A 72,089-nucleotide genomic window follows, 5' to 3' on the forward strand; every position below is an offset into this window, starting at 1 on the left:
TTGGTGTTTGCTCCACTACAATTGTCAGGTCAAAGACTTTGTGATGAGATGAACCCTTCAGCTAGCCCGATAAAGGAAATTATATAATATATATATATACATTAAAGCTGAATTCAGCTAGCCAAACAATGGAAAATTAATCAAATTTATCTAATAACGAGTTTCAGTAAAATGAACTAAGGGAGTTCAGGAACACCTCTTATAGAGAACCTCAAACAAGCACTCAAGAATTTTTTATTACAATTGATATCTCTGCACTACCTCTGCTAAGGAAGTCTGCAAATATTGAACAAATTGAAGATTTCAGAGAACCGAAATATAAGTGTGCTAGAAAGTCTAGTAATTGAATATGCTAGTTGCGTCATTTTGTCTACATCTAGTTAAAATACCAAGCCAAGAAAGAGGGGCATGTTATATTGTTCACAAGTATCGAGAAAGAAAGGATATCTTTAATGACTAAAACCTTGGAAATTAGGAAAACCAACCCATCACTTTTGGCACTTGTCAAATAGCTATAACTTTGAAAATATTAAAAGTGATATTGATTCTTTTGATATTCTGTGAACTCATGTTTATGATTTGCTTCAATTGTGATCCTGAATTAAGGGGTAATACTTTACAAAATTCTTTTGTTCTTTGATTTCTAAAATAAAAGAAAGGAGAAAAAACATTTTCAAACAAGATAATCTCAAATGCGAAAGATCCTTGAAGCATGTGAGGCCCATTCTGCCTCTATTAGAGAAAAAAATAAGCGATGCCAGAATAATGAAGCATTCCACAATCTTGAAAGCAAATAGTTTGAGAGACCAGAAAGACTGGAGGATAGAACTTGAAGCACTTCTTTATGATGTTGTCGATAACCCATCAAGAAGCATACGGTTGTCTTATTTGAAAGGGGAACATATCCCAGCACATAGCAAAAATGCAAGAGTGCGACCAGTCAAAGATTAATTTTGGCACCCAAATAGGGAGGAGCCATAAAAATACCCACCTTGGGGCATTACTAAAAACCCAGATCATGTTGAGATAACAAGGTTCAGGCTAAGAGGACATTAAAAATGAGTCTCATGACTTGAAGGTTATGGGGCAAACCATGAATTTGAGTAGAGCTTACCTTGTAAAGTAAATCAGTCATGCATAAACTAACGATAGAATCCTGGAAAAGCAATTTTGATAACGTAATTCAGACAATGATAGAATGGGGCATCAAGGTCATATTCCTAACTGCATCAAGAATTCAAGAGACAATTCTTCTGAGACTTTAATGCAGATAAGAGGCAAAGAAAACAAAGAACACAAGATGATCAGGTTGATCCTCATAAGATTACAAACATGAGCTGGCAAGTTGCTACATCGATATTGATGCATAATCTATTTAAAGATGATCAAGTGAGGGAAGATTGAGGTCTCTACTTTGATGCGAGAAGAAGAATGATCAACATTTTCTGCAGACAGAAACGTAATGCAATACATTTAGAGACATTTAAGTGCATTCATATTTTCATACATATATACATATTTCTTACAGATTTTTTGAGAAAAGAAGAGAAAGAAAAGTCAGAATTCAAGCTTCAAAATGGAGGGAATTGCATTAAGAGTGGAAAAAACTCAAGAATTGAATAGCCCAATGCACAAAATAATTATCATTTTTGAAGTGGGGCATGTTACCCAGCTAATGTGTTTTTTTAGAAACTAAGTCTGATTTTCAGAGGTTTCTTGACATGGTATTTTTAAATGAGTTTTCAAAGAAACTAAGTCTTCTTTTTAGAGATTTATAGACATGTTGGACTTTTTAAAAGAAGTTAAGCCTGCTTTTCAGTGGGTTTCTTGATGAATACTTCCAATAAATTTTTAAAGAAGCTAAGCCTAATTTTTAGGAGTTTCTTGATGAACTATAAACGAAAGTTTTTAAGAAACTAAGCTTGATTTCAAAGGGTTTCTTGATAGTAAGACCCTCGAGACATCAGTAAGACTTTCGAGCATTATGCTTAAATCATTTGGGTCATCTATAAGCCTTTCGAGCAAGATGATAAGTTCTTCGGGCCATCCATAAGACCTTGGGCAGGATGTTTTCACATGATTTTCGAAAAATGAGAAAAGTTTCTCATTTAAATCTGAAAATTGAATTTTTTTTTTGAAAAGTAAGAAAAGTTTCTTACCTAGTAAACTATTATCAAATTTGGCAATTCCTTCGGGCCATCAGTAAGTCTTTCGAGCATGATGTTTAAATCCTTCGGGTTATTTATAAGCCTTTCAAGCAAGATGATAAGTCTTTTGGTCCATCCATAAGTCTTTTGGGTAGGATGTTTTCGCATTATTTTCTGTAAAAAATGATGAGAAGACAATTTCCAAAGTTTCTCATTTAAATCTTTTTTAAAAAATGAAATTTTTGAAAAAGTAACCAATTCAAAGTCCCAAAAAGCAAGAGATTCAACTGACACTAAAGTCGAGACAAACTCCCATATTTGGTGGTTACGAGTCTTATATTTTTGTATAGTCATACGTCCACCATTTTTAGTTGTACTATAAACACTGATGTTTGATATGTGACAATTCATATAACGAGATATGGTTGATCAATATAGAATTTGTCAATATCACACCCTAAAATTTTGGCTTAAGATTATTAGCACTTATTAAATTTATTTTAAGGATTTAATTGATATTTATTAATAATTAAGGGTTAATTTGTAAACCAATTATGATTTTGGGAATAGCCCTGTAATTTTCCCATAACTAAAAAATATAATGAAGAAAAATAAAAATAAAAATAATGTATGGTTCATAACTGTTGAACCCTTATCTCTTGATACCCCATCTTAAGCCTTAACCATTTAGACTAGATTACTATTAATCATTTAATAAATAAATATTTTATTAACCCTTTCTAATCGGATTTACATTATTATCATCTTTTTATCAAAAGAAAAATTATATTAATTCCCACCCCCATTCGTAAAAAACTAAAACCCGTCATCTAACTCATTGTCCCATTGATGACCAGCCGTCTCCGGCCAACGGTAGAGTACTCCACTGTCATTATATGCCTCAACAACAATTGATAATCCAACCCCGAACCTCATCTCATTCCAATCGACTATCATTCGATGCATGTAAAAGAAAGAGACTTTTAGGCTGTCTCGCCATTAATCTCGACCATCAATCATAGTTCGACGTCATCGACCACCCCAATAGAAGCGTCATCGAAGCTCGATCAATACCAAGTAGGTTGATCATCGAGGGTTGTCTCTGTTCAGCGTGAGAAACCGTTCAAAGTCCGTCAGAGAAAACCAAGGTTGCGCCTCTATTTTTGATCAATTTCAGTCGCCTCTGTCATTGGTTTACCTCACAGTCACCACGTAAGCTCCCCATCGCCGTCTGATAAAACCCAATCTTTGGGTCACTTTTTTATCGCCGTTATTATTGATCAAACTGACCTCGTCGTCGTAGTCATGCATCGTCATACGCCGTCGCATGCGTGTGGGGCTCTTCCCCGATCATGGAACCTCCTATAACTGATTCGAGTAAACTCGAACTGAGCTAAGTTAACTCGGACCGAACTGAGTCAACCTGAACCAACTTGAGTCAACCCAAACTGGTCTGACCCATTAACTTTAACTTGAATCGTTGACTTTGACCTGACCATTGACCATACTCGTTGACTTTAACTTTTACCAATTTGATTGTTGACTTTGACCAAAAAGTTATTTTTTTTGAAAAGTCATATTTTATGTTTTTCGACGTCCTTAGTCCAAATCCGAAGTACTTTTGTCAAATTTTAACTCGAAAGCCTCTAAAATGACCTTTTTAACCTGAACGTGCATATGGAACTTAAGTAATTTAATTAAGTAATTTTAATTTAACGGTCAATGACTAATTTACGTTATCGTTTATTTAAGGTACCCACGATTCTCTTGATCGTTCGTATGCTCGACCCAATTCCTCTCGATTCACTCGACCGTGAGAAGTCGTGATCACTCATATAGTTTTATAACCCTATTACATACTTTGTTTAGTATACTACTCCAATGATAACATTGTTTTGTTATATCCTAGGTTCGTGTACTGCTGAAGAGTGTAGTGAAGCAGGTGCTCGAAAGATTTCTTGGACTGACCACTTTTTGCGAGGTGTGTTCCTTTTGTGCCATATACCTATTTTAAATATATGTTTGAAATACCATATGCACATGATTATTTTCTCTAATTCGATATGTATTGTTTGATCTGATTTGACTATCGTATGGTTTATCTGATTTAAGCCCGATTAATGATTTACTGTATTTTAAATCATATGAGTTTGACACATGTTCTTCGTTACTATTTTTACTGATAAGTAAATGTATGTTTGGACTCTGATTTCCTACTATTGTTTATTGTCTGAAAATTATTTTCTTCGAGGTACTCTTGGATCTGGTATGCAACCTCTGGAGGTTTAGCTCCGATCAAGCTAATAATTCCTTATGGACCTAAGGCGACCATCAGGTGGGTTCCTGGGCCTAATGGGCCTAGTGGTAAGACCTTATGGACCCTGAGGTACATTCTTAGGGTAACTCCTTTGCTTTGTGCATTGGGTAAGCCCTTATGGGCCTGAGGGCACTCCCCTCAGGTGGGCTTCTACTCTTCGACTAGGTTAAGACCTTATGGACCCAAGGAGTTCCCTTAGGTTGGCTCCTACGCCCATTTGGGCCTAAGGTAAGTCCTTATGGATGTAGTTCTGGGGAACTGCATATGATGTTCCATTGGAGAGTAATTCCGTATTTTAAACTAAAAACTCTAATGATGTTTTCATATCTTTGATAATGAACTGGTTTTGAAACTTAATTGTATGTTTTATTTATGTACTGTTGGAACACACTGAGCCCCCTAGTTCACTTCCTAAAACTTTTCTCTTTCAAATATTTTTAGATAGGCAACCCGGACCTAGCACTTGGAGGATCAACACATTCGTACAATATTATTTTATTGTAATGTTTTAATCTTCTGAACTGCTTTTATTTCGGTGACACGTGCCTATATTTTTGAAATACTTGTTTTACGACTTATACTGCTTTTTCTATTGATATTAGGTTTACTTCGATACTGATTATGAAATATTTTATTTTACTCAGTCATTTATGGTTTATATTACTCGTTTGGACTTTATTGTATTTAATTATGTTTCTAAAGATGTTTATTCATAATATGGTTTTAAATTATCGAAAAGTGCTTTGAAAATTTTTATTGTGATCTGCTAGATCTAGTTTTATCGCATAGGTTGAGTCTAGGGGGTTACAGTCACTCCTATAATAGAAGTAATATCTTAGGTCACTTGATTAAGTGAGATTAGAAATATATGGTCATGCTCAAATTAATTGATATGAGATATTTTATTTATTTATTATATTGTACTCAAGATATCGTAAAACATTAAATATACCATACAAGTGTGGTTACTCCATTATTGAGATAAAACGAATAACAATTATTCTTAACAATTATCTCAAAATCAATTTTGTCCAGACCAATTAAAATGATATTTTTAGTTAAGTTAGACACAAAATAGCAATACTCTAAACATATATCAAGTCAACTATATAAAGATAAAACATAAAATTCAATAGCTTATACAATAACTCTTGCTCCATTTCTAACTCCAGGTCCATATCTCCTTTAGTCAGATTAACACTTTTTTGTAATTACTATATAAAAATAAAAATATAAGAATCACAATCGTTATCTAATACCTAGGAAGTATGTTTTGATAAATTAATGTCAATAACATAAATACCTGAAATGAAGTATGTTTTGATAAATTAATGTCAATAACATACCTGAAATGAAGTATGTTTTGATAAATTAATGTCAATAACATAAATACCTAAAATGGATGCTCTATTTTCTTTTATCTCTTTGACTTCTTCAAAATAGACAGAGAATTTCCTCCATAGTGTCTAGTTTTACCACAATAGAAATATCTTTCTTATTTAGAAATTTCCCTCTTAAGTTTCCATGCATCTTTTTCTTTGGGTTTAAGCTTGACATTACCTTTATACATTGTCATAGCCTTAGATTTTACCTATCTTTTTTTCTTGCGGACCATCAAAATGACTTAAGTTTAACATTTATCATGTTACTCTCAGTAGTTTGTAACATATTGAGTAATTGTGACAAAGTCTTATCGATTTTATTCATATTGAAATTCAAGATAAATTGATTAAAATTTTCTAAGAATGATTATTGGATAATATCGGTGACCAACTTATCATCAAGAGGGAATCTCAACTTTTCAAGACTTTTATATTATCATCTTGAGAATGTGAGTTCTCACTAGATTTTCCTTCGCTATTTTGCATCAAAACAACTCTTTAAAAGTCTCATATATTTCTTGGCGTGCTTGTTTCTCATACAATTATTTAGAGTGTTCGATCATCTAATAGACAATCATTTCCTCATATTGCTTCTGAAGCTCAAGAGTCATGGTGACAAGCATTAGAAATCTTAAGTCCACCATGGCATCTATGTATTTATTATATGATTGCTTAGTATCTCCAAAGGCGTTTGTTTGTGGTTCTTTTGGAACAAGTTTTTCAATGACACTTGACTTCTACTTTTGTTTGATGATAATCCTCAAATTCTGAAACCAGTCAAAAAATTCAAGTCATTCAATTTATATTTTTAAACGACCGATCACAATGATAAATACGTTTATCAAGTTTATTTAAATCATTAAATGACTTCATTAGATAATGCTCTCATTATTTCCATAAAAATAAATAATTTATTCAATTTATAAATTAATAGAGATTTTTAAAATATTTAAATTTAATATTTTAACTTACCTAATGTAAATTAATATTTTAAATTAATAGGAAGATCAAAATATACTTTGTAATATAATAAAAGGCTATAATAGACTTTAACCTAGGCATTCCTTTAAGGCTAATTCGTGTTTAGCGAGGTTATTTATTTTTTATTTTTCTTGGTGCGATCTAATCTACGACTATGTTATTATTACTTATCTGGTAGTGGAAGCAGTTGTTGGTTTTGTTGAAGTATCCCAAATCTCAACAAAAACACTACTCTACAAATAACCATATTTTTACTTTGCAAAAATCTTCTATCTCGTAGTTTATTCTTTTTACTTCAAAATGAAACGTTCGTAACAAAATGACTATTTAGTCAAACGTTAGAAACATTTTTTATCATCATGCCTTTAGATTCTACATACGAAATTGGAAGAATTGGTATAAATTAGGGGGCGTTAATGATATTGTACACTCCTCTTATGTACGTTTTCCCATAATTTACCATCAAATACACTCTTCTGCTTTCTCTTGATGCTTTCACTCTCTCCTGTGTTGAGCAGCCATTCAAAGAAAATGGATGTCTCCAATTCCACTGTTTGATCATCCTCTTGTTGTTGCTATTCATGGTAAACACGTCCATCCATCATCTATACTTCATTTTATGCTCTTCTTTGTTAGCTGTTTCTAATCTATATTACTCTCTACTTGCATATATAACACTTGCATGGTTCTCATCTTCCCTTCTTAGTTTACCTACTCATGGTAATGAACTTTGCAGATATCAGTTATGGTTTTTTTTTTTTTTTTTTTGAGGTTTGGACTGAAACATCTCTTTACTTATCTTCATTTTTCCTTTACCTTGTCTAACTCTAACATCTCTTTCTTTATGTTCTTTTTTGGTTGCAAAATTTTTGGGTTGTGTATTATATTTATAAGTATTCCTCATGTCCCATAAAATGCAGGTGAAGATTGTTCATCTGAAGAAACGTTGATTGGAGTGACTGAGTCAAGTGCTTATATATACTGTAGAACAGCTTTCTAACTTAATAATGAAACCCACAATTGACCTGGAACTTGATGCCCCAGAAGTGGAGTTGGATGTTAGCAGCCAAGTAGCTTCAAATTTGTCCTCTAATGATACAAATTCAGAGCCAGTACCACTTGATTTAACTCTGTACTTCAACAATATCCATGGCCATGGGAGACACTCCGTAGGACTCTCATTGTCAAGCACAAGCGAAAGCATCAATACTGACCCTGCAACGGCCTCAGCCTCGGCCATGCCTCGAATTTTCTCCTGCAACTACTGCCACCGCAAATTCTTTAGTTCTCAGGCTCTTGGAGGACACCATAAAAGAGAAAGGACGTTGGCGAAGCGGGCGATGATAATGGGGTACGCCGGTCTCAGTCTCACGGCTCTGCCTCCGCTTGGCACGACCTCCTCCTTCAGATCATTGGGGATCAAAGCACACTGTTCGACACACCAAGCCTTTGCAGCGGCACCAAGAACACCAGATACCAGATACAATGGTATAGTGGAACATGGTTATCTTGGTGTCCCAATCTACATGGAAGATGATGAGGCTGAGCCGTTGTGGCCTGGTAGTTTCCGACAGATAGCTCACTCAGCAACAGCAGTAGCAGGTAGTAACACTGATCATCCAGGTTTTGTACTACCTGGAACTTCAAATATGAATTTTGTGGAGGTTAATGAACCAGTGTACTTGGAAGACAGTTCAGCTCCAGATTTGACCTTGAAACTTTGAGGATTTGCCTCTTGGAAAAAGAAAAAAAATTGTTATGCCTCTATAAATACGTTACCAGAAATGTTAATATTTTTTTAATATTTTTGGTAAAACGCTATCTAAAACATTATTTTTTCTACTGGAAATATTATTTTCGCTACCTAATTTTCGGTAGAAAAAACAATATTATAGGTGGTGCTCAATATTAACATTTCTGGTAGAAAAAATAATATTTTAGGTAACACTTTACCGGAAACGTTAAAAATTATAGGTAGCGTCTAATATTAATATTTTTAATAGAAAAAATAATGTTTTAGGTAACACTTTACCGAAAATGTTAAAAAAATATAAACATTTTCAGTAACGTATTTCCTTAATTATATATTAAGACTGTCGTCCCTTAAACGTATCCCGACAAAAAAAAAGTTTATGTATCTTAAAGTTTAATGGGCACCAAACCCAAGCTTAATTTAATGGGCACCAAATTGTTTACCATTCCACCAAATTGTTTACCATTCCACCAAATTATGTATCTTCAATTTGCCAGAACAGGCTTTCCCCTTAGCCTTTTTAAATATCAATGTTGAATATATTCATATTTACTCAACTCCCATGTGGTATTCATTAGTTAATTTTAGTAATTCCAACGTGCATTTAATATATAACATGAAAAATTAATTTATTTATATATTTTCGTACCAACAATTAGTTGGCATAATGAAATGAAATATTAGTTTCTTTAAGCAATGTCAGGAGTTTGAAACCTAGCATTTGCGAATGAACAATTAATTGAGAGGATTGCCTCATAGTAGACCTCTACAAAATTCAATCTGGATTAATCGAACAAGAGATCAGAAATCGACGACGATCGACTCCTGTCTTGAACTTACAATAACCTTAGAATAGGAAACTTACCCTAGAATCCGATCCAAGCCCGGATGAAACCGTGTAAAAGCCGGTCCACCATCTTACAAGCCTCAGATGACAGGTTAGTGGAGTCCATCATTCAGCTCCATCAGACAAGAATTGTACTTCCATCTTTTGCTCAATACAAGAACGTATGTGAATGATTAGAGAAAAAGAAAGGTGTGTTATGAGACTATAAAAAGGGTTGATCATTCATGCTACTCTGGTCTACAACGATCATCTCCTAACAGAATTTCTAGCTCGAGCACGAGCTGTAGCAGATCCATAAGGTCCATTGTTCGGAGATGTTGCTCGTCCATGTGGCGGAGCAAGACTTCTAGCTGGTGTATCATAGGTTGCATTCCTAGATGCATCATTTGCACCTCCTCTTTGACCATCATAACTAGGCCCTCTCTGCACATCGTAGCTGGGCATGCTGTGTGATTCATAACCGGTCCCTCTCGACACATCATAACCAATTCCTGTAGCTATGTCATTAGTAGCTCCTCTAGACATCTCGTAGCCAGTCCTTGTAGGAGCAGGTACAGATTGAGCTCCAACATAAACAGCTGCACCTTCACCAGCACCTGTATTTGCACCGGTAAAAGCTGATGGTAGAGGACCGTGTCTCTGAAATGCACAATGAGAAGAATGTCATTATAATCTGTAGCATAGAATTAACTAACTCAAAATACAATCATCATAATATTGAATCAATAACTTCAGAAAACGTATTTTATCCTAAAATAGCAATAATTTTGACAATTAAAAATCTAATTGTGTCTGCGCATGTTTTTTTTCGTGTAGTTATTCATACTCGCAGTTGCACACATACAACCTATTTGTGTTTCAGCACAGAGATTTATGCCAGCAACCCTATAAATATTTCCAGGATTGGTTTAGGAAAGAAAGATGAAATCTCAAACTATAATTATATGCACCATATAAAGCAATACACAAAATCACCAGATTCTTCCTTTTTTTATTAAAAAAAACAGATTCTTTAAGAATATCATATGATTTACTTTTCTTAGGAAAGATTTATGCCATAAAAATAAACTTTAGCAATACACAAAATAACGTGACTTCCATTTACTTTTCCTATAGGTTTAGCTTTAACCCTATCTGTGAATGATGTATGACATAAAACTATAGTGTTCAAGCAAAAAAAAAAAAATCAAAAAGAGTCTTGAAGGAAAAACCATCAAGGAATATTACACACACCTTGTGAATACCATATCCAACTCCATAAGCATTTTGTCCAACTGGATGCCCAGAAGCACCAGTCTCATTGTTTCCTGTGGCAATACAATAGTGCCCAACTGCATTCGCTTGCCATATACAGGCCATCTACCGAGTTAATACAAAGAAGGGGAAAAAGGAGCAGAAGCAAAAAAACATCAAGAAAACAAGATCAGAACCAAAGAATACCAGTTCTGCTGTCAACATTAGAAGTATTCACCAGTTCCGCTCTATGCTTCTCCACTTCCCTAACCATGGACATATAATTTTTTTTCCATCACCTGAAGTGATTCAAGGTGATCATTGTAGAACTTCTTTTCATAGTCAAATGTAGCCCTGCATGAATCATGAACAAGAATAGATAATCACATAAATGTAATGCATTGAACTTCTCAAAACAGATCCAAGAAGGAAGATCTGAAACACTATAAACCAAACGACCAGACTCGCTCGGTTAGGTAAAAGATGAGATAACTTTTTAGAAAACAAAAAATCTACAGTGAACTTTAAAAAAAAAAAGACAAGTTTTAAATATTAATTTCCTGTTGAATAGCAGCCTCTCCTTTAAATCGGTTTCAACTTTGCTCCCAAAACACCCATAGGCAAAAGTGCTCACACACAAAAACAAAAGACCTGCAATGCTGATATTCCTGTTTGAGGCTCTCAAGTTCTCCAATCATAGCAGGTATTTGTTGCACATCTACATGGGCTCCTTGGATATCTTGATTTAATTGATGCACTTTGGACATAAGTTCTTCCCTAGCTAAAACCAAATTTTGAGCTTCAACATGTGCCTTCTGCAACTCTACCTTAACTGGTTCAGCTGCTTTCAGTTCAGCTGCTTTCAGTTCAGCTTCCATCTTAGCCATTTTATCTGCAAGGCTCTGCATTTGCTGTTCTCTTTCAGATGTTATGGCTCCAATCTGAGCATGCAATTTATGCAGCTCATGCTGTGCAGCAGCAAGTTCCTGTCTCAACGTCCCATGGGTAGCAGCAAGCTTCTGGTTTTCCGAACCAAGTCTCTGCATCTCCACATGCTGTTCAGCAATCTTTTGTTCCATGATTTCCGGAGGTGGCAACATATCAAAAGGTGGAAAAGGACATGGTTGAGGCAAAATTCCTGGACCAAATGGGTCAGGATGCACAGGGCCAGGGCCAGGGAGAGGACGCTTCAGATGAGGGGGTGGGATTTGACCTTTGCTTCCCATTTTTACTGGCTACTGTACAACCTGTGCAACGAGATACAACTTATAAGAGCATTCTCCTCTGTGACTTGCCTAAAAAGAAGCTACTTGAAAACTACTCATGTAGCATCTAATGGGAGTAACATTTGGATATTGACGCAAAACTCTGGTAATTTTGTCCATACATCTACAAAATCCAGAGCAATACCGTAAAGGAACAATAAATTCAACAGAACTCAGAGATGAATTTAAATTCAATGAAAAAAGATTAAGGACAATTCAATGCATATCGAAACTTATCATCAACAGGGATGGACCGAGGGGTGTTGGAGGTCAAATCCCCTGGAAATTTCAAATTCTCATATAGTTTATATATTTTTCTTTGCATTTTCTATTGATAATCTAATCTCGCACCCCCTAAATTTGTAATATTATACTTATCTTTCGACTCCTAATTAGAGGTTTAGACTAAACTTAGGTGAAATGAGAAGTAGATTTGGGACTGAAACTATAACTTGTTTTAAATCCCAAACCCGTTTCCAAAATTTCTACCATAAACCTTAATTATCCAATGGAAAGCGAGGAAGGAAATAAAGGGGTAAGAAAGGAAAACGATTTAAACTAATTGTTTTCTTCTTTTTGTTGCCTTCCTGGTTCCAAGACTTTGCCTTGACTAATCCGAACCGACCTGTGTGTCGCACACCTGACTTTGGTGGGTGAATCTCCCAACAAAGATTTTTTGCATACACAAGGACCCGAACTCGAGACTTTGCTTAAGCGATATCAAACTGGTTACCACTTGAACCAACCCTGTTGATAATTTATATTAATTGTTGATTTACAAAGCAAGACGTGCTACTTAGTACTTCACCATTAGATTTAACAAAAAAATGATTTTCCTCTTTCTATCCTTCCTACCTACTAAATGAAGCCTAAAAACTCCTTATCTCTAGAGTAGAGAGTTATCCAATCTGTCCTGAATCAAAATATCCTTTCGCTCTGTAAGGGATAAAAATGTTAATAAAGAAGCATATCATTCAATCCAAATAAAAGTAAAACACAGGCGATTTATCTTTCGTCAAGCGGGAAACATGAAATATTTATCTTTCTATGATCAAATTTTATGCCAACCGTTAAGTTCAATTTAGGTTATTTCTTTATTTCTAAATCTCGAAATATCAACAATAGAGAGCAGAGTTCTGATTCAGCCAACTAATAATGTTTTTTTCAATTCAATTTAGTTTAAGCTAAACCCAGAAACAAGTAACAAGAACATCTTCGATCATTTGAAATACAAGAAAAAGAAAAGGGGAGAGAAATAAAATCGAGGCAGGACGTGGGGTTTGGGAATACCTGTGAAGAAAATCGCCGCTAATATTGTTGCAGGAATTGATTTGCAAGGTAATTGCTGGGCTCAAATATTTATTTATTTATTTATTGGGTAAAGTACATAAATAATCCCGATTATAGTATCTTGTTTTATTGAATTCTTAACTATTATAATACAAAATGGTTTTTTGATTATATGACACTATTTTTTTAAGTCAATCAACTATTAAAAATTATAAAATAATCGTTGATTATTTATATGTTTCAAACTAGTGTTTTTTTGTTAAAAATTGACCGTCGCTGAGCTAGACGTTAACTTGTTGATTGGAATATGATAAAAATATATTTTAATGATGTTCATTGACATCGTTATTGCTTTCAAGCACTGATTTACCGACATAATATTTCAAGTATCGACTCGATGACATAATGTAAATGGAGAATTAATGGGTTAACGGGAGTTGATGGTTTTATGGGAGTTAAAACTTGATGGAACAAAACTGAAAGAATCAATAAAGTAAGAGATCAAAATCACTTTTCTGTAAACCATTAATAAAAATCGAACAAATAAAAAATATAAGAGATTATTTGTATAGTTTACACTAAATAAATTAGTCTATCGAATTAAATTTACGTTGTTCTTATTGCTTAACATTAACTTGGTAAAAACATAGAGAAAATCTTTAATTATTAAATTGGTTTATACTTCACTACGACCTTTGATTTAGGTGAAAGACTTGAAAATTATGGAATTGACTCACAAACACCTCCACCTCTGATGTTCAAATTGGTATTAGGAGTTTGCAAAACTCAAATCGACTTTAAAAATTAATTTTTTCGACTCGAATCAACTTCAAATTATTTCGGCCGACTTCTGAAAGACATTTGGTGTTCCGACCGACTTCCAACATTTACTGTAATATTCACCACATTTCAAAAAAATGATTTGTCCAAATCACTGTTTCAGCCATTTTTTTTCCAAAACTCCATCGGAGCACTTTTGCCGGATTTGGTATACTATTTATTTGTGGGTGGCTTTTTTAGGCGAAGAATGAAGTTGATGTCTCTCTTGACCTAACTGTTCCTATATCCGGAAAGATTGATATTCATTCTGCTCACAAATGTGGATACAAGCGGAACAGGAAGGGTTGGATTCATAAAGACACGAAATCTGGTGGTGAAGAAGTTGTCCAAGAAGATGAGGAGAAAGATCCCGTGGATGATGATGAACTTGACGAGAAACAACGTGAGATAAGGTGAGAAACAAGATGAACAATTAGAGGAGATTTCCATGAAGTCATGAAAATTGTTAATGTTGTTATTGTTGTTAACTTCTAATTGTACCCAAGTTTAGTCTAAACCTCTAATTAGGAGTCAAAGATGAGTTCATAATATCGATAAGTTATATTAGAAATTTAGGGGATTGTGAGATTATATTATAAATAAAAAATATAAACAAAATATTTAAATTATATAAAAGTTTAAAATTTTCAAGGTGATGCTACTCTTCTCGGTCCATCGATCAACCTCTTATTCAGAGTAAAACCTTTAAAGTTACCACTATCTTCCACTATCTTCCAAAGTATTTTATTCCACAAGTCAAACTCTAGAAAGTCTAGTAGTTGCATGCAGTAAAAAGGTGGTGTAATCAGCAAAGTATTTTTTTTAAAAAAAACCAATCCAATAGAATCAGATCGAGTCATTACTCATTGGATTCAGTTCTCATGTTTATTCCTATATGCATGAGCAATTGAGCAGATGACCCCTGCATGGATTTTGAAGATTCCTATTCATAGGGGTTGGAAATTGAAAATAATATTCTTACAGAATAAATCAATTTGATTTCTATTTTTATATTAGGTTTTTTCCGATGAAATAAACATTAGATTTGCGTCCAAAAGATTAAGAATGGATGAATTAAAAATTTTGGGGATAAATTGCCATTGATGTCGTCGGTCGATAGTAATTGGTGACAACAATCGATGGTGATTGGCAATGGTGGTGAGTGGCGGTCATCGACGTGAACTTGATTGGATTAATGTAGTAAATTGATATTTTATATAAAATTTAGAGGATTAAATTAATATTTATATAAATTTAAGATCAAATTAGTATTTTGTTTAAAATTTAAAGGTTACATTAAAGTTTTAACTATTTTTATTGATATATAAGAGAGATAAAACATAAAAGGGACCAAAACCAAACTTTTTCAAAACTGACAAAAAAACATAATTATTAAAAGAGAAAATAACCTCAGTGATAAAAAATACCTTATAATATACGATTTTAACCAACTTTTTTTGGATTTGCCAAAATGACCAACAAAATCGCAATGCGAAATAAAAATCGCAACGCGATCTCCAGAATCGTAAATCAGTTCCCAGAATCGCAACGCGATTATGAAGAATCGCAATGCGATAGTACAAATTAGCATTGCGATTTTCCATAATTGCAACGCGAATATGAAAATCGCAACGCGAACATATAAATCGCAACGCGATTCTGACTATCGCAACGAGTATCCGTAAAATCGCAACGACAATACGTAAAATCGCAACGCGTATCCGTAAATCGCAACGAGAATACGTAAATCGCAACGCGTATCTGTAAATCGCAATCATTCAGAAATCCCTCACAATCATTCAAAAATGGAAAATCAACCTCCGAGGGTTAGTTTTTTTAATTATTTTTATTTTGAAAATTTTGTATTATTTTAGGTTTTTCATATTGAAATTGATGATAAGTTTACTGGTAATTTCAATAATAGATTAACCATTTCACTTAGATTTCTTATTAAATTCATTCGATTGATGCCAATACTGCTAAACTGTTTAGTCTTTAACCCTGTGAAGTTAGTATTTGTTTTTGTTTTGTCTTTTGGTTGAAGTAATGCAATCCATTAAAGTTTCAATTTGCAGAAGAAGAATAGTTTCTAAACTTAAAATCGCAACATGAAAATGAAAATCGCAACACGAAAATGAATATCGCAACGAGAGAATCGCAACGCGAAATGAAAATTGCAACGCGAAACCAAAATCGCATTGCGATTTTCATTTCGCGTTGCGATTCTCTCGTTGCGATTTTCATTTCGCGTTGCGATTCTCTCGTTGCGATTTTTATTTCAACCAAAAGACAAAACAGTGTTGCAAATTTTAGTTTCAAGAATAAACTACTACTCTTTATGTTTATTGTTTTTGGTATATCTTCACAGTGTAGTTTTTGGTATATCTAACTTGGTATGTTTATTGTTTTTGTAGAAATTTTTTTCGGCTTCATTAACATTAAGGAATAAAGTTAGCCTAACCACTATAATTGCTTCGAAGCTTTCACCTGCTCAAAGAAAATTTTTTGAGGAAACCTGCTTCAGGCCATGGCTGAGAGTACAGCATCCGGGTGGAGATGCTAATTTGACCCATTTGTGGCTTCAGCCCATGACTAGCGATCTACCCGACAGTATACAACATGGTGAGGAAGAGATATGGTTTCATTTTCCACTGGCGTATACTTGTTTTGGGCGGAAGGAGTTCTTCTTAATCACTGGTCTACGATTCGGACACGATGATGTAGGTCGGTACACTCGTCATATCACCCGCCCATCATGGTTATCCCGGGTTTTTCCTAATGAGTCAATAGAGAAGCCGAACTTACACGTCGACGACCTGAAGAAATTGTTTAATAAGAAAGATGGTTTTACTCGGATGAATGACGTCGATGTTGTCCAAATATGCCTTCTAGTACTTTTGTATGCCGGCTTTTTAGGTAGAGAGGCCAGACAACCTATTCCTCAGGAGCTAATATTATTGGTAGAGGACCTAAATGCATGGAATCTGTTTCCGTGGGGTTCGTATATATGGAAAGCTACCTGGACTAAGTTGTCGTCTGCCTTTGATGACCGCAAAAGTTTGCGTGGCGATGGGTCGAAATACACTTTGTCAGGCTTTGTTTGGGCCTTTAAGGTAAGAATTTCTATATAATGTTTTTCAAAATTTATAATTAATTATTTAACAATTACTAATATTTGTTATTATATTGTTTGTAGATTTGGATATTTGAGGCTTTCCCAGCATACAGAAATATGCATTAAAAACTTCAAATGATATTCCTAGGGCTATTTCCTGGAAGAGGAAACGTCTGTTGGATTAGGAAGACTTAATACCATATGCGACAATAAATAATGTAAGTTAACACAAATACTATCATATATAAACAAGTTATTAATAGTAGACGTTTAACTTTGTTTGAGTTTTTATATTTGTAGGAGGCCAACACTCCATTACAGAGACTGACACCCACGGAGGCTGAGCTTGCCACTGATTGGTGGCAAGCTAGTCAGCATTTTTTTGATGGCACGAATGATGAGCAGCCTCCACTTCCTCCACTTCGAGAGCCATCACCTCACCCAGAGCCATCACCTGATCGACCCGACTATACACCTCTACAACAAGAGCCATCACCTATCCCGTCACATCATCGAGCCTCTTCTCCACCATCACCTCATGATAGGCGACCGACAAAGATGCCACGACTTCTATCTCCCTGTTCTCCACCTCTACCTCCACAGGATGAGTCAAGGGAGTTACGTGATGAGGTCAATGCCTTGCGTGAGGAGATCGGTACTCTACGCGATAACGATGGTGCATGGCGTGTGGAGGTGTCTACTTTACGTGGTGAGGTTGTCGCTCTACGTGAGATGGTAGTATCGTTGCAGAATGAGGTTCATACTCTACGCAACGAGGTAAGTTTAAGATTTTCCATATTTAACTTGAAGATAAATTTACTCGTAATTTCACTTAGATTAACCATTTCACTTAGATTGCTTAGTAAATTTATTCGGTTGCTGCCAATACTGCTAAATTGTTTATTCTTTAACACTGTGAAGTTAGTATTTGTCTTTTGTTTTGTCTTTTGGTTAAAGTAAATTTATTCGGTTGCTGCCAGTTCTGCTAAACTGTGTATTCTTTAACACTGTGAAGTTAGTATTTGTCTTTGTTTTGTCTTTTGGTTGAAAGTAAATTTGTTCGGTTGCTGCCAATTCTGCTAAACTGTGTATTCTTTAACACTGTGAAGTTAGTATTTGTCTTTGTTTTGTCTTTTGGTTGAAAGTAAATTTGTTCGGTTGCTGCCAATTCTACTAAACTGTGTATTCTTTAATACTCTGAAGTTAGTATTTGTCTTTGTTTTGTCTTTTGGTTGAAGTAATGCAATCCATTCAAGTTTCAATTTGTAGAAGAAGAAATAGTTTACTTTCGCAACACGAAACTTAAAATCGCAACGTGAAAAATGACTATCGCAACGAGAGAATCGCAACGAGAGAATCGCAACACGAAATGAAAATCGCAACGAGAGAATCGCAACGACAAAATCGCAACGCGAAACCAAAATCGCAACGCGAAACTATAATCGCGTTACGATTTTCATTTCGCGTTGCGATTCTCTCGTTGCGATTTTCATTTCGCGTTGCGATTCTCTCGTTGCGATTTTCATTTCGCGTTGCGATAGTCATTTTTCACGTTGCGATTTTAAGTTCCAGAAACTATTATTCTTCTGCAAATTGAAACTTGAATGAATTGCATTACTTCAACCAATAGACAAAGACAAATACTAACTTGACAGTGTTGCAAGTTTGAAACATATTTGTCTTTGTTATCTGATGCATTTTGTGAACTATGATAGAATAATGACTTGGGTGAATACAATGCAAGTTTGAAACATATTTGTCTTTGTTTTCACTGTTTAAATATCATGTCTGTTTATTTACTGATTTTTGTATTTAATTATTTAGCGGCCCGATAAGGTGGATACTTTACGTCGGGTTTTTCTTGCACGACGGAGTTCACGCATCAGACGGCGTGCACGCGCTATTAAGTCTCCGTATACCCCAATATTGCGAAGACACCGCAAGAAGAAGCCCGACTCGCCTGTCATCCCTTAAGAGTCCACTCCTATCATTGAAGAGGCCCCTATCATTCCTCGAGAGTCCCCTCCCACCGTTCAAGAGGCCACTGTCATCGTTGAAGAGGTCCCTCCCACCATTCAAGAGCCCGATTCACATGGCGTCATATGTAAGATTCTTGAGAAACCCTCTGACGTGCCGGACATGATGGATGAGAGTTAGCTCTCGTATGAGTTACCGGCCAGTACCATTCCGGTATCTGAAGTGGAGAGGAGACAACTACCGGACACAATTCTGGATAACACCCTTTGAGCTAAGACCGCAGTTGATTTTTATCTACATGAGCGGAGCCAGGGGTGTTTCACTGACATATGCAAGCTCAACGATGATATCTATTTGTTGCTTGATCGGTCTTGGTGGGGTGTATTATTAGGGGTCGAAGACAATGGCTATTTCGATGGAGGGGTAAGTCTTATATTTTTCTTATATTTCAATTTGATTATTTTTTTTAAATTTATGTAAGTCACTAATATATGTCTTTTTTTGTAAAACAACATATCGATGCGTGGGTGTCACGTCTTCTAATAATTAGGAAACTTAAGAAAAATAAAAGAAATACACGATATACAATTATGCCGACGTCTTTTAACGCCGTTCACTTGAAGAATCAACGAGATGAATCATTTGCGTTGGGCAATGGACAAGCTAAACTTTATCCTGCATGGTGGGAGGTCGATAAGGTTAGTATTTATTTTAGATTGAGTTTAAAAGTATTCATAAATAAGTGCGCAAATGAATGAATTATTACTTATGATTGCAAGTGTTTATCCCTGTTTTGGAACGTAAACATTGGCTTCTCGTCGAGCTTCAGCTCCCATCCCTTAAGGCAATAGTATATGACAGCATGATAAATTACATATCATTGGCTGATTTAAGAGATATTATTAAGGGATGGAGCTCTCATTTGGCTAAATTCTTGGATGCGATAAATTATTGGACTCGTTCTGGAAACAAGAAGCCAAAGAAGCTCAATATTACATTTAGCATAGACGAGACCACACCATAACAAACGGAAGGAGCCAGAGGGGATTGTGGTCCTCTCGTATGCTTGGCGTTGGAGCGTTTGATCACAGGAAGTATAAAGTATCTACCTCCCACCGTTAGAGATAGAGCTGTAGTAGGCTTGTAGTTTTGGCATTATATGGCTAGATCGATATATACGAGACGCTGCCTACCTGCTTCCGCGTTATAAAAATATCCATAAACAATTGGTAAGTTTATAGGCTTTTGGTTTGAAAATGTTTGGTTAAGTACCTAGAATTCAATAATTTGTTGTTTGTAGGTTTTAGATGTGTAGAAAGTGTTGTTTGAGCAAATGTTTGGTTTCTGCAGGTTAATCTCAGAAGTGAGCTGCGTGAAAATGATGTATGGCTGCAAAAGTTGATTCAATAGTAGATGAGGAAATAAGAATTATTGCTTATTTTTTGATTGTTTAATTGATTTGTAAAAGATGATTTGTAAAAGTTGATTTGTTTAATTGATGTGAACATAATTCTTATTTGTGCTTGTTTAATTGACTGAAATGTAATGGTTGATTTTGTTGATTTCAATCTACATTATGTTGAAGGCAAAAATGACTATCGCAATGCGAAATGAAAATCGCAACGAGAGAATCGCAATACGAAATGAAAATCGCAACGACAAAATCGCAACGCGAAACTAAATTCACGTTGCGATTTTCATTTCGCTTTGCGATTCTCTCGTTGCGATTTTCATTTCGCATTGCGATAGTCATTTCCGCGTTGCGATTTTCACGTTGCGATTTTCACGTTGCGATTTTCATTTCGCATTGCGATTCTCTCGTTGCGATTTTCATTTCGCATTGCGATAGACATTAAGATGATTGCGAACGTCATTTCCGTGTTGCGATAGTCAAATGAATGCCTAATAAGTGATAACAACTGAACAGATCATAGCAATTTTCAAACTCAAGTTACTAATACATGCCTAACTGAAAATGTTAAAAGTTCACACATAAAATCCACATAATACAACGTTTGCATTTAGAATTCACCTAAGTTAACAGTCCCAAAAGTTGAAGCCGGTTATGATTGGGATTTTAAAGATGATTGCGATTTTGATTGCCTTTTGCTTGACACCATATGAGCTTTGGATTTTGATGAGGATCAATATTTTGGTAGAGGAAAAGATGATTGTGATGGCACTGGTGATCCACATGTCAACCTTGTATGACCACTTTCCTTGCACCGACTACATATCGATCTCTTCTTCTCTTTACCCTTAGACGGTATACGATCGTGACTTTTTGGTCGGCCAGGTAGCCTTCTGTCCATGGCTGGTGGCAAAACTGTTTGTAAGTCATCTGGTATGTCCCACTCAGAAGGATGTGGAATAGGGTAGACAATCTCGCCATAAGTCTGTCGATATACTTCTGTAGTGTAGCAATCCATAGCGTATGCGCTTGAATCATCTTGGTTTAAATGAAGAGAAACTTTTATAACATGGCCACACGGATAACCAGATGTTTGCCATTTCATACAACTACACGTTTTTGTACATGGTGTAACACGATGTTCCAATGTTCCTGTAAATTTAAATAAATAATACTTAGTAAAATATATGATAAGTTACGAATTTAAAGAAATAATACCTGCATGGTTTCTTTTCTTGTAGTACCACTGTTGAATAGAGGCTCGAAAAAACTCCATTAACATAGTAATGGGTAATTTCCGGGAATGACGACTTAGAGCGTTGATTGATTCTGCACTATTAGACGTCATGAAACCATATCTTGCTCTAAGTTGATGTACTCTTGACCATCTTTCAAACCCGACATCTTCTAGTGTTTGAGCACACTGAGGCAAAACACGTCTTAAACAATTTATATGCTTATTAAAATCCACTTCTCGATAAGCTTTTACAGCCTTCCAGTATGTTTATTTGTGATTTTTTATACCAGAAGACCTTGATTTTAGATTTCTATACAAATGAACACCACAAAGTCCATGAAAAGCATCTGGGAAACACCTTCTAACAGCGTTGTCAATTGAGTTTGCCCTATCGGATATGATTGTCAGATTGCTAATAGGACCTATGCAATCCCTAAGATGCCCCATAAACCATGTCCATGAATCAGAGGTTTCAGATTTGCCAACCCCATAAACTATTGGCAGTATCCCATTGTTAGCATCCATGGCTACTGCTAATAAGTTTACTCCAACGTATCGACCTTTTAAATGTGCTCCGTCAACTATAATAACTGGGCGCATGTAATTAATAAACGAACGAATCTACAAAATCATATACACAAGAAATATAATCATTTAAATATGAAATGCATGTAACTAACAAAAATGAGTCAACAAAATTATATTGATTTACTAACCGCAACACCAATGGCGATAAACAGCAACTCAAAGCGTCCATCTCTATCTGTTTTGATATGAGTTACCGACCCAGGATTTTTCAACTTTAAATTTTGACAATAAGCCGGCAGTTGGGCAAACGATGCTTCTGGCGACCCCCTCAACAATTCCAAGGCATAACATTTGGCTCTCCAAGCTTGAGAATATGAGATACTAATCTTGAACCGAGCATTCATGTCAGTCATAATTTCATGTCCCCGATATACCCTACCATTCAAAAACATTAACTCAGCCAGAAAACCACCCAATACCTTTTTGTTTGCCTGTTTATGGCGAGGAAAAACTTGGGTTCTTGAACATGTATGTTTATCAATAAAAGTCCTAACTTGAAACATTTCGCAATCTTTTATCCTCTTTGCAATCATACGCCACATACAGTTTTTGTCAATCATACACCTTGTTTCGAAACGATCTTTGCTTGATTTGTTAACTTTTAGTTGATAGCCATCTTCCACACATTTCGTATACAAAGCTATCTTCAAGTCTTCCTTTGTATCAAAACAATCATCTTTCTTGATACGAATAATTTTTGTGTAACAATCAACTGCTATCTTTACCAACTCTTCTTCCGGTATCTGAAGTAATTCTGGCATATTCCAGTTATACTCCCGTGGCATTTTCTTCGGGGACTTTTCTTTGGGGATTTCTTCTTCTTCTTTTTCTTCTTCAGTGTTATATGAATTACAGAATGGATGTTCAACATGTTCATTTACAGTCGTAACTTCCTCCTCATTATCATCAACATCTTCCTCGGCAACGGTTGCTTCATCATCAAAATTCGGGTATTGACCAATATCAAAATCATTACACGCAAGGTCTGTTTCTTCTTCTGAAAAATCATCAAAATCCGAGTATTGACCAAGATCAAAGTCCGGGTATTGACCAAGATCAAATTTCGAATACTGACTAGTACTCACAATTTTTTCTGTTGGCTCATCATCGTCTAACTGGTCAATACGAAAACCGAAATTTGGTGCTGAAAGTTGATTGGGATTTGGATTAGGGAAATGTTGTGGGTTTTGAGATTGTTTTTGGTATTGGAAATGTGGTGAAACAATATTTGCTTGGTGATGAAATTGTGGTGGAACCATTAAATTTTGAGCACCATAAACTGAGGTTGAAAAACTTAGTTGATTACTACCCGCTACTGACCCAACTTCACTACTTCTAGGTTTAACAACATACAATACAACATCATCACTTGAAACACTAATGTAAGCAATGAATCGTTCAACCTCTTCATTGTCAGTTAACAAATAAACTTTACCATTTCTCTGATAAGATAACCTAAATCCACTTAGGGGCTCTAAATTCAATTTATTTGCAACACGTAACATTAGAGTTTCATAAGTTAACTTTTTTAATGACAGTTTTAGTTGAAGATTCATGGGTAAAGGCATATATTATAAAACACCATGAACATTCTCCCATGACCCTCCAAAACACAAATCTATCCAAACATGATCAACGTTAGATGATTTCATTATTGTAAATTAATTTACTAAACAAACGAGCTGCGAAACTAAAACCTATTGCCGGATGGGGAAGGATGTCGTTGGATATAGGAACGGATGTCGCCGGAGAGAGTGATAGATGGAGATGGAATGAGTTGCGATTTAGGGATTTAGGTTATGAGTTACTGCTGCTGCGTAGTTATATACCCAAAACATTTGTGTTGCGAAATTAAAACCTGTTGCGAATTTGAAATTCAGTATTGCGATAGTCAGAATCTCGTTGCGATTTACTAAATCGCAATGCAATTACGTAAATCGCAATGCGAATACGTATTCGCATTGCGATTTACATAATCGCATTGCGATTTACGTATTCGCATTGCGATTTACAGATACGCATTGCGATTTACGGATACGCGTTGCGATTTTACGTATTGTCGTTGCGATTTACGAATACGCGTTGCGATTTTACGGATACTCATTGCGACAGTCAGAATCACATTGTGATTTATATGTTCGCGTTGTGATTTTCATATTCGCGTTGTGATTTTCATATTCGCGTTGCGATTCTGGAAAATCGCAATGCTAATTTGTACTATCGCATTGCGATTCTTCATAATCGCGTTGCGATTCTGGGAACTGATTTGCGATTCTGGAGATCGCGTTGCGATTTTTATTTCGTATTGCGATTTTGTTGGTCATTTTGGCAAATCCAAAAAAAGTTGGTTAAAATCATATATTATAAGTCATTTTTGGTCATTGAGGTTATTTTCTCTTATTAAAATAGTAGGGTTTTTTTAGAAGAAAAGACTTAGGGTTTTTTGTTTACTTCAGAATGATTAAGCGTTAAATGATTCAAATACTGAATGATTCAGAGGATCTGTATGAATTAATTCTAAATGTAGCATGCTGTTTGATACTGAATCATTCAGTACTGTTTTGCTTAATCAGTCAGCACTGAATCATTCAGAGGTGCGAAACAAACACGTTGAATGCTGAACTGTTCAACATTCAACGCTAAATGGTTCCATTAATAGGCAAACAAACAGCCTTGAGTTAGATCGGATTGGATTGTAGTATTACAACAACAACAAAACCCTATTCTCATATGCAATAGGGTAAGGAGAGGTAGGATAGTAGACTGCCCTAAACGTCAGGTTAAGAACAATTTCCGTGAAAGACCTCCAACTGTAAAAAAATTTAAAAAAATAAAGATAAAATATAATATATATATAAATAAATAAATACATAATTAAACAGTCTTCGTTCTACATATGCTCATCTATAATGAGAATAATCCGAAGAGTGTCTTCTCCTTTAGTAGCCTTTTCTTGCTTGCAAAGATACTAATAACCCCCGCGCCACGTAACAGAGTTTTCAAAAATCTCATAGAAAAACATCAAAACAGAGAAACATGGAGGCATCGAAGACGATTCAGCATGAAATTGGAGGAGTCCAGAATGACGCTCTTCGGTTTGGTCTCCACGGCGTTAAGAGCGACCTCGTCGGATCTCACCCTCTCCAATCTGCTTATGAATCTGTAATCTTCCCCTGTTAGTTTCCCGAGAACACATTTAGAAGGGAAATTAGAATTATTATTATTCTTTTGTTTATGTATTCTTTTAAATCTTTCTGCGTTCACTTCTCAGATCTCGAACGCGCGCCTGAGCATAGTCGCTTTAGTACATAATTTTAAAAAGTAGTCTAGGGTCTTTATTATTGAAAAAGGGAAACAGATGCTGTTTAGTTCTTATGAAATTAAACATTGTTGTTTCTATGGGTTTTTGTTTCGAAGATTTTTAATTAGGGTTTGAGGGTAGATTAGGATTGGAATACTATTTATTTGTGGGTGGTTTTGTTTAGGCGAAGAAAACGCAGGAGGAGATGAAGAGGAAAGGCCTGGCCAATCTTTATGGAACATCATTCCCACTTAAAATGGATCTCGATAGGCAAATCCTCTCACGGTATGACCTTAATTTTTGTCTTCATAAGGAATTTCTGCTCCTTTTTTAAGTCAAATTTTGAGCAGTTGATGCTTAACAAATTGGTTTAGGCTTGTCTGCATAATTAGATTTTTGTCTTCCCTGATAGATAATTATGAGTGCTTTTACACTGCCGGTTCTTTAGTAGCATAAACATGGAGATTAAAGTTGGAAGAGAATAAGAATAAAGAACTTGAATAATTATTTTGAGCTCAAACTGGTGAAGAAAACTAAGGGGTTAATGGTTCTTGAAAAATATAAACTGAAATTGCCAACCAAGTGAAATATTGTTAGAAATTAAGTGCCGATGGAGAATATAAATAATTCGTACATGGCAAGTACATGAAGTAAAAGAGTTAGGAAATTTGAGCTAACAATCCGTATTATATGTGTAGAGTTTCTACCCATTTTTTAGAAACCTTTATCCTTGTCTCGTGGCTTCCCTTTGCCATAATGCTCGACAGACAAACTTGATATTTTTCTTTTAAAAAAATTACTTTTTATTTGATCTTCCTTGTCATAATGCTCGATAGATAAACTTGATCCTTTTCTAACAAGTTTACTATTTATTTGAGGCATGCCTTCTAGAATTCCTATCTTTTCTAAGGTAGTAATTTGTATCCTCTAAGATTTCTTCCCAATTTCTAGTCACTCAAGGATCTCGCATTCCTGACTCCTCTCTATTTCAAGGATTTCTTACAAACCCTTAAGCATTTATAAAAGATAGGTGTTTGGTACTTTTTGGGTACGAATGAATAGACCATGACAAGAATATAACAAATGAATCCAAATGATGAAGAAGAGAAGACTTATGTGTAAGAAGCACATATCTTCGTGTCATATCCAAATTAAGAAATGGATTGAGCTGGTATTATGGTTTTTATTCTAAAACATCACTGCATCTTTTTCTTTTTCCTTTTTTGAAAATTTCTGTATCTATTTGACATAGGAAGAAATATCAAGACCTGTGCTGATACAGGTGTACATGTGTTCTTGTTACTTTACTATGTTTTATTTTTCTCCATGTTATAATCATGTTTAAGGTTATGTATCTTTAGAAAAAGTTTGATTGACACATTAATGATCCATTTTGTATAGGCTTCACGCATTTGCAATATCATGTGTTTGTTTATGTTTGGGAACATAGATCTAAATAGTAATGAATTTTTTTCTTTAATTGTTTTAGAGAGAGCATGGATTTTGACCAGACAGTAGAAAACCCTAATTCTCTATAGAGTGAACTAAGATTACACCAAGATGTATATATGGTGTATGACGTCTTTAGTGGCAATTACCAGATTCCGAATTCACTGCTTGATGTGTTTTATGTATTTTCTTTTGAAAATTATGCAGGTTCCAGAGGCCATTGCTCCTATCTTCAATGCTAGGGTTGGAAGCTTTGACAGGAACTTTAGATGATTTTGGTTTTGAGGATTATCTGAATGGTATAACAATACATGCTAAATACAAATACCCTTTTTCTTGCGACTTTTTTGTACATATTTTGTGGGTTAGCGGATGTTTAAAATTAGTGGTGGTTGGTTGCAGATCCTCGAGAGTCGGAGACTGTGTGGCCACTGGACTTGCACCATAGCATGGAAGTTCGACTCGGTCTCTCCAAGGGACCGATCTGCCCCAGTTTTATGTGAGGTTTTTCACTGACTACAATGTTATCACCTAAAGGAAGTCACTGCTGAACTTGTGTTATTTTTTCTTTCTTTTTAATGAATTTAGCCGTTCTGTCCTTTGTAAACTGCAGCATCAGCTTTTTATTGTTTGGAGTTTTTGGTTCAAATTTATAAAATTGACTTTGGCAATAGTTTCAGTACTATCAAAGGAGATTAATTTGATATTGGTTCTATAAATTTTAAAAAGTAAAAAATGGAAAAAAATATAAAAAAAAAGAAATACATTAATTATTGAAAATAAAAAATAAATTGAACCAATATATTCAAATGAGGGGAATCAACTGATATCAACTTTGGGATCAAATCTCATGTGCACAAGACTAATATTTGAATTTTCTCTTACATGTCTAATAACAAGTCTATATTTAAATCAAAACTAAGAGGATTTTCCAAAATTAAAGGTTTTTTTTGGAAAAAGTACTAAAAGTTAAAAATTCAATTGGGTGTAGCAAGAATGATGAAGTCGCCAACAGAAACAATCAAAATACCCAGAGTTCGGAAGAAAAGTCTTGGTAGAGTAGAGTAATTCTGTTAGAGATGATTGAGGGTTAGAATGAGAGGCTGAAAAATTAGAATTATTTATCGATAACTAGTTGGTCTAATGAGATGATGCATTAAATTCCTTAAGTAAAATCAAAGATTCAAACTTTGTCGTTCACGGATAGAGCAAACTAGGTTGGGAAGGATAAATAATAGTTTCCTCAAATCCACACTTCTTCCCATTGATATATAAACTATAAACAACATTTTCATATTTACATCATGTCACAAACTCTTTATCCCTGCACTATTCACAAAGGAGATTAGATGTCTTATCTTATTTTTTTTTCTTTTTCGGATTCTCTGTCTTCTGCTAGTTTTCATCCACAGCAAAACCTTCCGAACAACGATTAAGTCGTTTCATCGAACACCATAACCTGGAAATGCAAACAAAATAGATGGTTGAGTTTAGATGAGAGATTTAGTGTATAGACACTGTTTTCATTTTTGTATAAAGCTCAATGCCACTACTTTATCATCATTAGATCAAATTAAGCCAGGAGCTGGTAAGTTCCCAAAATGGAAAATAAAAGTGAACCATAAGCATTCAGGGGATGAAATAACATTCGGAGTTTCCAACATGATTTCTTTAAACTCCAAATGCCAAACAACGACCAGACGACATGCAGTTAGAGAAGCAAGCAAAGATGGAACACAAACTAAAATTACTTGAAAAGTTAAGAATTGGGAAGCAGCAGGAAAATATCATCAAGCAAAATGGCAATTTTGCTGCATGGCTTAACATGCATACAACCTTAATTCAAAGCTGGATAATCTTTTTTTTTTTTGAACAGTCTGAAGTAGTTATAAGATACTATCTGTTCAAAGTCTTTCTAAGCCATTGACAACGCGCACACACCCTACAATCGCAGCCGCTTGAACCCAGATCCTCTAAGGAGAATAACACTCCCTTTACAACTGAGGCCACTCAATGAGTTCAAAGTTGGATAATCTTAGATCAAATTAAGCCAGGAGCTGGTAAGTTCCCAAAATGGAAAATAAAAGTGAACCATAAGCATTCAGGGGATGAAATAACATTCGGAGTTTCCAACATGATTTCTTTAAACTCCAAATGCCAAACAACGACCAGACGACATGCAGTTAGAGAAGCAAGCAAAGATGGAACACAAACTAAAATTACTTGAAAAGTTAAGAATTGGGAAGCAGCAGGAAAATATCATCAAGCAAAATGGCAATTTTGCTGCATGGCTTAACATGCATACAACCTTAATTCAAAGCTGGATAATCTTTTTTTTTTGAACACTCTGAAGTAGTTATAAGATACTATCTGTTCAAAGTCTTTCTAAGCCATTGACAACGCGCGCACACCCTACAATCGCAGCCGCTTGAACCCAGATCCTCTAAGGAGAATAACACTCCCTTTACAACTGAGGCCACTCAATGAGTTCAAAGTTGGATAATCTTAGATCAAATTAAGCCAGGAGCTGGTAAGTTCCCAAAATGGAAAATAAAAGTGAACCATAAGCATTCAGGGGATGAAATAACATTCGGAGTTTCCAACATGATTTCTTTAAACTCCAAATGCCAAACAACGACCAGACGACATGCAGTTAGAGAAGCAAGCAAAGATGGAACACAAACTAAAATTACTTGAAAAGTTAAGAATTGGGAAGCAGCAGGAAAATATCATCAAGCAAAATGGCAATTTTGCTGCATGGCTTAACATGCATACAACCTTAATTCAAAGCTGGATAATCTTTTTTTTTTTGAACAGTCTGAAGTAGTTATAAGATACTATCTGTTTAAAGTCTTTCTAAGCCATTGACAACGCGCGCACACCCTACAATCGCAGCCGCTTGAACCCAGATCCTCTAAGGAGAATAACACTCCCTTTACAACTGAGGCCACTCAATGAGTTCAAAGTTGGATAATCTTATAGATCAAATTAAGCCAGGAGCTGGTAAGTTCCCAAAATGGAAAATAAAAGTGAACCATAAGCATTCAGGGGATGAAATAACATTCGGAGTTTCCAACATGATTTCTTTAAACTCCAAATGCCAAACAACGACCAGACGACATGCAGTTAGAGAAGCAAGCAAAGATGGAACACAAACTAAAATTACTTGAAAAGTTAAGAATTGGGAAGCAGCAGGAAAATATCATCAAGCAAAATGGCAATTTTGCTGCATGGCTTAACATGCATACAACCTTAATTCAAAGCTGGATAATCTTTTTTTTTTGAACAGTCTGAAGTAGTTATAAGATACTATCTGTTCAAAGTCTTTCTAAGCCATTGACAACGCGCACACACCCTACAATCGCAGCCGCTTGAACCCAGATCCTCTAAGGAGAATAACACTCCCTTTACAACTGAGGCCACTCAATGAGTTCAAAGTTGGATAATCTCTAAATACCTCTAATATACCTACATACTCAACATCCGGTTAGTGATAAACAATATTCCCCATTCAGTTTTTGATACAACAGGATCACTTCTACTGCTAGTAAATCTACATTATACAATATAACCTAAACCATGGAGCTCACCAAGCAACATCACTTACTTGAGCCCAAGATGTATTATACCTGTTTAAAGTTTGTATAAGCACAATAGATTGCTGGTAGTCCAGAGAAAAGGACATTCATTGCACAATCGACAATTCTCTTATCTATGCCTACTTGTTTCATTAATAATTTATATATCCAATCTTCAGAGTTCTGAACAAAGAGGATGAGCGGGAATAGGGGAGAGCATTAATCAGTTTTAACCAATTAAATTTAGATAATTCGGTTCAGTTTATTTGGTTCCGGAATTAATTGGTTAGGGAAAACAATTTGTTCATCTAGTTCAGTCAGTTACTGCTTTTCAAAGTTGCTAGATGAATAGATCAAACTAACAAGACCTAATTTTTTTTATTTATATTCTACAGAATATAAATAACACAATTTACAATATAGTTTAAAAGTATAAATAATATCATTTATTGTATGTATATAATATAAAATAGCTTTCATATACTAATAAAATAAAATTGTTTTTTAAGATAGTTAAAACCAATTAAACAGGTCAACCTAAATCAGTTCCCCTTTTTTCAATTAATCAATTTGATTTTGTTGGTTATTTCAAGTGAAGTTGGTTCTTTCGATATTCGATTTCATCAAGCCGAACTGATTAGACCGACAAAATGTTCTCCCCTATGTGGGAAGACATTTCAAGGAGAAATTGGATTACCACTTGAAAATAAAAAAAAAACAGAAAAAAGAAACAGAAAAGAAAAAGATTTATCCCCATTGGAACAAGATAGCAACGTCATTTTCTGTAGTTCTCTAACAATTAATGAGCTTGTCTTTCCATCACTTTTTCTAACAACCAGATAGTAAGCACTTCATTTTTTTTTTGATAGGAATGAAAGGCCTCATTAAAAACCTCCCTCATAGTTAACTCTGAAAAAGAGTAACTAGCGGAAGGAGGAAAAGAGTACCTTGATTTATTGAAATAGAGAACTATTACAAAACAGTACACCAATACAAGGGTGAATCCTAATAAAACTGAAATACATGAAGTACCCTATAGAAATACCCTTACAATTACCCGATCCCATCCTTAGCCAATTTATCTGCTTCCCAATTACAGCCCCTAGGAATCCATCGAATAAAAACCGCCCTCTCTTGAACTAAGGACACAATATCCAAAACAATTGAATTGAAAAAACTAGGAACAGAATTAGGCAGTAAAATCCAGTCAACTGCAGATTTGCAGTCACTTTCAAGAATCAGTCTTCCCTTTGAAGCCCACTCTGATGAAAGAAAACTGTCTAGACCTTTCTTAATAGCTTTCAGCTCAACCAACGGAGGAGGTCCTGGACCAATGCTAACCGAAAACGTCGATAAAATGGTACAATTATAATCCCTCAAAATGCCTCCAATTCCTCCAGCCAATCCATCAGACTTGACAGCCCCATCGACATTAAATTTATAAAAATCAATTGGTGGGGGTTGCCAACTTTGAATCACACTTCTTTGAATTTTCTGAATACCAATTTTGTCTGCAAGAGAGGGGTCCCCTACCAACAAATCCAAATGAATTAGAATATGGGGAAACTTTGCTAAGAACCAATGAGCCAACCGAAATCTAATTAGGAAGAAGAGAGAGGTTAAATCAAGGCTTGAGTTATCAAACACAATTGAATTCCTTGCTTTCCAAATAGACCAAAGAACTACTCCAGGGATGAATTTTCAAATGCGAGTCTTTCTTCAAATCAGACCATGAGCTTAACAAAACTAGTGGATCATTAGGCAAAGCTGTTTGAATGTCCCAAATCTTTAAAAATCTGTTCCAAAGGTCCCCTGCAACTGAACAAGACAAGAAAAGATGTTGGACTGTTTCTTCCTTCAATTTACAAAGTGGACAAAGAACATCTTCCATAGGAACCCCCCTTTTCTTCAACTCCATTTTCACTGCCAATTTCTTGTGAGTGAACTGCCAAAGGAAGGTTTCTACTCTAGGAGGAGCCAAACCTGACCACACCCACCTTTTCCACGAAAAACGCTCTTCTTGACTATTTGATAAAGCCAACCTGCAGGATTTCACTGAAAACAGAACATCCCCCTTCCCATTCCAAGAAAGAAAATCCTCCATTGAATCAGATAAATTAAAACAATTAATTGCTGCCATCAGATCGACCCATTGGAAAAATTCCCAATCACATAAGTTTCTTCTAGTTTGAACATTCCACACCCATCCATTTGCATCAAAGTTGCCAAACTCAGCCACCGTACCCCTTTTGTTGTTTGATAAAGCAAAAATCCTTGGAAATTGCATCTTCAAGGGTAAATCATTGACCCAAACATCATTCCAAAATGAAATAGACTTGCCATTCCCCAATTGATTCCTAGAATGCGATCTCAAACATCCTCCAATGTCATCATTTTTCAAAAAATTGTTCACAATTCCTTTCCAAATCCAAGAGTCTTGAGGCGACACAACTTCATTAATAGACAGTGATAGAGTACTAGCGTTGTGCTTGCTACATATCATCCTTTTCCAGAGTGACTATTTCTCATTTGCAAATTTCCACACCCATTTTCCCAACAGAGCCCTATTAGTAATGTTCAAGTTCATAATTCCCAAGCCACCAGCCTCTAGAGGTTTACAAACAGCCTGCCAACCAACCCAATGTATACGATTCTTGAATGAATTTCCCCCCAAAGAAAGTTGGCCATTAAAGAATTAACTTTCTGCCTTACTTTGAGCGGCATTTTAAAAATGGATAGGAAAAAGATCGGTAACGAAGTTAATACCGATTTTAAAAGCACCAATCTACCCGCCATTGACAGTGAATTAGCCTTCCAACCAGCTAGCTTACTGTTAAAATTCTGTATAACCAGCTCCCAAAGTACATCAAAATTTCTCTTTACACCTATAGGCAAGCCTAGATAATCCATGGGAAAACAGCCCACTGAGCAACCAATATCATTCGCCCAATCATTTAAGGTATCAGCTTCAACATTAATACCAAACAATTTACTCTTTGAAAGATTTAAGTGCAACCCTGTCATTAAACTGAAAATCCTCAACACTCTTTTGATATTCTGTAAATTAGACAGAGAGTTATGGAAAAACAAAACTAGATCATCAGCAAACTGAAGGTGAGTTAAATGGAAAGGATTAACTTATTTGCCAATCTCAAACCCCTGAAAAAGTCCCAAATCAGCAGCTTTAATCAACATTTGATGTAGTAGTTCGCCAATTAAATTGAACAATAAAGGGGAAAGACTACAGCCTTGTCTTAACCCTTTTGCCATTGGAAATTCATCAGTTGGCGAACCATTAACAAGAACAGAAATTGAAGCAGAAGAAAGACAATATTCGATCCAAGAAATCCATTTCTCCCCAAAACCCATAGCTTTCATTAATTTAAGAAGAATCGGCCATTCCACCGTGTCATAAGCCCTTTGAAAATCAACTTTAAAGACTATCCCTTTTCTCCCTTGCTTCCTCCAATAATCTATACCTTCGTTAGCTAGGAATGCACAATCTAGCAGGTGCCTACCCAGAATAAATGCGAACTGATACGGGCTAACTAGGTCTTTAATACAAGACACCAACCTTTTGGAAAGAACTTTAGAAATTATCTTGTATAAACTGCCCACAAGGCTAATTGGCCTATAGTCTTCTAAACAATCCGGATTAGGTTTCTTAGGAATTAGGGAGATGAATGCATGATTAACCCCATGATCCCAATTTCTGCCTCTATAAAAGTCACCGACGAACTTCATAATCTTCTCCTTTAACATAAGCCAATACTTTTTAAAAAACCCCATAGTAAATCCATCTGGTCCAGGTGCTTTATCACTAGCTGAAGAAGAGACTGTTGCCCAAACTTCCTGTTCTGAAAAGAATCCCTCCTGGCTATCTCTTTGCTCAACCGATAGTATTGCAAAAATCAGATCAACATCCCCCACTTCTAGAGTAGAAATCGAAGTATACACTCTTTTGAAAAAATCTGAGACATGAGATTTAATTTGAGCTGTTTCCTTCAATTCCACACCCTCCACCTTTAAGGAGTTAATGGCATTCAATCTATTTTTGTTCAAGGCACTTAAATAGAAGAACCTCGTGTTCCTATCTCCCTCTTTAACCCACTTCACTCTAGATTTCTGGCACCAAATGCTTTCCTCTATTCTGTGCAGTCTCTATAACTCACTTCTTAAAAACATTAGCTGGTCCCTATCTTGCTGAGAAAATGCAGCGCCTTGTGACTTCAATTCCAATTCAATGATTTTGGAATCACAATCTGAAATAGCCACTGAGATCCCCATATATTTATTGCTAGACCAACTTCTTCTCTTCATTTTAGTATCCTTTAATATCTTAAAAATTCCCCTACCTCCATTATTTTCCTTCAAATCAGCCAAGGAGTTTTCAACCAAATTATCGAAACCTTCTTCCTTTAAAAGATAGTTAAAAAATCTAAAAGGTTTGGGGCCCCAGTTCTGCCCATCTTCTTCCAGCACAATTGGATTATGATCAGAGAGGGATTTGGGTAAAATTCGTTGTATCACTTTATGAAACCCCTGTAGAAAATTGCTACTAACCAGAAAACGATCCAGCCTTACCCACGAAGGAAACTCTCTATTGTTGCACCAAGTATACCTACCTCCAGATAAAGGGAGATCAATGAGATTTGTTTGTTGTAGAAAGGATCTGAGCAGATCTAGCGCATGCCAATTGTGCGCAAATCCAAATTTTTCTGATGGATCGAGATAAGCATTCAAATCTCCCCCTATGCAAACAAGGAGGTTTAAGTTTGTAAAAAACTCAACAACACCCTAAAGAACTCCTCCTTTTCTTCCTCAACAGATGGGCCATACACATTAATAAGCACACATTCAAATTTATTCCACTTGAACATCCCTGTGATTGCCAAAAATCTGCCATTCTTTTCTTCCCTTGTAACTTGGAAAAAAGATTCATTCCATAAACACATCAGTCCTCCTGCTGACCCTTCCGCTGGATAGGAACTTACACCTTGGAGCATCTTACCACCTAATCTTCTTCTTAGCCCATTAAAGTTTCGGTTCTATTTCGTCACTTGTAGATATAAAAAAACCGATTTAATCTTATTTACAAGTCTAGCCACTGCTCTTAATTTTTCCTTTCTCCCTAAACCCCTAATGTTCCATGTTATAATTTTAAGATTTGACATAGGAAAATTAAATCTTGAAATCCCTCAAAAGGAAGACCCTTTCAACTCCATCCTCAAAATTTCTCCTTCCAAAACATGTTGCCCCCTTTAAAAGAAATCTCCAACATATCACAAACCTCCCTTGTGGCCACGGCTTCCTTCCTAGCAATATCTTCAAGGTGTAAATACATTGAATTAACAGTGCCTTGATCCAAGGAATCCCTGACCGAACCCCTAACTACCCTTGTAAACACTTTATCATGAAAACTAACAGAGATTTCATCCCCCGAGCAATCACTACCAGACCTGGTTGGAGCAATCCTTAACTTCCTATGATTACCAAGACCTTTTGGACGCGATAAAAATTGAACCAAGTTCTTAAAACAGATCCCCATATCCCCACCTGTTTTACATTTATCGACCATAGGGAACATTGAATTTATCCCACCTTGAATCGCAACAGATTCTCTCTCCCTCGAGCTCAAGGATTTGTTAACATTACGGAACAGTTTGTTGACCTCTACCAAATTATCAGAGGCGACCTCTTGTTCAACAATTTTAACCCCCCTCTGTAGTGTTCCATTAATTAAAGTATTGGATCCAAGATTCCTGTCCTCACTACTCTGTCCCACATACAACCCCAGATTCAAGTCATCATCTATTATATTTTCAATTTCTTCATTCAAATTTGCACCTCCATTAATGTCCACAACTGCAATATCAGCCGAGAAGTTTGAAACCATTACTTCCCTACCCACGTGCTCCCCACTTTGATTTAAATTATCCTCAAAGACCATTGGCAACCCATTAACTTCTATCAAATCCATGTTAACATATGACCCGTTAGTCTAATCAGCATTCCCATGCCCCACTACTTGAATCCCCATATTTAAATTCCTTTCTCTCCCACCCATACTGTCCTCCGACAAATCTTGATGACCTGGAATTCCATCTGATATTGTCCTCGCAGGACAAGCATCAGCATCCCCAAGCCCACTTAAAAATACTTTCTCTCTCCCACTCCCATTGACACACATGCCACCCACTATTGAACCCTCCCGGCCCCACTCTTCTACACTATTCTGGGAGTCAGACACCACCTGCTTTCCCTTCTGCCCATACTGACGATCTTGGCTCCGTTTCGACGAGGAGTCCTCCCCAAGATCCGGTGTGCCGACCCCCCCAACTGCATCGTCTAAAACCGGGAAGAAGTCATCACTACCTTCCACCTTAATCTTAATACAAAACGCTCTTCCTAAGGTATTAACAATGACATATGGAGGAATATCAAACGGACTTGCCACCCTCAACAGCATATGCGCCACCCTGCAATCCACTCGATTGGTTGTTTGCTCCTTAATAACCACCATCTTGCCCCATCTCGAAGCCAAACCTGTAAAGAATGAGTATGACCAGCAATTTAACGGAACCCCCATCAAAGAAACTTCACAATACGGTAGTGGCATACCATTGTCATCCAAAACAGGCTCCAACCATTCAAACCAGAAAGATAGAGTCTCCCACTTTCCTTCCATCGTTGCAATTTTCTCCTCGGCTGTTTGGAAAACTACCAAGCAGGAGCCTTTCGCATAACCCCACCGAACCACCTTGACATTGATTCAAAAACCTAAACATGGCAGACATCCTTCAAAGAAAACTCAACAAAATCTACCCATATATACTAAAGTACAAACATTAATGTGTATACGTATAAAAGAAGCAATAAAAAACACATGCAGTTTAACCACATCAACATTGAAAATATATATATATATATCAAAGGCAACCAAAAGAGCCTCTAAACTTTGACCATCCTAGCAGATTGCAAGTCTAGAAAGATAAGAAACAGCTAATTAAGCCGAATAAAATGCAATCACAATGCAGTTGGTTGATTATTTATAAATTTTAACAATGGAAATGAACAGGCTAACTAGTGCAAGAAAAAGTTACCTTTCCACAGACCGGACAGTTTTCACTTCTCTCCATCCATTCATAAATGCAACCAAGATGGAAATGGTGGAAACATTTTGTTATTATCTTGGGATTCTCTGGAGTATATTCTGCACCATAGGTGACATCGATAAGATTGAAAGGAAGATAATGTAACCATTAAAAGCCCAATCTAATATGATTAGTAGTATCATCATTGTTTTTAATAAAAGTACTTGTTTCTAAGATAAATGATGTAGCAAAAACCATGCATAATTATTAGAGTAAGCACCCCACCTATAGAAGAAAAAAAATCATTTAAGCCCCTACTTTTCATTAGAGCCAATTAAGCCCTCCATATAATATTTTTTTGTCAAATAGAGAAGCGAGTTTTTTTATGGATGAGTGGTTCAAGGTTTAACAAGTTAATGGGTAAGTGATAACAATTAAAGTCGGTTTTGATTTTGATTAAAAGAAGAAGAGAAAAAAAAATCATGGAAATCGGGATGGATGGTTTATGGAGGTTTAATTAAGACGAATAGGAATTTTAATAGGAAGGTGTGATGTGAATTTGGGTTTATTGGGGTTAAGCTCCAAAATCTCCAATGCTTAAAATTTTAAAGTTTTTTCTTTGTTTGATTTTCCAGAAAAACTCATGGAGTTAGCAAATGGATTCAATTTCTTGCTATATTGTCAAGAGTGCAAGGCACACTCTTGGCCTTTAAACCCTTCTATTGCCTCAGGCGCACAGTGTAAGAAAAGTGCTACCTTGAGTAAAGTAAAGTGCAATATGTATATGTGAGATTTTGTAACATATACATATCATAAGATATATAATAAACTCTAATGTGAAGTCTAGTTTATGTACAAAACATGCACTTCTTTTGGTCAATATGCACAATTTCTTTACGATCAATGTTTTTGTTGAATGCTCAAATATTACGAAGAACAGAGTTTGATATTATAGATTTCTTGCTAGCAAAGGTTCAAATGGACAAAAATGAAAATGCAAGAAATTGAAGAGAAACTCAATTAGACAGGCTTTTTATGTCTATCACCTTACAAAAAAAGCATGCCTAGGCACACACGTCTGACCTGAAAGGGTTTGAGGCGCTTTTGTTGAATAATGCTAAGGCGAAAGGTGCAGGTGCACATAGCGCCTGCCTTGACAATACTGATTTCTTGTCTGTTTTATTTTTATATATATATATTTTTGTTATTTGCAAGTGGAAAGGGGTGGCCATGATTTTTGGGCAACGACAGAGTGATGAAAAGAGGGGGGAAAATATTAGGGACTGGAAATCTAATATTGATGGCGAAATGGTGGCACTGTTGGAATTAAGAGAAGCTAATAGGGTCATTTTGGCGTTGGAAAAAAAAACTAGATAGAGAGCTAAATTGAATCTAACAAAAGACAAGAGGCTTAAAAGGCACCTATACAAATGGAGGACTTATTTTATCATTAAAATCACAAATTAATTGTAAGTTCCCCTACTAAATCAAGGTTGTTTAATCGTCAACTCATTAGAATCTGGATTTAATTAACAGAAAAAGTATCCAAGTTAGAGAGGCAAGATATAGCATAAATTTAGCATTTGAATGCATCCCTCCTTCTGAAGTTCAAGCAAATCTTAGCCTATCGAGCAAGTTCTAACTATCACTGCATAATATAGTGGCTATAATAAAACACCACTCAAATTTGAGAAGAAGATTTACCTTCAAGACAAGTTGGACAGACATCCTCCTCTTCTTCAGCAGATGAATATATGTACCCAATTCCAACTGGTGCTTTTTCTGATGAGAGTTTCTGTGAGGATTTGGAATGCTGCTCTTCGGAGACTTGTATAAAGGCATTCCATTTTCCCTCTGTACTCAAAGATCCCAAATCTGCATCATTTTGAGCTCTTAAAGGCTCTGATTCTTCATGTGAATGACTTGAACCCTTCTCATGTCTTGAAACAAGACCATCACATTGCAAGCGGAAATATCTAGTGTCATTATCATAAGGCAGGGGCCTTGGAGGAGATTGACACATGTCAGAAAGTGAGTTTTCTAGAGATGCAGAAGAGAGAACAGATCCTGTCCCTTGAATAGATGAAGGGATAGAACGTAATTCCCCTCTTTGGAACAATGTGGTATACTACAATTACAGGGACAAAGAAAACCAAAAATTGGAGGATCAAAAAGCTGGAACCCATAAATCAAATGGAAGATAAAAATGTTTTGATCATGTTGAGACATGTAATACCAAACCTCCTTCAGGCTATCTTCTATGTCCCTACTGTTAAAGAATCACTTTATTCAAAATGTAAACAATCAACTGATAATTTCATAAATTAGCTTAGTAATTAATGGTCGACAACTAACTTGACACTATCGAAGTTTTCACTTTATCCAAAACCAATTAAGGTATCTTTTAAAACAAACATGTTTTTTAGACACAGACGCTTGAGTTACCTTAATCTATTTTATTTTACAAACAAACTTATCACAGTTTCAAACACATAATATATTATAAAGGAATTCCGACTTGGCAAGATTGATCAACGGATAAAAAGAACAGCGTATATATATATATAGAATGAGTCCACTGCTACTCATAAATCATTCTTTCAACATTCTCATTCACCAAATCTCATGCCTCCATAATTCTCTGCCAAAGCTTCCACAAATAAATATGCATGGAACTGAGTAAAAAGGTTCACAAAGGACCTTGCTCACATTAATAATAGATATTAACCTCAATGCACAAAATGATTGAAATTAGCAAAACCCATCCACAAGTGCCACAGGATATGAAGTTCAAATTTCCAATAACGGGTCTAATTTTTTACAACAGTAAGTTAAAAGTGCCACAAAGCAAGAGAAAGAAATACTCAACAAAGTCACCATTTTAATACCCTCAAGTGACACATTGAAAGAGAGCAAAAGAAATAGTACTAGTCAGAACCAATGCTTAGTAATGAGAATCGTAAAACATACCACATGTACGAAGTTCTGAACAATGCAACTGAGGCACACACAATTTCTATATATGTTATTGTTCGGATTCATATAGTCCTCAAAATCTTCAGGGCGCAAGCAGCAACAAACAGAACCCATAATGTTAGCTTTTAATCTTTCCCCTTCAGTTAAAACTCTCCACACAACCTAGTCATTGAAGCTCAATTGTTCTGATTATACAAATGCATCAACAGCAAAAGTTCCAAAGGCTAGCAAAGTACTATGAGAGAGGATGCTAAGGCCGAAGAAGCCCCATCACCTCCTAGAACCAGTACCTCTCTCTCTTCTATTTACAGAATGTTGAATGACCTTATATAATTTACTTAAAACGTATTTCTTCTGCTGTAAAATAAAAACAAAATAAAACAGTAAGTCAGTTTTGAGGATAATATAAAGCAGATTGGAACCAACGAAACAATCATCATAGCAAGCTCAGGATGCTACTAATAAAAAACCAATTAACTGTCTTTAGAGGAAAAGGGGGCAAATAGAAATTCTATTGTCCAATTTTACTTTGTTTTCTTACAAAAATTACAATCTCTTTAAGGTTTTGTTGATAATTAGGAAAAATGCTCTCTCCTTTGATAGCGAGAAATAAAAATACCAATAAAACCAAGCAAGCATCCATATTCGAAATAAAATATTGCAGCTAAACCTTTATTCTCCTTTGAATTTAACCACGAAAAATTAAACATGCAACAAAACTATTTAAAGATTCAAGTTTTCATCAAAGTAAAAACCGGAAAATCCATCAACAACCAAGAGATCAACCTATAAAACAAGTATGAATTAACCAAATGAAGGAAACCCATTTTAACAAACCAATAAAAACAATCAAGCATCAAATTTTGGAACCAAATATTGCACCTAAAATTTAATTCTCCTTTAAATTCGAACAAGAAAAGAATAGAACAAACGATTCAAAGATTCATGTTTTCGTCAAAATAATCACCAAAAAGTCCATCAAAAACCAAGAGATCAAGCCTGAATCAACCAAAGAAAAGGAAACCCATTGTAGATTATTCTAAAAAAGAAACAATTTTAAAGCACTAACTGGTTACGTGGACTGAAGAAATGTTAAATACCAAAGTTAAAAAAATCCCAAAAGGACAAAAAGTTGAAGCATCTTAAACTGATAAAAAAATACCTTGATCGAAATTGAGCAGAGAAAAGTTAAAACCCAGAAAATATTTGTTGCTGTTGATTTTTTTTTGGGGGTTGGGGGGTGGGGGGAAAGGAAAATAGCAGAGAAATTGAGCTCCGAATTGTGGGAAGTCAAAAATAATGTTTTCTATTATTAAAACCTAAACTCTCTAAAAAAATAATATATTATCAAAATCAAAATTCAATGTAAAGTTTTTTTAATAGAAGTGGTTGTTTTTTTTATTTCAGTTTTAAGGTTTTGTCTTAATTAATTCAGATCAATTCGTGTCGCATATGCTATATTTTGTGAATGAGACTCATAACAAGAATTTTCTGCATACTTACATAAGTTATATAAAACTGTTTACCACTTAAATCAACTCTGATTTGTGTGGTTGCTTTTATTAAAGAGAAAAATATTTAGAATTATAATAAATATTTATAATTATAGTCGTGAACTAAACATAAAATTAGAACTAAATATTGACACAAACATTAGTCATTTAAGATTACACAAACTAATAAATCAGAGTATGTGGACATGAAAAAAATTATTCATTAATGTAAATCGGGTATCAAAATCTAATTTGAAGATCCAAAATAAGAAAGATCAACATGATAACAAAAAAGCTTCATCATTATAAATGTCAAATATAACCTTAAAAAATAAATAAAAATAATATTAAATGATAAAAAACGTATTAAAAGATTAAAAAAATATATACTATGAAAATAGGGGGGAAACGTGTTAAGAAGATAAAATTAGACCGGAAAATGGTGGACAAATTACGATAATATTTTTCTCTAGCTAATTAACCAATAAATTCACGAAAACTTTGAAAGACAATTAGAAAATACTATTGCCATAACGTTAGTATAATATCATATTAATAAATATTACGTCTAATTAAAAAAATTTACAAATAATATTTTTTAATATAATACTATATTAATAATGTTAGAAATGATTTAAGAATTCAAATCACACATTAAAAAAAACCAGCGGTGATAGTTTATATATTATTTCTTTCTTCTTTCTTTGTTAAGTATTGAATATTGATGGGGTAAATTATTCCAATATTACCATTGGAATATTTTTTCCAAAATATAACGGTCCCTATTTTATTTTTCAATCTATTGCACTTTAACAATAAATTGAAATATGGTTTTAATTCAACTTGTCTTCATTATAGATTTTGTTTGAATAAAAAATTAGAGACATTTGGCATGCAATCCATATTCACTATTCATAAAAAAGATACAATGTACAACTCGTCTTTACTATTCACAATAAAAAATAGCTACAATATAGACGGTGTGAATACAAACCGTTTTCACTATTAAAAAAACTACAGTATAGATATTGAAAATAACCCGTCTTCATTATTCATTTAACAAAATTATTGTTTCATTCAAAGGGAGCAGCAGGAGCCAGCGGGTGTATGTTGGGCAACAGTGTAAGTGTAGGTAAGGCAGGCTAGATGCATGAGGTTTGAGAATAAAGGGTAATAGGATAGTATTGATATATAAGGTAGGAGTATTAATTATTTATTAAAAAATAAATTTTATTGTGTAGGGGTAGGTAACAGGAAAATAAATTGTTTTCTTGAGAGAGTTAGTTTTTTTTTTTGTGTTAAATAGGTGAGGTTGAAGATAAAGTGTGGAAACAATTGGAGTAGAGAAGAAGAAGAACGGGGAAGAAACTTTAGTAGTAAGTTGGATTTGGTATTTTAAATTTTATTGAAGTTATTATATTTCTAGTTTTGTTTTAAATTTTTAGATTGTATATTATTGATATAATTTTAATTTTACACATGTAACTTTGATAAATTTGGAGCAAAAAAAAAAGAAGATTTGGAGCTTTGGTAGAATATTTTGGAACAAACAAGTAAGTTGACTTAGTTTTAAATAAATATTTTTTATTATATGTATACATTCATCCATTATTATTTTAAGTTGTTTAGAATTTCAAATTTAAATTGTATGTCTTATTTTTGTTTAGAATTTTAGTGGTTTTCAAGTAGTATGTTTTAAATATATTGCTTTCTAATAGTTGAAATTAAGTATGTTAGTAGTATATTGTTTTGTTTTAAATATAGTTGTTTTTAAACATGTAGAGAAAATGAGCAACAAATTTATGACTATTTCCCATTCCAATGGACAAATTGTGAAAACTAATGTCAAGGTTGTATTTGAATCAAAAAGCCCTATGAACACAATGTTTAAAAGGGATATCACGCTTCAAAAAATAAGGGAAAAGATAAAAATGAAAATTGGAGCTGAGATTGGCGGTTTGCGGTACAGGTGGAAGACATGTCATAATTTAGTTATATATTCAGCAATATCTCTTCGAGACGATAGTGATGTTGAAAACATGATTGCAGTACATGAATAAAAAAGTACTCGAATTATTGAGTTATATATTGAGGTGTGTGGCATATATGATGTTCCCGACTCATCCAGAAATGTATTTGGAAATTCATCTCAAATGGGCTTCGGTAGTGGGAATGAGGACCAAACATATTAGTCTATAAACAATTTTGTCATGATGCTAGAAAGTGGGACATCAAGTGCATTTCATCCATATGGTTGCCCTTCGATATACGTAACTATTGATCTGAATGTTAATGTTGACGTTGAAAATTTTGAGGTCGATGGGGGGAAACACTTGATGATTCTAGCGAAAATGAAGAAGATGATCCCGATTTGATTAGTGATGACCTTGGTGATGACCCTATTTTCAGTGATGGTAAATTTATTTGAGCTAGTGATGCCATTACATTCTATCAACCTCCTTCTCACATGAACTTAATAGATTATGATACGATGAGGGCACCTGAATTTTTGGACATGCCACAATTAGCTTCATGTTACTCTCATGACTTATCGGTTGAGATTCAATTTAATGAAAAAGAGGAAGTTGTATTGAAAATTAAAGAGTATTGCATCAAAAACCATGTTAACTTCGTTGTTGTACTATCCAGTCCGAGAACTTTGTTTGCAAAATGTTTTAAATATGGAGAAAAGTGTAATTGGAAGATCCGAGTATCTAAACTTCAGAGGAAAAATGATTGAGTGATCACAAAGTACAATGGTAATTACACTTGTTTGCAGAATTCCATCAACCAATACCACCGACAATTGGACTCGAATGTAATATGTCAACACGTGAAGATGTTGGTTGAATCAAATCCAATGGTTCCAGTTTCAATGTTACATACATTTATTAAAAACCAGTTTGGATATTAAATAAAATATGCCAATGGTTGGCATGCAAAGGAGAAAGCAATGAAATTAGTGTTTGGTGATTACGATAAGTCGTATAACGAGATATCGACTTTATCATAAGCAATGCAATATTTCATCTCGGGGACAATAGTAAAGTATCAAACCTTGGATGAATACAACTGAGAAGGCTGAGTTATTGAAGGGAATAAAATATTTCATCGATTATTTTGGGCATTCAATCCATGTATCAAAGGGTTTCCATTTTGCAAACGTATGGTCCAAGTTGATGACACATATTTGCATGGAAGATACAAACATGTATTGTTGATAGCAACTGCAAAAGATGGTGATCGAAATATCTTCCCGATTGCATTTGCAATTGTTGATAATGAGTTAGCAGAGTCTTGGAACTTCTTTTTGAGTAATTTACGTGAGTATATCGTTCGAGAATTTGTTATTTGCTTGATATTCAATAGAGGAAAATGTATTTTAGTTGCAATTGAACGACTAGGAAGTCATCAGACACCTCCATACGCATATCCCATGTAACACCCCCAACCCGTATCCGACCCGGATCTGAGTCCGAAGTGTCACATTAACTTTTCAAAACCTTTACTTGTATAAAATAGTGCGTAATTTAAAATTTATTATTACATATAACTTATTCAAAACCTTTACCGAACTATTCAGAACTTATACAATATATTATTTTGAATACATGCCAACTAGAACTTTATATATATATTAAAATACATATTATTCACCTTTCTTCTGAGCTGACCTTTGGTAAGGAGAATTGACCTGTCTTGCTCCACATTGCTCTTTACTCTTCTCACTTCGGTAACCTACGTGTGAAACAATCACACGCTAAGTCTATGACTTAGTGAGGCAATAAACATAAAATATAAACTATAGCTTGTAATCATGCATGAACAATTACTACTATCACTCATACCCTTATTCATGTAACAAATCCCTATAACACATATGCAATATATCATTACATATAAGAACATATACACACATATATTTCATCACTCATCATTTCCATCATTAGCCTTATTTCATTATTAATATTATTATCGTTTATATCACTTAATACATATCCACTTATACCTAGCATTTTAACCAACATTTGACTCATTTAATCATACAATCCACATATCATCATATAAATCATATAATATCATTCATAGCACAAAAGCATACAAGTCTCATGTAATATATTTGTTGTTATTTCTTTATTAGTCCATGCACACATGTGAGAACTATAGATATGTGAGTCTATAGAGGTTGTGCACTAATGCTGTCACCACAGCTCGTATAAATGCACCGAAGTGCCATATAAGGTTGTCCCTAAGGACCACGTAGAAAATTCCTTAAGAATCATATACATATGCCAAGGATCAAGTATGTGTCTCAAAAGACCTCACACATGTTCCAAAGAATACATATATGTCCCGAAGGACCGCGTAGACCCTCGACTCTTGGCATGCCAACTATACCCTAGCTCTCATGACATATAACATGGGCATAATCATTTATGTCATTTCACATTTTCACATAAACACATAGTTCACTTTCACATAGCACGTAGATTATGTCACATAAGTTGAATCACATATACGTATAAACACGTAAATCACTTTCATATATCACATAGCTCATATCCACTTTTCATACTATTTCACATTTCTTGTCACATTGCTTATATCTTATTTTTGTCTTATCATATATATATATATATTCACATGTTCATATAATCCATCATTTCATCATCTAAATGTATATTCATATAATTCATCTTCATATATATATATATATATTTATATATATCATTTTTCCTATACTTGTATTCACATAATTTATATTCTCCTTCTCATAATCTCATATGTCCTGATATAATAGCTTATATCATATATATATATATATAATAACTTATATCATATCATATAGCTTATTCCTCATTCTATGATATTCACCTAGATCATATCACCTCTGTCACACTCATAAACATATATCACTTCTATTATTTCATTTATATACTAATCTAATCTATTTACGTAATTCAATTCATATAGTACCTATAACTTTCTAATATGACTACGTAGATTTCCATCATACAACCCATATATCATAATTTTATTTAAGCATATGTATCTTTTCCATCTAGCTAATCTTATATGTTCCTATTATCACTTATGTTCAAGTCTCCTATTTGATCTACTATTCTCATATCATCATATAGGTCAATATTATCTATCTTGTTTCAATTCTCATTCAATGATATAATTTTATTTTACTATTTCACATAAATGTTCATACCATTATTTACTTGCCCAACTCACATTCTTATTGTTTATATAACTTTTAGATTTGATTACTTCATTCCTATCATTTCTTCTAAACTCTCTTTTTACCATATTCCCATATTATTACCTAATTTATCCCATATCATGTATTCGCGTAATCTTATATTCCATTTCTATATATCTCAAAAATCTTATCACATAACTTCTCTTTTATATTCTTATAATTTCTTATCATATCATATAGTTTATATCATCATAACATAGCATATATTCGCATCAACCGTGAAATACATATACAATAACATGTCAACACATACCATAACATATAACTCAGACACTCATAACAAACACATGTTCATGTTCATACTTCATGCACAATACTATAGAAAATAGACTTGTCGCAGTCTTATTTCCCATTAAACATCATATATAAAATAATGCGCACTCACCTTGGCCTCACTAAGTTCCAATTCATTTTTATAATTTCCTCTCTTGCAATCGAATCATAACTTGATAATCGTTTTGGGACTTGTTCATGCTCGATATCTATATAATCATACATTGATACATATTAGTATCCATTTGATATACACTAATTTATCATTTCTTAGACCAAAAGAAAGGTATAATTCTATTTCCCTTGAAATGCATCGATGAACTACCCATGCATCGATACATAAATCACCTTCGATGTTTTCATTTTAAGGGGGTGCATCGATGCACTCCTTATGCATCGATGCACTAATTGCATTCTATGTTTCCATATTTAATGGGTGCATCGATGCACTTCCTGTGCATCGATAAACACTAAACAAATTCTGGAAATTTACCCTTGATGCATCGGTGCACATTCATGTGCAACGATGCACATAGCCCAGAATTCATTTTTAAGCCCAAAAATCTACTCAAATCAACTCAAATGCTTCATCTTTCATCCCCTTTCATGTTCTCAACTCAGATACACATGCTTAAACCAATTTATATCCATATAAACCATCTTTAACTTCAAAATTATATTCCTCATATGTAACTCAAGAATTAAACCAACTTTGCAATATGTTTTAATTCCAATTTTATGGCTTCTAACTTCTTAATTAGACCCTTGACAAGTCAAATTTAACTTCCAACTCTAGTTATAAACTCTATTTCAAGGTTTTACCTAAGAACCTCAAATCTTTAATCATTCCTAACTCTATCATACTTTGATTTTAAGATAACTTAAGCTTTCCTTAAGCTTAGTTATCATCTAATAATCAAAACCCAACCTTAAAATCAACAATTAATCCATAAACAAAGAAACTCACCTTTGAGCTTGGAGATACGGGAGGAGGAAGAAGAAGAAAGAAAACTCTTGATAATTCTCTCATTTCCCACGTGGTTCATTTTCTTATAAAAGGAATATAAAAATCTTACTTGTCAATTTACCATTTTACCCTTTACTTCATTCAATAATTACTAAATAACCTTCATCATATTTCCAATAAATCATTGAACTATTCAATTATCCTACTTTAATCACCAATTTCTGAAACTTTACAATTTGGTCACTAACCCGGTATTAAGGATGTTACAAATCTTCACTCCTTTAAAGAAAATCCATCCTCGAATTTTCACTGAACAAATCAATAAGAACATATCTTCTATTGTTCTCATGTTACCTCATTTCTTAATCTTTCCTTCCTTTATTTCTTCAACTACCTTTTTCCTTTATACATTTATCTACTGTCACTGATCATATAAACAGTAACTAGTAACTTTAATCCATTTCTGTCTTTTCTCTCCTTCCATTATGCATTTTCCTTTAACCATTTCTGCGACTTCATATAATATCACTAAATATGTAGACAGTAACATCCATTTTCATCACTTAACCTCATAAATCCCTCTTTAACTGTCTTATAACAATAGCCAACTCGTTTTCCAACATCATTTGACCGAGAACACAACATTATATCTTCTTTAAATATAATTAACATACACTTTTAAAGAATCTTTTCACATTACCTTGCACACTTTTCTTACTTCTATATCAAAATTGTCATATACACTTCCATATAACCTTTATCGTATCTGATCCTTTAACTCATCCCTTTCATTTATTTATTCCATTATTCCTTTATTTATTCCTTATACCCAAATCATATATTTCCTTTCATGTTCACATACTCTTGTCTTATCACCTATACTCATCTCTATGTACCAATCTTCATTGCATCCTCATAACTTTGATAACCCATTTACTTATACAAAACTTCATTCTTTATCATTTCTTATACTTGTATTTTCCTTCCTTAAGGTTCCATGCAAATACCTATCTTCTTTTATACATCATAGCTATCTGATTAGAATACACAACTATATTCAGTTTCACATCATAATTGATTAACTCAACTCTATTTTTCCTCCAATTTTATAACTCTATCACCTTTACTCTGACAACTAGTCAATAACATCTGTCCAATCTAGGGCACAAGCCCTAGTCAACCAATCATATACATTCTTTACAATTGAAATTATCTCAAAATTAGTTTATTTAACTTATCAATTTCACCTCTATTTTCATACATCATGTAATTTTCGTTGCTCAAACTCAACATTCTGACTTCCTTTGTCTTATAATCTGATCATCGATATACTCATTCTTAAACTCTTCTTATCAATCCTCAACTTTACTCAAATATGCAAATCCTTACTTCCTTTTCCTTTACTATACCACATTACTATGATCCAAATATACAACTGTATCTAGACCCATTTCATATTTGGTTATCATATGCTGACAATATCTTATAATCTTATAATTCCAGTACATTTTATCACGTACTCTGGTTAGCCAACGCTAACTCTTTCCGTCTTAACTGTAAACCCTTATCATATAAAAACTCTTGCTTATACACAATAATATCATTTTGTTTCGAACTCAAAAGCTCTGACTTTATACATTTTATACGCTTGTCACTGATACACTTATTCTTGAACTCTTCTACCAATTCTTACTGCATCATTTGATCTTTTAACGCTCTTATGGTGACACTTGTTCACCTTATTTTATCTTATCCACAAAATAATAAAACTACTCCCTATCACTTTTCCGGTTCAAAACAATGAAAACCTGCTATCACTATTCTAATATGATTTCAACTTTTTGAAATCAATCTTTGAACTTACGAGGCATTTCCTGATGTGTCCGCTCTTTATCCTGCCTGACCAGGGTAAGTGAATTGCTATTACAATCAGATTTACCTCTCACTTCATTTCGAAACTATTGCAATCAGATTTCTACAATATCATACTATTCTTATTCTATTAGCAAGACATTATACTCCTTACACTTATCAGATCAGAAATTATTGACTTTGTGTTGGCATGTACACAATTTAAATCTCATTTAACTTCGGTTTAAGCCTAGAATCGGCTAAACCTTAGCTCTGATACCATTAAATGTAACACCCCCAACCTGTTTCTGACCCGGATCCGAGTCCGAAGTGTCACATTGACTTTTCAAAACCTTTACTTGTATAAAATAGTGAGTGATTTAAAAATTTATTATTACATATAACTTATTCAAAACCTTTACCAAACTATTCAGAACTTCAAAAGAGCGGATTTTATTATTACATGCTTGAGGGTAGACACGATGTACTTCAAAAGGTCCGGACCATCGAGACTTTAGTTTTCCAGGAAAGAGCTTTAGCCTCGAGTTAAATAGGAGCATCTACTGGCCAATATGAAAATGACGTGGAAAAAGCATTTGATCATGCCACTTCTTGGTTTTTTCTTTGTAAATCTTGTCATTTTCATATGCTTGTGCTCGAAACTCTTCTATTCCATTCAGATCGAGTAATCGTCGCTCCCCAGCTAGTTTTGTGTCAAAATTCAGCTTCTTGATGGCCCAATATGCCTTATGCTCTAACTCCACAAGTAGGTGGCATGATTTCCCATATACCATCTTGAAAGGTGACATTCCCACAGGTGTTTTGAATGACGTTCGATAAGCCCAAAAAGTTTTATCCAGCTTCGGGAACCAATCCTTCATTCTAGGATTCACCACATTCTCTAGGATTTGTTTGATCTCCCGATTGGCCACTTCCTATTTCCCATTGGTTTGTGGGTAATATGCCATGGCAATTTTATGTCTTACTTTATATTTTTGTAATGCCTTGACAATTAGCTTGTTATCAAAATAAATGCCCTTGTCTCTGATGAGGGCTCTTGGTGCTCCAAATCGGGTAAATATGTTCTTCTGAAGGAACTTAAGCATGGTTTTAGAGTTATTCCTAGGTGTGGCAATAGCTCCAACCCACTTAGATATGTCGTCCACAGCAAGTAAAATATACAAGTCTCCAAAAGAATATAGGAAAGGTCCCATGAAGTTAATCCCCCTTACGTCAAAGAGTTCAATCTCCAGAATGTTTTGCAATGGCATTTTATGTCATCTTGAAATGTTCCCAGTGCGCTGGAATCTATCACATGCTTTGCAAAACTCATGAGCATCCTTGAATAGTGCAGGCTAGTAAAAGCCTGATTGGAGGACCTTAGCAGCAGTCCTCGCATCTCCGAAATGTCCTCCATAGAGGAATGTATGGCAATGGTGTAGAATGACTCTTTGTTCCTCCTCATGGACACAACGTCGAATCATTTGATTGGCGCATTGTTTGAATAAGTATGGCCCATCTTAGATGTAGAACTTGGCATTATGCGTGAACTTTTTCCTACAATGGTTGTTCAATTCATAAGGCATAGTACCACTAAGAAGAAAATTGACAATGTCAGCGTACCACGAGATTGCCGTGGCATGTAAAATTTTCTCATCAGGTAATTCTTCTTGAATATCTAAAATGTCATGACACTCAAAATTGTTCTCTAGCCTAGATAAATGATATACAACCTGGTTTTCAGTACCTTTCCTTTCTATTACATCTAACTCAAATTCCTACAGTAGTAATATCTACCTAATGAGTCTAGGCTTGGCATCTTTATTGTTCACTATGTATTTTATAGTTGAGTGATCAATGTGAACAATGAATTTGGTGCCTATCAAGTATGACCTAAACTTGTCAAATGCAAATACCTCGATAAATAATTCTTTTTTCAGTGGTAGTATAGTTCAGTTGTGCTTCATTCAAGGTACGACTAGCATAATATATAACATAGAAAATTTTACCTCTGCGTTGCCCAAGTACAGCTCCCATGGAAAAATCGCTCGTATCACATATCAGCTCAAATAGTGACATCCAATCGGGGGAACCACAATAGGTGCAGAGATAAGTCTTTGTTTCAGCTCAGTGAATGCGTCGTGACAATTATTATCGAACACTAAGGGTTGATTTTGTTGAAGCATGGTGCATAAGGGCTTGGATATCGTGGAGAAGTCCTTGATGAATCTTCTATAAAACCCAGCATGTCTAAGGAAACTCCTAATGCCCTTGATAGAAGTTGGTAGGGTAGCTTCCCGATCACCTCAATTTTGGCTTTGTCCACTTCAATGCCCTTTTTAGAAATCTTATGGCCTAGAACAATCCCTTCGGTCACCATGAAGTGACATTTTTCCCAATTTAGCACGAGATCGGCCTCCTCACGTCATTTGAGTACCTTTGCCAGATTTCCGAGGAATTTCTCAAAGTCATCTCCAGAAACAGAGAAGTCGTGCATAAAGATTTCTAGGAAATCCTCAACCATGTCAGAAAATATGGCTTGCATGCAGCGTTGAAATGTTGTCAGGGTATTACAGAGTCCAAAAGGCATCCTTCGGAAACTATAGTGACATAGGGACACATGAACGTAGTCTTCTCTTGGTCCTCTGGTGTGATGGAAATTTGATTATACCCTGAGTATCCGTCCAAGAAACATCAATATGCCTTGCCAGCCAGTCGATCCAACATTTGACCGATGGAAGGAAAAAGGAAGTGGTCATTCTTATTGGTCGTGTTGAGTTTGCAATAGTTCATGCATATTCGCCACCCAGTGACAGTTCATGTTGGTAACAACTCATTGTCTTCACTTGTCACCACAGTCGTGTCTCCCTTCATTAGTTTACATTGGACGGGACTCACCTAAGAAATATCAAAGATGGAATAAATCCCTACAGCATCAAGCCATTTGAGAATTTCTTTCATCATAACTTGCTTTATGATTGAGTTTAATCTTCTTTGTGGTTCTATGGATTTGCCATGGCATTCTTTCAGCAGGATTTTATACATGCAAATGGTAGGACTTATTCCCTTCAAATCTGCCATAGTTCATCCTAACGCTCTCTTGTGCTGTGACAAAACTCTTAACAAACTACATTCTTGGTTAAGAGTAAGGGCAGAGGAAATAATAATAGGTAAAGTTTCATTACTACCCAGATAAGCATATTTAAGATGATGTGGCAAATTATTTAACTCTAGGGTAGGTGCATGTTGTAATGAGGGCTTATGAGGAATAAACTCATCAAAATCAAGAGGTTCAAAATGCGTACCTGGGCTAGCTGTGTGGCAATGGTATAGAATGTTTCTTTGTTCCTCCTCGGGGACACAACGTCGAATCATTTGTTTGGCGCATTGTTTGAATAAGTATGGCTCATCCCAGAAGTAGAACTTGCTATTATGCGTGAACGTTTTCCTAACATGGTTGTTCAATTCATAAGGCATAGTACCACTAAGAAGAAAATTGGCAATGTCAGCGTACCATGAGATTAACGTGGCATGTAAAATTTTCTCATCAGGAAATTCTTCTTGAATATCTAAAATGTCATGATACTCAAAATTATTCTCTAGCCTAGATAAATGATATGAAACATGGTTTTTAGTACCTTTCATATCTATTACATCTAAGTCAAATTCCTGCAGTAGTAATATCCACCTAATGAGTCTAGGCTTGGCGTCTTTATTGTTCACTAAGTATTTATAGCTGAGTGATCATTGTGAACAATGACTTTTGTGCCTATCAAGTATAACCTAAACTTGTCAAATGCAAATACCACGACAAGTAATTCTTTCTCAGTGGTAGTATAGTTCAGTTGTGCTTCATTCAAGGTACGACTAGCATAATATATAACATGGAAAATTTTACCTCTGCATTGCCCAAGTATAGCTCCCATGGAAAAATCACTCGTATCACACATCAGCTCAAATGGTGACATCCAATCAGGGGGAACCACAATAGGTGCAGAGATAAGTCTTTGTTTCAGCTCAGTGAATGCGGCGTGGCAATTATTATCGAACACTAATGGTTGATTTTGTTGAAGCATGGTGCATAAGGGTTTGGATATCATGGAGAAGTTCTTGATGAATCTTCTATAAAACCCAGCATGTCCAAGGAAACTCCTAATGCCCTTGATAGAAGTTGGTAGGGTAGCTTCCTGATCACCTCAATTTTGGCCTTGTCCACTTCAATGCCTTTTTTAGAAATCTTATGGCCTAGAATAATGCCTTTTGGTCACCATGAAGTGACATTTTTCCCAATTTAGCACGAGATCAGTAGGATTGCTTGAAAAGCATAAGTGACATAGGGATACGTGAGCGTAGTCTTCTCTTGGTCCTCTGATGTGATGCCAATTTGATTATACCCCGAGTATCCATCCAAGAAACAGCAATATGCCTTGCCAGCCAGTCGATCCAGCATTTGATCGATGGAAGGAAAAAGGAAGTGATCATTCTTAGTGGTCGTGTTGAGTTTGCAATAGTTCATGCATATTCGCCACCCAGTGACAGTTCATGCTGGTAACAACTCATTGTCTTCACTTGTCTCCACAGTCGTGTCTCCCTTCGTTGGCTTACATTGGACGGGACTCAACTAAGAACTATCAAAGATGGGGTAAATCCCTACAGCATCAAGCCCTTTGAAAATTTCTTTCATCATAACTTGCTTCATGATTGGGTTTAATGATCTTTATGGTTCTATGGATTTTCCATGGCATTCTTTTAGCAAGATTTTGTGCATGCAAATGGTAGGAATTATTCCCTTCAGATCTGCAATAGTTCATCCTAACGCTCTCTTGTGCTATGACAAAACTCTTAACAAACTACATTCTTGGTTAAGAGTAAGGGCAGATGAAATAATATTAGGTAAAGTTTCATTACTACCCAGATAAGCATATTTAAGATGATGTGACAAATTCTTTAACTCTAGGGTAGGTGCATGTTGTAATGAGGGCTTAGGAGGAATAAACTCATCGAAATCAAGAGGTTCAAAATGCGTACTTGGGCTAGCTATGAGGAAGCTAGCATGCTTCTTTTCCAAAGAAAAGTCATTGGTCTCTTCGACACTTTCTTCTTCAAATAACCTCTCATCATTTTCCAGCTAAATGAAATTATCTTCGAAAATGCTCTGGAATTCTTCAACCTCATCCGTGTATTTGAGAGTATGAAAGACACTAACTGTGACACATTGGTTGGTCACTCACATGGTAAGTTTACCATTCTCACAGTCGATAAGAATATGTTCTTTAGCTAGGAAGGGTTTCCCCAAGATTATAGGTTTTGTGGCATCAACCACGCAATCCATTATAAGAAAGTCAATTGGAAATACGAATTTATCTGCCTTCATAATGACATCCTCGACTAGCCCCTCAGGATGAACATGGGAGTGGTCGACTAATTGCAAGATAATAGAGGTGGGCCTCATATTTCCTATTCCAAGCTTTACAAAGATTGACTTATGCATTAAGTTCACACTTGAGCCAAGGTCACATAGTGCCTTCCCAACATAATTTTCTCCTATCGAACATGGAATGATGAAATTTCTCGAATCTTTTTTTTGTCATAGTTTATTTAGGGAAGAGCAATATTCTTTTGCCATGGCAACTGTCTCGTACTTCTCAGCTTTTCTTTTCTTAGTAATAATCTCCTTAAGGAATTTAGCTTATGTCGGCATTTGTTCTATAGCTTTTAGAAAAGGAACATTGATTTGAAGTTGGTTCAAAATGTCAACAAACTTCTTGAATTGAATGTCATCATCATGTTTCTTCAGTCTTTCTGGGAACGGAGATGGGGGTCTGACTTTCTTTAATGAAGGGGTGGGAACAGAGTTTGCCTTGGCATTTTTGTTTGCTCCCTCAGTTGTTTTACTCGATGAACCCTCATCTTTATCCTCTTTCACTTTCGTTTCTTCTGGCAATTCACGCTCAACTTGAATGGCTACAGGGGGTAATTTAGTATTCGGTCTTCCCCTAAACTTATCTTTTACATTGATTTGGGTACCACTCAATAGAGTGAGTACACTACATTGCTCCTTGCCATGACGTTTTGTGACTTTAGTGTCACTCGGTAGATAACCTGGTCGACGTTCTTGTAATGTCGCGGTAATTTGACCAACCTGACCCTCCAACGCCCTCAGAGATGAACTGTGGCTCTGAAGCAAAACTCCTTGGCTTTTTATGGAGGTCACATGGTCTTTGCGGTTGCTATAAACTCTTGCATTATGACCTCCAAAGAACTTGTGTTAGATAAATATGACCCTCCCTTGTTAGAATTATTCCATGATATATGCATTTAAAAACCTTGGGAGTCATTGAAATTCTGCTACCGAACGGGTTGATTAGAATTGTTGGTTCCTTGATTTCCCCACGAGAAGTTTGGATGTTTACGCCATCCATGATTATATGTGTTAGAATAGGGGTTATTGTTACTCCGATTGTAGTTTCCCACATAGTTGATGGATTTCTGATTGGTCAGGCACCCACTCTCGTAGTGATAGTGATTGCCATGGCATAATAAACATGTTGAAATGGCTGCCTTCACTCCTTTCACCTCACTTGGTCTTTTCAAATTCTTTAACATATTAGTGATAGCAGTAAGTTGGGCATACACTGAATCCTTAGTGTCTAGCTCGAATGCTCCATATGATTTTTGCCCAATTCCAAGCCTTGTAGATGAAAATTGATAATCATTGTTGGCAATCATGTCCATAATGTCGAATGCCTCCATAGGTGATTTATCGAGTAGTGTTCCATTTGCCGAGGCATCTAGCATTATCCTCGTGGGCGCATTTACTCTGTTATATAAGATTACCACTTGAGTCCAATCTTGAAAACCATGATTTGAATATTTATTAAGCAATCTTTTATATCGATCCCAACATTTATACATTAATTCATCATCAGTTTGATGAAAAGAAGAAATGTCGTTCCTCAATTGAGTGTTAGTGTTCAGAGGATTATACCTTAGAAATTTTTTTTATGCAGATCAGTACAAGACTCCATCAAACCTGCTGAAACACCACTCAACCAAGCCCTTGCTCGGTCACGTAGAGAATATGGGAATAACTTTAACTTTAATAAATCTTCGTGCACTCCTTGTTGACAAAAAGAATCGCACACCTCTAAGAAGTTACAAATATGTTTTCTGGCATCTTCATTTGGCATGCCCCCAAATTGCCTTATGGAATTTAGCATATTGAACATGACAGGTTTGAGCTCAAAATGGGTTGCCTAAATCTCAGTTGCCGCAATTCCTAGATTTAAGTCATCCAAGATAGGGTTTAAACTGCATTCCCTTCATTCAGAATTATCTCAGCATTATGAGCTTCCTCATGACCAATACCTTGATTTCCAATTTGATACATGTTTGCACGTTGAGCACGTCTTCTTTGCCTAAAAAACCTCTCAAAATCAGGTTCAATTGGTTCTATTGTCTCGTCAGAATGTCTTCTGGTCATACACCATGAAAAACCTGAAAAAGATAAGGAAAATATAAAGTAAAACTATATAAAGAAAAATAAACAAGTAAAATAAAAATGCTGTAAAAAAATTAATTAACTTCCAGTTGCCAATCCCCTGCAACGGTGCCAAAAACTTGTCTGTGAATTGTGACTACTAAATATGGTTACAAAATATGTGCAAGTATACACAATCAAACAAATAATACAGTGATGAGTTAGTATCGTATCAACCAAGATTGGAGGAAATTTATAAGCTTAATCTCAACAATTTACTATTTCAGCTAAGTATAGTTAGTGATGTTATTTACAAATGAGAATATTGTGGCAAGATGAAATGGATGTTGTGGAAATGAAATGATGGTAATATGGTAGCAAATAGAGATGTCGTGTTAATATAGATGGAAATATCGTGACAAATTAAATTGTTTTTAGTGCAATCAAATGAAAATTAAAGGCAAAACAAAATGTAAATACTAGATTTGATTATCAGGACTTTAGACTCCTCACACAACAAGCTACTATGGGAATGAATGATAGGAGTCACTTAGGAAATTTAAGTCCACTTCTCAGAATGGTCTTACTTCTATGCCTTATATGCCTGATAGAGTTTACTAGGGTACCCTATGCTATCTCTAGTTAAGGGACTCAACACGTTTAAAATGCTATGGAAAACCTATTGGTGTTAGCAAATACAGGGATCCTATATGTCTAGATAACAGGATATGTCACGGTAATACCTTTAGCGACAACACTAACATCTAACCTCTCGATCAAGCACTACTCCTTTTAGTCGATTGAAATCCTAGCCTTATGACTAAGGTTAGATTAGGCCTAGTTACTACCTAGAACCCCTTTCTTATGTTGATTCTCCCTAGTTTCTCTCAAACACTAAGGACATGTTACTTAGTCATTCTCTCGAACACTAAGCAATATCCTAAGGAATGGCTACTCTCATAGCTCCTACAACCTTAAGGCATTAAACATCATAAACAAAACAAATAACAACATACAAAAACAAACGTTCATTAAAGTAAAACTTAAATATAAAAAATGAACTCCCACCAAATAATACTAGTTCATGGTGGGGTTCTAATGTTTCAAGCAACAAGGAAAGAATTTAATTCATTCTATACAACACAAATGGGATAAAATATAGAAAAGAGCAAAGGGAATGAGGAAAAGCCTTCGATGTACACTGTCGGAGCTCCCCTCAGCCACCATGAACTACCTCAGCTTGCTAGATCCTCTCGGACGCCTAGCTCACCACTCCATCTAGCTTGTTAATGGAGGAATGCCACGGAAAATACGATTGACGAAAAAATGAGAGACTTTTTTCTCTTTGAAAATAAGCTCAAGGCGGCATGTAAAAAGTCCATTTCTTATAGTGGCTTCAACTCCTATTTATAGGGGAGAATAAACCTATGAATTTGTGTTAAAATTCCTAGGATACCCCAAACATGCTTCATTCACCTGAGAGGGTGAGCAACTGTGGTAGTGGTCCCCTCCAGACAGCTAGACGAGTACCAGACAGGATCAGCTGCAGCTGGGCATGGTCCCATCTAGGCAGTTGGGTGTGGTCCTGACAGAATCAGACGACCCAGGTGAGAGATGTCTTCTCTGGGGTGACTGGTGGTAGAGGGAACATGAAGACAAGGACAGTTGGCTCTTAAAATATCTTTTTTCGTCTTGTTCGCTTCAGAAATGTCATTCGGTTTGGCATTCACAATTCTGCTCAGCAGTCTCATCATGTTACGACAATTCCTTTTTGCTTATCCTTGCTTCCAAATCCTGTACATCATCAAACAAAACACATTCCCCATAAAGTAGCACCATTTACGAAATAAAATGCCGCAACAAAATATATTTCCACCACATGCAACTAAATGCTCCTAAATGCATCTATATGATCATATATGAGCTCTTAGACAATCAATAACTTAAGTGAAAGGCCCCAAATATGGCCTTTTTACGGAGTTATCAATATTGCTTCACTCTGATATGTGTCTTATCCACTCGTAGATGATTCACTGCGACCACCATATTTATTTTTATAGTTGTAACCTAATTCTCGTTCTTCCATCATTGTCATGTAGGATCTTCCATTGGCAAGATAATAGATTATGTACTCTGAATTCTCCCAATCAAAATTGTCAAGTTCAATTGGAGTGCGATATGGCAATGATAAAGCTCTGTCGTTCAACATATCAATATAGTCAGCATGTATGACTTCCTAATTATCTTCGGACCTACCCCACCCATCTATATCATAGAGATAATCATGATTGCGTGGAATTTATGGAATGGGCTGGTAGAAGCCAAACTGCCTCAATACCCTATCTCTAAACTAGAACTCGAAAACAAAAAAGTGAATCATCGGTGTAGCAATACACCAAATATTAGAATCCCACCATCAAATTATCTAGTACATCTGCCAATATACCATCATTGTTGTATGTCCTCCAAATAAACTATAAATATTATATATAAATGATCACACATCAAAGTAAATTATAAATAAATAATATGTGAAATTAACTTTTCATTCGTATACCTGATATATGCATTGCAAATCAATAATCAATCTAAATACTCTAACATTATTATGCACTAGCTCCGTACCTTCTTTTTTCTCACACCATCTGCAAACAAATATTATGCGAAACAAACATTTATTTGATAATTTTTTTGTTTAGATGAAAGATATTTTAAAATAAAGTAAATAAATTTTAAATCAAAATCAAAATATTACATTCGAATAAGAGGAAAACAAATCAAACTAGGGGTAATCGGTGTAAAAAAATGGCAGTCGCTACAATACCCCATACATCGGGTCAGTGACTACAGTGTAAGTATTGAAGATTTAGTGGTTTAATTTTAATTGAAAAGTTCAAGGATTGATTTGAAAATTGTTGTCTAGGATTTATATTCAAAGAGAGAAAAATGGAATGACATAATTGCCTTTTAGCATGAAATGAATTTAAAATTCATTTCCTAAGGCTATATAAAAACGTGAGAAAAAAGAAAAATAGAAAGAAAAAGTCTGGAAGCTTTTCTCTTCTCTTCTTTCTCTTCACCGTGAAGCTCCATAAATAAGGTGAGATACTTTAAAGTTGATTGTATCTTGAAATTTTGAATTAGTTTTGATTCTTTGAGTGGTATAGAAGCTTAAGGAAGCTTAAAAATGAATTGAAGCTTAGAGATGTATGAATTAATTGTGATTTAGTAAAAATGGGTTTTCAAGAAAATTGATTGAAATTGATTGTATTTGGATTTTTAAAGATATATTTGACTTGTCAAGGGTTTAATTAAGGGGTTAGAAGTGTTAGAAAGGAATAAGAACATATTTAAAGAATTGATATAATTTTTAGTTTCAATAGTTTTATAGAGAAATTGAGATGTTAAAGGGGTTTTAATTGATATAAGTTAGTGGTAATAAGTGTAAATGAGTTTAAAGGCATGAATGAAGTTAAGAGCAGGAGATTTAGGTGAAGTTGGGTAATCTTTGAAGTGAAATATGTGATTGATGGGTAAGGGTATTGGTACTGGAAGAATAATACGTATACTATAAGGTTAAATTACAAAAAATGGTATGAATCGGATGAACAATATCGATACTGATTGAAGTAGTATCAATACTGATGTGGAGGTATCAATACCTGGAGTAAGGTATCGATACTATAATTGAAAAGGAAATTCTAGAATGCAAAAAGGGTATCGATACTGAAGTAGGCATCGATACCATAGAAGGGAAGCATCGGTACTGAGTGTAAATACCGATACTGTTAAGCTTGAAAAAGAGAGTTTGATATCCTTTTGTAAAGGGGTTTTTGGTTCTATCATAGCCAAGTAAAAAGATAGGGGGTTTGTAAAGATTACTCTTGATCTTTGAAAAAGAAAGAACAAATTAGTGAATTTGTTAGAAAATCCTTAGTGAGTAGCTAAGGTAGTGGATGTAGACTTAGTTGAGAAGTCGAACCACTATAAATCCTTGTGTCTATTATCATATCTTTTACTCTCCTTACTCCCTAAACAATTTTTATCAATTCATCCCTTTTGCACATTTTTTGGTTGTTTGATTTGAGCCTCTTTGATCCTAACAAAGAAGATTGCAAAATGAATGCAGAGGTAAAGTTCAAGTTTGGGTTAAGGACAGAACAGAAAAATCGAGGAAAACTGAAGAGTATAAGATATGTTAAGGTAATAGAGACATAAGAAATTAAAGTGAACGGTTTAGAGAACCAAGTATGACAATGATTTTAATAAGGTATTAAATAAAATTGGAATGAAAGTAAACAATTTTCAGTTCTCAGTAGAAATAAGAACGAGTTATGATGGATTTCATAATTGGGTTACCTTTGACACCGACTAAAAATGACTCAATTTGGGTAATTATGGATCAATTAATAAAGACTGCACATTTCATTCGAATTCGAACTGATTTTTCAATGGATAAGTATGTGGAACTATACATCAAGGAGATAGTTAGACTATATGGAGTGCCAATTTTAATCGTGTCTGATGAGATCTAAGGTTTACTTCAAAGTTTTGGAATTCTTCAAACAAGGCCTTCAAAACTCGATTTAATTTTTACATTACTTTCTATCTGCAGATTGATGGTTAGTCTGATCAGATTTTTTTTCAGATTTTTCAGATTTTAGAAGTTAGTTTAAGGAATATGTGATAAAGTTTTAAGGATCGGGAGAAACATGGTGTGCTAAGTTGACTAATAGTAAATGTGGATTTTCTAAGGTTGTATTTCTTGGCCATGTAGACACAGTTAAAAGGATAAAGATATAGTAGAGGATTATATTCCCTCTGACCAAGTTGTTGAAGATAGACATGTTACTTATTTGGACTGTTAAGTACCAAGAAAATTTGAGATGTTAAAAAGAATATGGGCATAAGCTTGAAGGTCGGTAATTAGAATTTAGAAAAGATTATGTGAGTCGTAGTAATGTGTATCATAATTATAGGATTTGTGTTTGCACAAGAAGAAAGGTTTTAGTTACTCTGTTAAGCAATTAGAGAAATATGAAATAAATCAACTGACTCACGATCTCGAGTTAGCAATGATTAGGGATACTTTGTTGATAAAACACCATTAATTATATGGTGAATAACGTGATATCCATAAGGATATTAAAAGTCAAAAGTATGTGTTGAATCCAAGAAGTGAAAATGCAGGAAATGGATTGAATTTCTTAAAAAATGGGGACATCTTTATCAACTATAATCATGAAATGTTAATATGGTATAAATACGATAGAGTCGAGAGACACTTTTATTTTAAGAGTTCTGAATACGTAATTACCTTTTTAGATAGATAGTGTTTTGATTGTATAATTAAATTAAAGCCTTTATTGTTGGATCAATTAAAGGATCTTAGGAGAAATATGAAAATTTTCGTGCTTGTTAAGTATAGAATAAGTACGAAAAGGGGGAAATAAAGATTTAAAGTTTGATGAATGCTTATATGCCATGGAAAGAGTATCATCGAGTTTTTTTAGTTAGTGGCATGTCAATAAGATTAAGAGAGGTATAAATATAGCTTCAAATGAAGTTTTACGTGGAAGAAAGTGTCGAACACCATTATATTGGTTTAAATGGAAATATCGAGACTTAGTGGGACCAGATTTAATCTAATAAGTCAAAGGGAAAGTGAGGATTATTCAAGATTCATAATATTTTTCATGTTTTGATACTCCGAATGCATATTAATTGTATCCTTCTCACATCATAGCACTTGTAGAGATAGAAGTTTAATCTGATTTGTTCTATGAGGAAGTGTTAGTACATATTTTAGCACATGAAGTCAAACAATTGAGGAAATAGATAATTCATTTAGTTAAAGTTTTTGAAGAAATCATAAAATGGAAGAAGTGGCATGGAAACATAAAGAGGAAATATGTGACAAGTTCCTCATCTCTGTGTACAATGAAAATTAGAGGACGAATATTCTTAAGAATTGTAATACCCCAAACATTGGGCTAGTCACTAAAGTGTAAAGATTGAAGATTTAGTCGGTTAATTTTGATAAATTAAAAAGTTCAACGATTGATTTGGAAATTTTTGTCTAGGATTTATATTCAAAGATGGAAAAAATAGAAGGTCATAATGGTCTTTTAGCATGAAAGGAATTTAAAATTCATTTCCTAAGGCTATATAAAATGTGAGAAAAAGGAAGAAAAAAAGAAAGGAAAAGTCTGGAAGCTCTTCTCTTCTTTCTCTTCACCGTGAAGCTCCATAGATAAGGTGATATACTTTAAAGTTGATTGTATCTTGAAATTTTAAATTAGTTTTGATTCTTTAAGGGTATATAAGCTTAAGGAAGCTTAAAAATGAATTGAAGCTAAGAGATGGATGAATTAATGGTGATTTAGTAAAATGGGTTTTCAAGAGAATTGATTAAAATTGATTGTATTTGGATTTTTAAAGATATATTTGACTTATCAAGGGTTTAATTAATGGGCTTTTAAGTGTTAAAAATGATTAAGAACATGTTTGAAGAATTGATATGATTTTTAGTTTTAATAGTTTTATGGAGAAATTTAGATGTTAAAGGGGTTTTAATGAATATAAGTTAGTGGTAATAAGTGTAAATGAGTTTAAAGGCATGAATGGAGTTAAGAGTATAAGATTTAGGTGAAGTTGGGTCATCTTCAAAGTGAAATACGTGATTGCTGGGTAAGGGTATCGATACTGGAAGAACAATACCGATATTATAAGGTTAAATTGCAAGAAATGGTATGAATAAGATGAATTGTTGATAACACCGTAAAAAGACTCAATTTCCAGTCTTTTCACTTAAGTTATTGCTCGTATAAACAAAGTATGCACAACATTTTAGTTGTATTTAGTTGCATATAGGTTATGTTAGCTTGTGGTGGATAAGTTTTGCTTAGGCAAGATTTATTTGGTCTGACTGATGCTGCTGAGGAGAAAGGGTTGTTTGGATTGTGCTTGTGCAGGAAACTTACAGAGGAAGAACATTTTAGTTGTGACAACGTAAATTTGCAAAGGTCAATGGGACAAATAAGAACGTGAGGAGCATATTTATCTCACCGAGGCAAGGTTTATCTGAACAAGTCTAAAGCAGGTGTGATGAAATCGCCTATGTCACACGCCAGTTGTATGACCTACTTCACGTGCAAGCAAGCCTTAATTATTCTGACAGCCATCAATCACCTTTCCATTTTAAGTCTGGGCATTTAACAACAGCTATTTAAGGAATCTCTAAAAGAATGCAAAGCCCTAGGAGATCTTTCCTTATAAATAACCAGCCGTAGCCTCCAAAGAAAGAGGGCAAGAAAGAAGAGAGAAGAGTTTTACCCAAGGCGTGAGCGAGCAACTGCAGTGCTTTCTCACCATTTACCAACCAACCTTCCTTGGTGTCCTCCATAGCCAGACTGTAGCAGAGCGGTGATCAATCTCGAGAGAGACTGATCACCAAGGCAGGCGCGATGGTGATCAGAATTGTCGCGACAGAGCCCCCGATTTTTTGGAGTCGTTCTTCTTTTTCTCTTAAACTCTTTATATGTTTGGGGTTGTGTTAAACGTTGAAATTTGGATATTTTTTATATCACCATGATTGTCTTTTTTAGTGTTAAACTTTGTTTTGCCTAAACAATTACTTTATGTTTTATAAATGATGAATTATGTTTTTCTTATGATTGTTTTGTTCATTGTTTAAAATTTTACCTTGACACTGTAAGAGCATCGAGAGATCTCCTAGGGTTTCGGTAAAACGTGTCTTGGCAATATAAGAGCATCGAGAGATAGCCTTTTGCCTAGATAGTATTCTTATATTCGAGAGAATTAAGAAGATCCACATGAGCAATGGAATGAATCTGGGAAGGTGAAGTTCTAACTCATTTACCTTAGAGATAAAGAGTGAGTTTCAAACGACTAAAAGGGATAGATGCTAGAGTAGGATAGACAACGCCTATAGTTCACGCTGAGAGGTATTGCTACAACAATAGTTTGACAAACCAAGGCTTTTATTTAACGCTGAGGAGTATTACCATATCAACCATCTAAGAATACCTAGTAATCCTGTCGGGAAGCTTTAGCAAGTCATAATAATTCATTCTAGACTTGGATTATTGTCAATACAAAAGTTTAGCATAAGTGCTCTGGGATAAATCTAAATATGTGAGGTTGTTTGCATTATATTTAAACCAACACTTGTTTTATTTCATTCTAGCATTCTGCATACTTATTTTGCCTTGACCAAACTTTTCTACAACCATTATATCACTTCTTGTTTTATTAATATTAGTTCTTAATTTGACAACCTAGTAGGAATTAGTTTGTGACACTAGTTCTAGTTATGGTGAAATTAAATTTCTAAACCAATCCCTGAGGAGACGATACTCACTTACCCTATATTACTTGAATCGATTGTGTATACTTGCACAGAATTGCTTGCCTTAGCATATATATTTACAAACGATCACCTTTTTGGCGTCGTTACTAGGGATTGGCAACTGACAAAATTTTTAGCCATAACAAGTTCTTTTTGTGTCACCTTATATTTATTTAGTCTAACGTAGTTTATTATTTTCTTTTATAGGTTTTTATTATTGCATGACCTTGATATCTGCTGGTAAACCTTTGGAACCATTCGACCCTGAAGTTAAGCAATCGTTCCCGAAGTTAAGCAATCGTTCAGACTAAGGTTACGTGCCCAAAGAACCAGAGAACATTTAAACCAAATTCAAATGCAAGACAACATGGGAGATTTAGGACCTGATGCAACTATCAATCTTCAAGTTGCAAGGCCAAGAGCGATACGAGATCATTTGAACCCGATTCTCGATGACCTCAATCCAGGCATAGTGGCACCTTAGATACAAGTAACTTATTTTGAACTCAAACCGGTGATGTTTAACATGCTAAACTCTATTGCCCAATTTGGTGGCTCACCAAATGAGGATGCTAGACAACATGTTCGTGCTTTCCTTGAAGTATGTGACTCGTTTCGACAACAAGGAGTACATGAAGATGTTCTTAAATTAAAACTTTCCCTTACTCTCTATGTGATAGAGCAAGATCCTGGCTCAGCGGAGTTCCTTCCGGCTCAATGGAGTAATGGGCAGGTTTATACAAGAGTTTCCTACTCTGATATAATTTGCCTAATATGAATACACAGCTTCGTAATGACATTGTGAGTTTTTTCCAAGGATATGATAAATCAATGTACGAATGTTGGGATAGGTATAAAAGTCTACTTCATAAATGTGTTAATCATGGATTTCATGATTGGACGCAAGTGGTGATATTTTACAACGGAGTTAATGCAGCAACTCGAATGATGTTAGATGCCTCAGCAAATGGAATCTTACTGGAAAAATCCCCAGAGGAAGCCTTTGACATCCTCGACAGGATAGCAAATAATGATTATCAATTTCCAAATACAAGATTTGGAACCGGTAGAAAAACATTTGGTGCATATGAATTAGAGGGTAGATTTAGTAGTCGCTAAACTTTCTGCCATAACCAATATGTTTAAAAATTTGCAACGTCCTAATGAGATAAGAGAAGTCAAGGTGACCAATAATGCATGCATATTTTGTCATGGCAACCATCATGAGAGTAAATGTTTGGAAAACCATGAGTCAACCAATTTCGTGGGCAACTATAATCGGAGCAATAATAACCCCTATTCAAACACGTATAATCCTGGTTAGAGACAACACCCAAATATTTCATGGAGTAATCAAGGAAATAGCAATCAAGCAACAAATTACAGGTCACAATAAAATAATTCTGACCATCAACATTTTCAGAATCAGCATCATCAGCAGCCCTGGCAAAACAATAAAGGTATAGCTTCTTCCTCTAATACTAATTCTAATACTAACTCCTTGGAGTTATCATTGCAGGAATTTATGACCTCGACGAAAGATTTCATGGCCTCCACAAAGACCTTGATGCACAAACATTCTGCAACAATTAAAAATCAAGGAAATTTGTTACAAAGACAAGAAACACTTTTGCAAAGCCATAGTTCATCTCTTAGAGCATTGGAGAATCAAGTGGGACAAATTGCTACAACATTACATTCTCACCCACAAGGAAATCTCCCTAGTGATACAGAGATCACGAAACATCATGTGAAGGAGCAATGCAATGTACTTACATTAAGGAGAGGAAAATAGGTCAACAAAGATTATAAGTTTGGGGGAAAACACCTGAACAGTCATCGTCATGGCATAACACAACCAGAGGATCGAGCTAAAAATGTTGAACAAGAGGAAGCACCTAAAGAGAAAGAAAAAACTGAAGGCTCAGGAAAATATTGCTCAAACAATGAGAAATTCATGGACAAGGCCAGAGATTCTTCAGCAACAACAGCATACAATGTGAGACCTCCACCATCGTTCCCTCAATGATTGAAGAAGCATGATGAGGACATCCAGTTCAAGAAATTTTGTTGATGTTCTGGATCAGTTGTGTAACATCCTCAATATCGGGTGAGTGACTAAATTAAAATATTTCATAATTTATTGGTCAAAGTGGATAAATTGAAAGTTTGGGGGAATCACATGAAAAATGTTGTGTAGGATTTAAATATTAAAGAAGGAAATATGGAAGGACAAAATGGTCATTTGTAAGAAAAATAATTAATTTGGTTAGATATATATGGAGGCCACATGTATGAGAGGAAGCAAATATTCAAGCTTCCAGACAACTCTTCTCGTCCTTTCTTCTTTGTGTGTATGAACCAAGGTAAAGGTAAGAATTCTTATTAGTTGTTTATTAGTTGAGATTTAAGTTTGGTTTTGCTCCTTAGATGCTAATTAAGCTTAAGGAAAGCTTAATTTGTTTTAAAACCACGAGATGAAGGGAGTTAGAAGAATTAAAGATTTGGAGTTCTTGAATAAAATTTCGAAATAAAGTTTATAATGAGAATTGGAAGTTGAATTTGACTTGTCACCAACTTGATTAAGGGATATGAAGGGTTAGAATCAGATTTAGAACATGTGGGAATTTGAGTGAGATTCTTAAATTCTATGTGGATGAATGGATTTTGAAGTTTAAGAGATATTGAATGTGTATTAATTAGTTTAAATAGGTGTATGAGAGTTAAGAATATAAAAAGGGATGAAATATGAACAGTTGAGAGGGTTATGAAGGAATTTTCGTGCTAAAATAACATTTATGGGCTATGTGCATCGATGCACATTCAATGTGTACCGACGCATCAAGGGTAAAATCTCAGAAATTGTTCAAGGTGTATCGATGCACATGAAGTGTATCGATGCACTCCTTTAAAATAAAAACATCGAATGTCATCAGTGTATCGATGCACAGGTAGTGCATAGATGCACCCACTTAAAGTACAAACATCGAATGGGATTTATGTACCGATGCATAGATAGTTCATCGATGCACCCGGCAAGAGATGCATCGATACATAGGGTAGTGCATCGATGCATACCTTCATCAAAAGATGGAAATAGCTTTCTTTTTAGCCTAAGGAGTGATAGTTTATAATATATCAATTATAATACTGATATGGATCCATGTATGATTATGTAGATACTAAAATCGAGAAAGCTTGGGAACAATCACCGAGTTAGAATTCGATCGAAAGGATGGAAGTCACATGAATAATTAGTAATCAGTGAGGACAAGGTGAGTGCATATTAGATAGTGTATTATGTTTAATGGAAATAAGACTTGCGACAATTCTATTTCCAATAGTAGAATGCATGAACTTATTAATATGAGCATATGTTTGACATGATACATGTGTGTTATTGATTATTGCATATGTTAAATGATATGTGTGAATACAAGGTTATATAATACATGATAAATGTATACAGTATATATGAACACATGATGATATGAAAAAGGATATAAGAGTATTATGTGATTTATAGAAAACATATGTGAACAATAAATAGTAATGATATACATGTTATATGAACACAAGAGAAGTGTCATAAGTTACGTGATATATGCATATGAAATCATATGAGCAGTGATAAGTACATGTGAAGATATGAAATAATAAATAATAATGCCCATGTTATATATTATGAGGGCTGGAGGTATAGTTGGCATGCCAAGAGTCGAGGGATTATCAGTGGTCATTCGGGACATTTCATAGTGGTTCTTCAGAACAAATAAATATGCCCCTAGTGGGACCCTATACGAGCTATGGTGACAGTATAGTGCACAACCTCAATAGACTCACATATCTACTACAGTTCTCACGTGTGTACATGGGCTAATAAATAAATAACATGTGTTGTATATGTTTTGTGATATTAATTGTATGATTTATCGGATGATAAATGTATTACTCGATTAAATGAATAAGATGTTGATTAAAAGGTTAGGTATAAGAGGATATAATTACAAGATACAGATGATAGTAAGAATTATGATGAAAACGATGTGTGATATGTATATGTATACTTTACCTTATATTTAATGTTATAATTGTTTGGTATGGCATTACAAGATTACTTATTCATGCATGTTTAAATAGTTAGAGTTTTCTTCTATATTTTATTATGCCTCACTAAGTCTATGACTTAGCGTGTATGTGATTTACACGTAGGTACCAAGAAACAAGAAGAGCAGGAATAGAAGTGGCAAGGACAACATCACTACTAATAGATCAGATCAGAAGTAATTGACAAAGTAGGTATTTTGGTTGTGTATAAAGTGTTAGCATGTAATAAATTGTTAATTGTGAATGCTCTGATTGATTTTTTATTTTGTGGTCTCTTTTATATAAATTAACGTATTTTGTTTTAATGAAAGTTTAAAATTTCCCTATTTTTCTTTAAGTGTCAAAATTTGAAAAGTCAATGTGACACTTCAGACTCGTATCCGGGTCGGGTATGGGCTGGGGGTGTTACATTTAATGGTATCAGAGCTACAGTTTAGTCTATTCTCGGCATAAACCGGAGTCTAGAGTAGCATACAAAGTATACATGCTAACAAAATAATGAAAACTTCTTATCTGATATAATAGTAAGTATGTTGTTTTGCTAATAGAACGATTTGATTATATTTTATTAGATGTCCAGACAAGATAACTCCCGAGGTTAAGTGGGAGATGATAGATTAGCTGAGAGTAGTAATTCACCTACCCGGGCCAGGCAAGGTGAAGAACGAACACCTTCTGGAGTACCTGTAGCTGATCAAGATATGTTCTTTAGGACGTTGGACACGGTATTGGCGCGTTTCCAACCTCTCGTCTCCTCAACACAGAGAATGAATGTGACAAAAGAGTTAAAAGGATTAGGAGCTCCTGAGTTCAAAGGTGAAGCCGAGGAAGGTCCAGTTGTTGCGGACCTTTGGCTTAACGATGTGAAAATCATGCTCGAAGGACTCCATTGTTCTGATATGGAAAAGTTAGATGGAGTAGTCTCCTTGCTGCGTAGCCAAGCGAGAATTTGGTGGACGAATGTCACTTTGAGGATGACAAGTGATCAGATAACTTGGTATTTGTTTTTGGAAGAATTTAAGCACAAGTATATAGGAGATCAGTTCATCAGGCAAATGAAGCAAGAATTTTTGAATTTGAAGTAGATGAATCATACTGTGTATGAGTATGAGTGCGAGTTTAACAAGTTAAGTCATTTTGTAATTGAGTTGATTCCAACCGAGAAAGATGCGTGTGATTGGTTTGTAGAGGGCTTGCACTCGAGATTAAGAGAGATGTTAATTGTGTTAAATTTGTCCTCGTTTTAAGAGGTAGTAAATCATGCGAAAGCTCTTGAAAGAGCTCAGAATGAACGGTTTGGGGAGCAGAGAGCTCAATCTTCTAAAAGAATTGGGTTTTTATCGAGCATGGTACCACCCAAGAAAGGTAGAGATTCGGGTTTTTGATCTCAATCACTGTCAGAATCGATTGCATCCTCCGTTAAAGAATCAAATCAAATAAAAGTTAAACAAACTCAGTCTAGAAGGTCTAGTGATAAGCGAGCACAGCAGAGTCAAATTATACAATGTAATATTTGTG

General features: G+C 34.9%; 3 protein-coding genes and 1 pseudogene across 4 annotated transcripts; 2 read left to right on the top strand and 2 right to left on the bottom strand.

The window, feature by feature from the left end:
- Positions 1-7,767: 7,767 nt before the first annotated feature.
- On the top strand, positions 7,768-8,558 carry LOC120182491 (zinc finger protein 4-like). The gene has a single exon (XM_039187462.1). The coding sequence runs from the start codon at positions 7,835-7,837 to the stop codon at positions 8,549-8,551; it is 717 nt and encodes a 238-aa protein (XP_039043393.1). The 5' UTR covers positions 7,768-7,834; the 3' UTR covers positions 8,552-8,558.
- A 785-nt stretch (positions 8,559-9,343) lies between these two features.
- On the bottom strand, positions 9,344-13,256 carry LOC120182471 (annotated as a pseudogene).
- A 12,109-nt stretch (positions 13,257-25,365) lies between these two features.
- Positions 25,366-27,697, top strand: LOC120182488 (cyclin-B1-2-like). Its single transcript, XM_039187459.1, has 4 exons — positions 25,366-25,524; positions 25,848-25,948; positions 27,320-27,411; positions 27,515-27,697. Exons 1-4 carry the CDS (start codon positions 25,399-25,401, stop codon positions 27,613-27,615), a joined length of 420 nt encoding a protein of 139 aa, XP_039043390.1. The 5' UTR covers positions 25,366-25,398; the 3' UTR covers positions 27,616-27,697.
- Positions 27,698-28,479: 782 nt separating this feature from the next.
- On the bottom strand, positions 28,480-42,017 carry LOC120182472 (E3 ubiquitin-protein ligase At3g02290-like). Of its 2 annotated transcripts, XM_039187442.1 has the most exons (5): positions 41,923-42,014; positions 40,755-41,117; positions 39,489-39,912; positions 37,794-37,903; positions 28,491-28,571 (listed from the first exon to the last, which is right to left on the bottom strand). In XM_039187442.1, the coding sequence occupies exons 2-5, from the start codon at positions 40,872-40,874 to the stop codon at positions 28,545-28,547; spliced, it is 681 nt and encodes a 226-aa protein (XP_039043373.1). In that variant the 5' UTR covers positions 40,875-41,117; positions 41,923-42,014; the 3' UTR covers positions 28,491-28,544. The 2 variants fall into 2 exon arrangements, with proteins under 2 accessions (XP_039043374.1, XP_039043373.1); XM_039187443.1 differs by lacking the exon at positions 37,794-37,903 and having other exon boundaries at positions 28,480-28,571; positions 41,923-42,017.
- Between the last annotated feature and the right edge of the window lie 30,072 nt (positions 42,018-72,089).

The sequence above is a fragment of the Hibiscus syriacus genome, unplaced genomic scaffold, assembly GCF_006381635.1.
Source record: "Hibiscus syriacus cultivar Baekdansim isolate YM2019G1 unplaced genomic scaffold, ASM638163v2 tig00112673_pilon, whole genome shotgun sequence".
Classification (NCBI taxonomy): domain Eukaryota; kingdom Viridiplantae; phylum Streptophyta; class Magnoliopsida; order Malvales; family Malvaceae; genus Hibiscus; species Hibiscus syriacus.

Excerpts from the sequence above, each read along its gene's own strand:
- LOC120182472 (XM_039187442.1), bottom strand. The coding sequence starts at position 40,874 with ATGGGTTCTGTTTGTTGCTGCTTGCGCCCTGAAGATTTTGAGGACTAT. Across the intron at positions 39,913-40,754 it reads TTCAGAACTTCGTACATGTG|TATACCACATTGTTCCAAAG; the intron begins GTATGTTTTACG and ends CTGTAATTGTAG. Across the intron at positions 37,904-39,488 it reads CTGTCCAACTTGTCTTGAAG|AATATACTCCAGAGAATCCC; the intron begins GTAAATCTTCTT and ends CCTATGGTGCAG.
- LOC120182488 (XM_039187459.1), top strand. The coding sequence starts at position 25,399 with ATGGAGGCATCGAAGACGATTCAGCATGAAATTGGAGGAGTCCAGAAT. Across the intron at positions 25,949-27,319 it reads GATAGGCAAATCCTCTCACG|GTTCCAGAGGCCATTGCTCC; the intron begins GTATGACCTTAA and ends AAAATTATGCAG. Across the intron at positions 27,412-27,514 it reads TTTTGAGGATTATCTGAATG|ATCCTCGAGAGTCGGAGACT; the intron begins GTATAACAATAC and ends GGTTGGTTGCAG.
- LOC120182491 (XM_039187462.1), top strand. The coding sequence starts at position 7,835 with ATGAAACCCACAATTGACCTGGAACTTGATGCCCCAGAAGTGGAGTTG.